Here is a 71790-nt window from a genome sequence, read left to right as displayed (position 1 = left end):
AAAATTGGAGAAAATGGGAAAAAATGGGGAAAAAATGGGGAAAAATGGGTAAAAAAATGTGAAAAAACTACCCCGGAATGATACACCTGGAATGGGGGGAAAATGGGGGAAAATGGGGGAAAAATGGGGGAAAAATGGGGAAAAAAATGTGAAAAAACCACCCCGGAATGTCACACCTGGAATTGGGGGGAAAAGGGGAGAAAATGGGTGAAAAATGGGTAAAAATGGGTAAAAAAATGGGAATTCCGAAAAAAAAAATCCGAAAAAATTGGAGAAAATGGGTAAAAAATGGGCAAAAACCACCCCAGAATGTCACACCTGGAATGGGGACAGGAAATGGGGAGAAAATGGGTGAAAATGGGGGAAATATGGGGAAAATATGGGAATTCCAAAAAAAAAACGGGGAAAAAATTGGAGAAAATGGGGAAAAAATTGGAGAAAATGGGAAAAAATGGGGAAAAATGGGTAAAAAAATGTGAAAAAACTACCCCGGAATGATACACCTGGAATGGGGGGAAAATGGGTGAAAATGGGGGAAAAATGGGCAAAAACCACCCTGGAATGTCACACCTGGAATGGGGGAAAATGGGTAAAAAATGGGAATTCCAAAAAAAATTACCAAAATTCCAAAAAAACGGGAAAAAATTGGAGAAAATGGGGGGAAAATGGGGAAAAAATGGGCAAAAACTACCCCGGAATGTCACACCTGGAATTGGGGGGAAATGGGAGAAAATGGGGGAAAAATGGGGGAAAAATGGGAATTCGGAAAAAAATAGCGAAATTCCAAAAAAAACGGGGGAAAAATTGGAGAAAATGGGGAAAAATGGAGGAAGATGGGGAAAAAATGGGGAAAAAATGGGAAAAAAATGGGAAAAAAATGGGAAAAAAATGGGGAAAAAACCACCCTGAAATCCAGGAATGTGACACCTGGAATGGGGACAGAAAATGGGGAGAAAATGGGTGAAAAATGGGGGAAAAATGGTGAAAAAATGGGCAAAAACCACCCCGGAATGTCACACCTGGAATGGGGGAAAAATGGGGGAAAATGGGGGAAAAATGGGCAAAAACCACCCTGGAATGTCACACCTGGAATGGGGGAAAATGGGTAAAAAATGGGAATTCCAAAAAAAATTACCAAAATTCCAAAAAAACGGGAAAAAATTGGAGAAAATGGGGAGAAAATGGGGAAAAAATGGGAAAAAACCACCCCAAAATCCAGGAATGTGACATCTGGAATGGGGGAAAAAATGGGGAAAAATGGGGGAAAAATGGGGGAAAATGGGAATTCTGGAAAAAAATAGCGAAATTCAAAAAAAAAAGGGGGAAGAAATTGGAGAAAATGGGGAAAAAATGGGAAAAAACCACCCCAAAATCCAGGAATGTGACATCTGGAATGGGGGAAAAAAATGGGGAAAAATGGGGGAAAAATGGGGGAAATATGGGGGAAAATGGGAATTCTGAAAAAAAATACCGAAATTAAAAAAAACGCAAAAAATTGGAGAAAATGGGAAAAAAATGGAGGAAAGTGGGGAAAAAATGGGTAAAAAAACCACCCTGGAATGTCACACCTGGAATTGGGGGGAAATGAGGAGAAATGGGTAAAAAATGGGGGAAAAATGGGAATTCTGGAAAAAAATACCGAAATTCCAAAAAAAACGGGGAAAAAATTGGAGAAAATGGGGAAAAAATGGGGGGAAAATGGGGAAAAAATGGGGAAAAAAACCACCCTGAAATCCAGGAAAATCACCCCAAAAATCACCATAAAATCACCCAAAAATGACCCCAAAATCACCCAAAAATGACCCCAAAAATCACCCCAAAAATCACCATAAAATCACCCCAAAATCGCCCTAAAATGACACCAAAATCGACCCGAAAATCAGCTTAAAATCACTCAAAAATCACCCCAAAATCACCCCAAAAATCACCATAAAATCACCCAAAAATCACCATAAAATCACCCAAAAATCAGCCTAAAATCACCCAAAAATGACCCTGAAAATCACTCTAAAATCACCTGAAAATGACCCCAAAATCACCCCAAGAATCACCATAAAATCACCCAAAATGACCCCAAAAATCGTCAAAAAATGACCCAAAAATCGACACGAAAATCGCCCTAAAATCACCCAAAAATCACCATAAAACCACCCAAAAATCACCCCAAAATCACCATAAAATCACCCCCAAAATCACCATAAAATCACCCAAAAATGACCGCAAAATCGACCCAAAATGACTCCAAAACCACCCCAAAAATCACCTTAAAAACAATCAAAAATGACCCCAAAATCACCATAAAATCACCCCAAAATTGCCCTAAAATGATCCAAAAATCGACCCGAAAATCAGCCTAAAATCACCATAAAATAGTCCAAAAATAACCCTAAAATCACCCCAAAATGGCCCAAAATTGCCTGAAAATGACCCTAAAATCATCCCGAAATGACCACAAAAATCACTCTAAAATCGCCCAAAAATCACCAAAAAATGACCCAAAAAGGACCTCAAAATCGCCCTAAAAATCACCATAAAAACACCCGAAAATTACCCCAAAATCAGCCTAAAATCACCCAAAAATGACCCCAAAATCGACCCGAAAATCACCATAAAATCGCCCGAAAATGACCTCAAAATCGACCCCAAAAATCACCATAAAATCCCACCAAAAATCACCCCAAAATGACCCCAAAAATCACCATAAAATCACTGAAAAATGACCCCAAAGTCGCCCAAGAATCAGCCTAAAATGACCCCAAAATCACCCCAAAAATTGCCCTAAAATGACCCAAAAATCACCAAAAAATGACCCAAAAAGGACTCCAAAATCGCCCTAAAATCACCATAAAATCACCCAAAAATTTCCCCAAAATCACCCCAAAATGACCCCAAAATCGCCCCGAAAATCACCACAAAATCACCCAAAAATGACCCCGAAATCGCCCCAAAAATGACCTCAAAATCGACCCCAAAAATCACCATAAAATCCCTCCAAAAATCACCATAAAACCACCCCAAAATGACCCCAAAATCGACCTGAAAATCAGCCCAAAATCACCCGAAAATGACCCAAAAATCACCCCAAAAATCACCATAAAATCGCCCCAAAATGACCCCAAAATCAGCCCAAAAATCAGCCTAAAATCACCCAAAAATGACCCTGAAAATCACCCTAAAATCACCTGAAAATGACCCCAAAATCCCCCCAAAAATCACCATAAAATCGCCCCAAAATGACCCCAAAATCTCCCCAAAAATCACCATAAAATCGCCCCAAAATGACCCAAAAATCACCCAAAAATGACTCCAAAATCGCCCGAAAAATCACCATAAAATCACCCAAAAATGACCCCGAAATCGCCCCAAAATGACCCCAAAATCACCCCAAAAATCACCCCAAAAATCACCATAAAATCACCCCAAAATCACCCCAAAATCGCCCTAAAATCACCCAAAAATGACCCCAAAATCGACCCAAAAATCACCATAAAATCACCCCAAAATAACCCCAAAAATCGACCCAAAAATCAGCCTAAAATCGCCCAAAAATGACCCCAAAATCACCCTAAAAATCACCATAAAATCACCCAAAAATCACCATAAAATCACCCCAAAATCACCCAAAAATGACCCCAAAATCGACCCAAAAATCACCATAAAATCACCCAAAAATCACCATAAAATCACCCAAAAATGACCCCAAAATCACCCCAAAAATGACCCAAAAGTAGCCCTAAAATGACCCCAAAATCACCCCAAAAATCGCACTAAAATCACCCCAAAATCACCCAAAAATGACCCCAAAATTGCCCTAAAATCAGCCCGAAAAACACCATAAAATCACCATAAAATCACCCCAAAAATCACCCCAAAATCACCCCAAGAATCACCATAAAATCACCCAAAAATGACCCAAAATCTCCCCAAAGATCACCATAAAATCACCCAAAATGACCCCAAAAATCGCCAAAAAATGACCCAAAAATCGCCTGAAAAATCACCATAAAATCACCCAAAAATGACCCCAAAGTCGCCCAAGAATCAGCCTAAAATCACTCAAAAATTTCCCAAAAATCACCATAAAATCGTCCCAAAATCGACCCGAGAATCACCATAAAATCCCTCCAAAAATCACCATAAAATCACCCCAAAATGACCCCAAAAATCACCATAAAATCGCCCTAAAATCGCCCAGAAAATCAGCCCAAAAATCACCATAAAATCACTGAAAAATGACCCCAAAATCGCCCAAAAATTTCCCCAAAATCACCCCAAAAATCGCCCTAAAATGACCCAAAAATCACCATAAAATGACCCAAAAAGGACCCCAAAATCACCCTAAAATCACCATAAAATCACCCAAAAATTACCCCAAAATCACCCCAAAAATCGCCCAAAAATGACCCCGAAATTGCCCCGAAAATCACCATAAAATCGCCCAAAAATGACCCGAAAATCGCCCCAAAAATCACCATAAAATTGCCCAAAAATCACCCCAAAATCGCCCTAAAATGACCCCAAGATCACCCCAAAAATCACCATAAAATCACCTGAAAATGACCCCAAAATCACCCGAAAATTACCCCAAAATCGGCCTAAAATCACCCAAAAATGACCCCAACATCGCCCTAAAATGACCCCAAAAATCACCATAAAATGACCCCAAAATCACCCCAAAAATCACCATAAAATCACCCAAAAATCACCATAAAATCACCCCAAAAATCGCCCAAAATTACCCCAAAAATCGCCCTAAAATTACCCCAAAATCTACCAAAAAATCAGCATAAAATCACCCAAAAATGACCTAAAAATCCCCAAAAAATCACCATAAAATAACCCCAAAAATCGCCCTAAAATGACCCCAAAATCACCCCAAAAATCACCATAAAATCACCCAAAAATGACCCCAAAAATCACCATAAAATCACCCCAAAATCGCCCTAAAATGACACCAAAATCGACCCGAAAAATCACCATAAAATCACCCAAAAATGACCCCAAAATTGCCCTAAAATGACCCGAAAAACACCATAAAATCACACAAAAATGACCCCAAAATCTCCCCAAAAATCACCATAAAATCACCCAAAAATGACCCCAAAATCACCCCAAGAATCACCATAAAATCACCCAAAAATCACCATAAAATCACCCAAAAATGACCCCAAAATCACCCCAAAAATGACCCAAAAGTAGCCCTAAAATGACCCCAAAATCACCCCAAAAATCGCACTAAAATCACCCCAAAATCACCCAAAAATGACCCCAAAATTGCCCTAAAATCAGCCCGAAAAACACCATAAAATCACCATAAAATCACCCCAAAAATCACCCCAAAATCACCCCAAGAATCACCATAAAATCACCCAAAAATGACCCAAAATCTCCCCAAAAATCACCATAAAATCACCCAAAATGACCCCAAAAATCGCCAAAAAATGACCCAAAAATCGCCTGAAAAATCACCATAAAATCACCCAAAAAAGACCCCAAAGTCGCCCAAGAATCAGCCTAAAATCACTCAAAAATTTCCCAAAAATCACCCCAAAAATCACCATAAAATCGTCCCAAAATCGACCCGAGAATCACCATAAAATCCCTCCAAAAATCACCATAAAATCACCCCAAAATGACCCCAAAAATCACCATAAAATCACTGAAAAATGACCCCAAAATCGCCCAAAAATGACCCCAAAATCACCCCAAAAATCGCCCTAAAATGACCCAAAAATCACCAAAAAATGACCCAAAAAGGACCCCAAAATCGCCCTAAAATCACCATAAAATCACCCAAAAATTTCCCCAAAATCACCCCAAAAATCGCCCTAAAATGACCCAAAAATCACCAAAAAATGACCCAAAAAGGACCCCAAAATCACCCTAAAATCACCATAAAATCACCCAAAAATTACCCCAAAATCACCCCAAAAATCGCCCAAAAATGACCCCGAAATTGCCCCGAAAATCACCATAAAATCGCCCAAAAATGACCCGAAAATCGCCCCAAAAATCACCATAAAATTGCCCAAAAATCACCCCAAAATCGCCCTAAAATGACCCCAAGATCACCCCAAAAATCACCATAAAATCACCTGAAAATGACCCCAAAATCACCCGAAAATTACCCCAAAATCGGCCTAAAATCACCCAAAAATGACCCCAACATCGCCCTAAAATGACCCCAAAAATCACCATAAAATGACCCCAAAATCACCCCAAAAATCACCATAAAATCGCCCGAAAATCACCATAAAATCACCCAAAAATGACCCCAAAATCACCCAAAAATCACCATAAAATCACCCCAAAATCACCCCAAAAATCGCCCAAAATTACCCCAAAAATCGCCCTAAAATTACCCCAAAATCTACCAAAAAATCAGCATAAAATCACCCAAAAATGACCCAAAAATCCCCAAAAAATCACCATAAAATAACCCCAAAAATCGCCCTAAAATGACCCCAAAATCACCCAAAAATCGCCCTAAACTCACCCAAAAATGACCCCAAAAATCACCATAAAATCACCCCAAAATCGCCCTAAAATGACACCAAAATCGACCCGAAAAATCACCATAAAATCACCCAAAAATGACCCCAAAATTGCCGTAAAATGACCCGAAAAACACCATAAAATCACACAAAAATGACCCAAAAATCACCATAAAATCACCCAAAAATGACCCCAAAATCACCCCAAGAATCACCATAAAATCACCCCAAAATCACCATAAAATCACCCAAAAATGACCCCAAAATCACCCAAATATGACCCCAAAATCACCCCAAAAATCACCATAAAATCACCCCAAAATCACCCCAAAAATCCACCAGAAAATCACCCAAAAATGACCCAAAATCACCATAAAATCGCCCGAAAATTACCCCAAAATCGCCCAAAATGACCCAAAAATCACCCCAAAAATCACCATAAAATCGCCCCAAAAATCACCATAAAATCGCCCTAAAATCACCCAAAAATCGCCCTAAACTCACCCAAAAATGACCCAAAATCACCCCAAAAAGACCCCAAAAATCACCCAAAAATCACCCCAAAAATCACCCCAAAATGACCCAAAAATTGCCCTAAACTGACCCAAAAATCACCCCAAAAATCACCATAAAATCACCCAAAAATGACCCCAAAATCACCCAAAAATCACCATAAAATCACCCCAAAATCACCCCAAAAATCGCCCAAAATTACCCCAAAAATCGCCCTAAAATTACCCCAAAATCTACCAAAAAATCACCATAAAACCACCCCAAAATGACCCCAAAATCGACCTGAAAATCAGCCTAAAATCACGCGAAAATGACCCAAAAATCTCCCCAAAAATCACCATAAAATCACCCCAAAATCGCCCTAAAATGACACCAAAATCGACCCGAAAAATCACCATAAAATCACCCAAAAATGACCCCAAAATTGCCCTAAAATGACCCGAAAAACACCATAAAATCACAAAAAAATGACGCCAAAATCTCCCCAAAAATCACCATAAAATCACCCAAAAATGACCCCAAAATCACCCCAAGAATCACCATAAAATCACCCCAAAATCACCATAAAATCACCCAAAAATGACCCCAAAATCACCCAAATATGACCCCAAAATCACCCCAAAAATCACCATAAAATCACCCCAAAATCACCCCAAAAATCCACCAGAAAATCACCCAAAAATGACCCAAAATCACCATAAAATCGCCCGAAAATTACCCCAAAATCGCCCAAAATGACCCAAAAATCACCCCAAAAATCACCATAAAATCGCCCCAAAAATCACCATAAAATCGCCCTAAAATCACCCAAAAATCGCCCTAAACTCACCCAAAAATGACCCAAAATCACCCCAAAAAGACCCCAAAAATCACCATAAAATCACCCCAAAAATCACCATAAAATCACCCCAAAATGACCCAAAAATTGCCCTAAACTGACCCAAAAATCACCCCAAAAATCACCATAAAATGACCCAAAAATCACCCCAAAATCGCCCGAAAAATCGCCCTAAAATCACCCAAAAATCACCCCAAAATCACCCCAAAAATCGCCCTAAAATCACCCAAAAATCACCCCAAAAATCACCATAAAATCACCCAAAAATCGCCTAAAAAAGACCCAAAAAGGACCCCAAAATCACCCAAAAATCACCCTAAAATCCCCCCCAAAAATCACCATAAAATCGCCCCAAAATCACCCCAAAAATCCACCCGAAAATCACCCAAAAATGACCCAAAAATGACCCCAAAAATCGCCCAAAAATCACCCAAAAATGCCCCAAAATCGCCCAAAATGCCCAAATTCGGCGTTTCCGGTTTCCCGCGCTCCCTCCCGGTCCCTGGGGAGGCTCCGGAATTTCGGGAATTTCGGGAAATTCCCAAAAAAGCCGAATTTGGGTGGGGGAGGGGCCGCAGCTGCGGGGTGGGGGAGGGGATGGGACCCCGCCCATCCCCCCGGGGGGGCCCCGCCCCCAATTTTGGGCCCCACCCAAAAAAAAAAAGGGGAAAAATCCTAAAAAAATTGGGGAACCCCAAAATTTGGGAAACCCCCAAAATTTGGGATTCCCCCAAATTTGGGAATCTCAACATTTGGGAGACCCCAAAATTTGGATTTCCTAAAATTTGGACACCCCAAAAATTGGGGAACCCCAGATTTAGGGGAACCCCAAAATTTGGGATGGCCCCAAAAATTTGGAATCTCAAAATCTGGGAAAGCCCAAAATCAGAACACCCCAAAATTGGGACACCCCAAAATTGGGAAAGCCCAAATTGAAGAGACCCCAAAATTTGGAATATCAAAATTTGGGGAACCCCAAAATTTGGGATTTCCCAAAATTTGGATCCTTTAAAATTTGGGATTCCCCAAAATTTGGATCCTTTAAAATTGGGGAACCCCAAAATAAAGAAACCCCAAAATTTGGGATACCTAAAAATTGGGGAACCCCAAAATTTGGGAAACCCCCAAAATTGGGGATTCTTAAATTTGGGGAACCCCCAAAATTGGGGATTCTTAAATTTGGGGAACCCTAAAATTGGGAGATCCCAAAATCAGGAGACCCCAAAATTTGGGAACCCCAAAAATTGGGATCCCCAAAATTTGGATCCCCCTAAAACTGGGAAACCCCAAAATTTGGGAGACCCAAAAATTGGAATCCCCCAAAATTGGGGAACCCGAAAATTTGGGAGACCCCAAAATTTGGGATCACCCCAAAATTTGGGAGACTCCAAATTGGGATCCCCCTAAAATTGGGATTCTCAAAATTTGGGAAAACCCCTAAAATTGGGAACCCCCAAAATTTGGGAGCCCCAAAATCGGGAGAGCCCAGAATTTGGGAGGCTCCAAAAATGGAATTCCCTAAATTTGGGATCCTCCCAAAAAATTGGGAACCCCCAAAAAATCGGGACTCCCCAAAATCGGGAATCTCCAAATTTGGGATCCCCAAAAATCCCAAAATCGGGACCCTCCAAAATCGGGAATCCCCCTGACCCTGAGAGCCGCCCCCCAAATTTGGGATCCCCAAAATTGGGACACCCCAAAATCAACAAAAGCCCCAAAATCGGGATCCTCTTGTTCTGGGATACCCCAAAACCGGGACACCCCAAATCGGGATATCCCAAAACTGGGACACCCCAAAATTGGGAGACCCCAAAATCGGGACACCCCAAAACCGGGATACCCCAAAACCAGGAAACCCCAAAACCAGGACATCCCAAAATCGGGATCCCCAAAAATCCGGACCCTCCTGTCCCGGGACACCCCAAAACCAGGATACCCCAAAACCGGGATCCACCCCAAAACCGGGACCTCCCAAAATCGGGACACCCCAAAACCAGGAAACCCCAAAAATGGGAAACCCCAAAACCGGGACACCCCCAAACCAGGACACCCCAAAACAAAGACCCGCCCAAAACCGGGACATCCCAAAACCGGGATACCCCAAAACCGGGACACCCCAAAATCGGGATCCGCCCAAAACTGTGACCTCCCAAAATCGGGATCCTCCTGTCCCGGGACACCCCAAAATCGAGACCCGCCCAAAATCTGGATCCCCAAAACCGGGACACCCCAAAACCGGGATACCCCAAAACCGGGACCCACCCAAAACAGAGACACCCCCAAACCAGGACACCCCAAAACAAAGACCCGCCCAAAACCGGGACACCCCAAAACCAGGAAACCCCAAAACCAGGACATCCCAAAATCGGGACACCCCAAAACCGGGATCCCCAAAAATCCGGACCCTCCTGTCCCGGGACCTCCCAAAATCGGGATCCCCAAAACCGGGACATCCCAAAATCGGGGTCCCCCCAAACCAGGACACCCCAAAACCGGGATATCCCAAAATCGAGACCCGCCCTAAACCGGGATCCTCCAAACCAGGATACCCCAAAACCGAGACACCCCAAAACCGGGACACCCCAAAATCGGGACCCTCCTGTCCCGGGACACCCCAAAACCGGGGCCAGCCAAAAACCGCGACCCGCCCAAAACCGGGACACCCCAAAAACGGGACCCGCCCAAAACCGGGACCCGCCCAGAACCGGGATAACCCAAAACCGGGATCCTCCCAAAACCAGGATACCCCCAAAATCGGGACCCTCCTGTCCCGGGACACCCCAAAATCGAGACCCGCCCAAAACCGGGATACCCCAAAATTAGGATACCCCAAAACCGAGACCCGCCCAAAACCAGGAAACCCCAAAACCGGGATAACCCAAAATCGAGATACACCAAAACCGGGACCCTCCTGTCCCAGGACACCCCAAAACCGAGACCCGCTCAAAACCGGGACACCCCAAAACCGGGATCATTCTGTCCCGGGACACCCCAAAATTAGGACCCGCCCAAAATCGTGATACCCCAAAACCAGGAAACCCCAAAACCGGGATCAGTCTGTCCCGGGACACCCCAAAATCGGGATCCTCCCAAAATCGGGATCCGCCCAAAACTGAGACCCGCCCAAAATCGGGATCCTCCTGTCCCGGGACATCCCAAAATCGAGACCCGCCCAAACCCAGGAAACCCCAAAACCGGGACACCCCAAAATCGGGATCCTCTTGTTCCGGGACACCCCAAAACCGAGACGTCCCAAATCGGGATACCCAAAATCGGGATACCCAAAATCGGGATCATTCTGTCCCGGGACCCGCCCAAAACCGGGACATCCCAAAATCGGGGTCCCCCCAAACCAGGACACCCCAAAACCGGGATATCCCAAAACCGGGACACCCCAAAAATCCAGACCCTCCTGTCCCGGGACACCCCAAAACAAAGACCCGCCCAAAACCGGGACACCCCAAAACCAGGAAACCCCAAAAACGGGATACCCCAAAACCGGGATCATTCTGTCCCGGGACACCCCAAAACCGGGACCTCCCAAAATCGGGATCCCCAAAACCGGGAAACCCCAAAACCGGGACCCTCCTGTCCCAGGACACCCCAAAACCGAGACCCGCCCAAAACCGGGATCCTCCCCAAAATCGGGAGCCGCCCAAAACTGTGACCTCCCAAAATCGGGATCCTCCTGTCCCGGGACACCCCAAAATCGAGACCCGCCCAAACCCAGGAAACCCCAAAATCGGGATACCCCAAAATCGGGATCATTCTGTCCCGGGACACCCCAAAACCAGGATCCTCCCCAAAACCGGGACCCGCCAAAAACCGGGATCCTCCAAACCGGGACACCCCAAAACCAGAACACCCCAAAATCGGGATACCCCAAAACCGGGACCCGCCAAAAACCGGGATACCCCAAAACCGGGACATCCCAAAACCGGGACCCTCCTGTCCCGGGACACCCCAAAACCGAGACCTCCCAAAATCGGGATCCCCAAAACTGGGATACCCCAAAATCGAGACCCGCCCAAAACCAGGAAGCCCCAAAACCGGGACACCCCAAAACCGGGATCATTCTGTCCCGGGACATCCCAAAACCGGGATCCTCCCCAAAACCGGGACCCACCCAAAACCAGGACAACCCAAAACCAAATTCGGGATCATCCTGTCCCCGGGACACCCCAAAACCGGGATACCCCAAAACCGGGATACCCAAAACCGGGACACCCCAAAACCGGGACCCGCCCCCAAAATTTGGGGTCCCCCCCCCTACTCACCGGGCGGGGCCGGGGTCGCCCCCAGGGCGGCGGCCGCCACCAGCAGCGACAGAAACGGCGACAGCGGCGACAGAAACGGCGACAGCGGCGATAGCGGCGACAGGAACGGGGGGGCCCCGCCGAGACCCCCCCCCATGGCCTCGAGACCCCGCGGGACGAGGAGGAGGAGGAGGAGGAGGAGGAGGAAGGTCCCGGGATAACGGAAAAAAGGAGGAGAAAGAGGAGGAGGAGGAGATGGGAGGAAGATCCCGGGATGACGGAGGAGGAAAAACTTTCCCAGGATGACGAAGAGGAGGAGGAGGAGACGGGGGAGGGAGGAAGGTCCCGGGACAGCTGAGGAGGAGGAGGAAGGTCTCGGGGAGTGGAGGAAGGTCCCGAGATAACGGAAAAAAGGAGGAGGAGGAGGAGGAGGGCGGGGATGGGAGGAAGGCCCCGGGATGACGAAGGAGGAGGAAAAGTTTTCCCAGGATGACGAAGAGGAGGAGGAGGAGGAGGCGGGGGCGGGATGAAGGTCCCGGGACAGCTGAAGAGGAGGAGGAGGAGGAGGAGGATGAGGAAGGTCCCGAAAGTGGAGGAAGGTCCCGAGATAACGGAAAAGAGGCGGAGGAGGAGGAGGAGGAGGGCGGGGATGGGATGAAGATCCTGGGATGACGAAGGAGGAGGAAAAGTTTTCCCAGGATGACGAAGAGGAGGAGGCGGGGGCGGGAGGAAGGTCCCGGGATAGAGGAGGAGGAGGATGAGGAAGGTCCCGGGGGTGGAGGAAGGTCCCGGGATAACGGAAAAAAAGAGGAGGAGGAGGAGGAGGAGGAGGAGGAGGGGGAGGGCGGGGGGATGAAGATCTCAACGGAAAAAATGAGGAGGAGGAGGAGGAGGGGGGAGGAAGAGCTCGGGATGACGGAGGAGGAAAAAATTTTCCCAGGATGACGAAGAGGAGGAGGAGGAGGGGGCGGGAGGAAGGTCCCGGGATAACGGAAAAAAGGAGGAGGAGGAGGAGGAGGAGGAGGAGGGGGAGGGATGAAGGCTCCGGGGATGACGGAGGGGGGGAAAAAAATTTCCTGGGGGATGACGAAGAGGAGGAGGAGGAGGAAGGGGGGGGGGGGATGAAGGCTCCGGGATGATGATAAAGAGGAGGAGGAGGATGAGGATGGGGGATGAAGGCTCCAGGATAACGAGGAGGAGGAGGAGGATGGGATGGCAGGGGTGGGATGAAGGCTCCGGGATGATGAGGATGAAGAAGATGATGGGGGGGATGGGATGAAGGCTCCAGGATAACAAGGAGGAGGAAGAGGATGGCAGGGGTGGGATGAAGGCTCTGGGGTTATGATGATGATAATGATGATGATGAGGATGGGATGAAGGCTCTGGGATGATGAAGATGATGATGATGATGATGATGAGGATGGGATGAAGGCTCTGGGATGATGAAGATGATGATGATGATGATGATGAGGATGGGATGAAGGCTCCAGGATGATGAAAATGATGATGATGAGGATGAGGATGGGATGAAGGCTCCGGGGTCCTGATGATGATGATGATGATGATGATGATGATGATGGGATGAAGGCTCTGGGGTCCTGATGAGGATGATGATGGTGACAAGGTTGGGATGAAGGCTCCGGGGTCCTGACGATGATGAGGATGACAAGGATGACGAGGATGGGATGAAGGCTCCGGGATGATGAAGATGATGAGGATGGGATGAAGGCTCCGGGGTCCTGACGATGATGATGATGAGGATGATGATGATGATGATGGTGACAAGGATGGGATGAAGGCTCTGGGATGATGAAGATGATGAAGATGATGATGATGATGAGGATGATGATGATGGGATGAAGGCTCTGGGGTCCTGATGATGAAGAGGATGATGATGATGCTGATGAGGATGGGATGAAGGCTCCGGGATGATGATGATGATGATGATGATGCTGATGAGGATGGGATGAAGGCTCCAGGATGATGAAGATGAGGATGATGATGATGATGATGAGGATGGGATGAAGGCTCCGGGATTCTCCCGGGCTTTTCCAACCACACTCGAAGGGGGGAGGGGCGGGAGAGGGAGGGGAGGGACAGAGGGACCCCGAGAGGGGACACGGGGACACCCCCGGGCATTGGGGACAACTCTGGGGCCTTGGGGACAACCCCGGGCCTTGGGGACACCCCGGACATTGGGGACACCCCCGAAAGGGGACACGGGGACACCCCCGGGCCTTGGGGACAATGCTGGGGCCTTGGGGACACCCCTGGGGCCTTGGGGACCCCGAGAGGGGACACGGGGACACCCCCGGACATTGGGGACACCCCCGGGCCTTGGGGACACCCCGGACATTGGGGACAATGCTGGGGCCTTGGGGACACCCCCGGGCCTTGGGGACATCCCCAGACATTGGGGACACCCCCAGACACTGGGGACACCCCCAGACATTGGGGACACCCCCGGACATTGGGGACACCCCTGGGCCTTGGGGACACCCCGGACTTTGGGGACAATGCTGGGGCCTTGGGGACACCCCCGAGAGGGGACACGGGGACACCCCTGGACCTGGGGACACCCCCGGGCATTGGGGACAATTCCAGACCTTGGGGACACCCCCGGACCCTGGGGACACTCCCAAGGTGCCACCAGGGCCTTGGGGACAATTCGGGGCCTTGGGGACACCCCTGGGGCCTTGGGGACAATTCGGGGCCTTGGGGACAACCCTGGGGCCTTGGGGACACCCCCAGACCCTGGGGACACCCCTGAGGTGCCAGCAGGGCCTTGGGGACACTCTGGGGACACTCCTGGGCCTTGGGGACACTCCTGAGGTGACGCTGAGGCCTTGGGGACAACTCCAGACCTTAGGGACAAATCAAGGCCTTGATTTGGGGACACTCCTGAGCCTTGGGGACACTCCTGAGGTGACACTGGGGCCTTGGGGACACTCCCAAGGTTTGGGGACACTCCTGAGCTTTGGGGACAGATCCCGAGGTGACACCGAGGCCTTGGGGACAATTTGGGGCCTTGGGGACACTCCCGAGGTGACACCAAAATCTTGGGGACGCTCCCAGGGTGCCACCAAGGCCTTGGGGACAACTCTGGGCCTTGGGGACACTCCCAAAGGTGACTTCGAGGCCTTGGGGACACTCCCAAGGTTTGGGGACACTCCTGAGGTGACACCGAGGCCTTTGGGGACACTCTGGGGACACTCCAGGGCCTTGGGGACACTCCAAAGGTCACTGAGGTCACACCAGGGCCTTGGGGACACTCTGGGGACACCCCTGGGCTTTGGGGACACTCTTGAGGTGGCACCAAAATCTTGGGGACACTCCTGAGCTTTGGGGACACTCCCGAGGTGACACTGAGGCCTTGGGGACACTCTGGGGACACTCCCAAGATTTGGGGACACTCCCGAGGTCACACCGAGGTCTTGGGGACATTCCTGAGCCTTGGGGACACTCCTAAGGTGCCACCAGGGCCTTGGGGACAACTCTGGGCTTTGGGGACACTCCCAAAGTTGACTTCGAGGCCTTGGGGACACTCCCAGGATTTGGGGACACTCCCAAGCTTTGGGGGACACTCCCAGGGTGCCACCAGGGCCTTGGGGACACTCCCAGGATTTGGGGACACTCCCAAAGGTGACATCGAGGCCTTGGGGACACTCCTGAGCTTTGGGGACACCCCTGAGGTGACACCGGGGCCTTGGGGACACTCTGGGGACACTCCAGGGCCTTGGGGACACTCCCAAAGGTGACACTGAGGCCTTGGGGACACTCCCGAGGTGACACTGAGGCCTTGGGGACACTCCCAGGATTTGGGGACACTCCTGAGGTGGCACCAAAGTCTTGGGGACACTCCTGGACCTTGGGGACACTCCTGGACCTTGGGGACAAATCCCGAGGTCACACCAGGGCCTTGGGGACACTCTGGGGACACCCCCGGGCCTTGGGGACACTCCTGAGGTGCCACCAGGGCCTTGGGGACATTTCTGGGCCTTGGGGACAACTCTGGGCTTTGGGGACACTCCCGAGGTGACAGCGAGGCCTTGGGGACACTCCCAGGATTTGGGGACACTCCCAAAGGTGACATCGAGGCCTTGGGGACACTCCCAGGATTTGGGGACACTCCCAAAGGTGACATCGAGGCCTTGGGGACACTCCTGAGCTTTGGGGACACCCCTGAGGTGCCACCAGGGCCTTGGGGACACTCCTGAGGTGACACTGGGGCCTTGGGGACACTCCCAAGGTTTGGGGACACTCCTGAGCTTTGGGGACAGATCCCGAGGTGACACCGAGGCCTTGGGGACAACTCTGGGCCTTGGGGACACCCCCGGACTGTGGGGACACTCCCAGGATTTGGGGACACTCCCGAGGTGACACCAAAATTCAGGGGACACCCCCGGGCCTTGGGGACACTCTGGGGACACTCTGGGGACACTCTGGGGCCTTGGGGACACTCCCAAAGGTCACCGAGGTCACAGCGAGGCCTTGGGGACACTCCTGAGGTGCCACCAAAGCCTTGGGGACACTCCTGAGCCTTGGGGACACTCCCGAGGTGACACCAAGACCCTGGGGACACTCCTGGGCCTTGGGGACAGCGATGCCACCTCTGTGTCCCCAGTGCCACCCTCGCTGTCACCCGCCTGTCCCCGTGTCCCCGTGTCCCCGCCCCCGGCGTTGTGCAAGCGGCGCCACCTCTGTCCCCTCCCTGTCACCTTTGTCACCTTTGTCCCCTTTGTCACCTTTGTCCCCTCCCTGTCCCCTTTGTCACCTTTGTCCCCTCTCTGCTCCTCCCGGCCTGGGGCACCCGCAGGGGACAGGGTTGGGGACAATGTGGGGACAATGCTGGGGGTGGCACTGACACCACGGGGACACCGTTGGGGACATTGTGGGGACAATGCCGGGGGTGGCACTTGGGGACACTGAGGTGACACCACGGGGACCCCGTGAGGACACCGGGGACAGGGGCTGGGGACGCTGCCCGTGGTGTCCCCAAGGTGTCCCCAAGGTGTCCCCAAGCCTGTGCCACCCCCAGCCCTGTCCCCAGTGGTGTCATTGTCCCCAATGTCCCCAAGGTGTCCCCAAGCCTGTGCCACCCCCAGCCCTGTCCCCAATGTCCCCAAGGTGTCCCCAAGCCTGTGCCACCCCCAGCCCTGTCCCCGTGGTGTCCCCAATGTCCCCAAGGTGTCCCCAAGCCTGTGCCACCCTCGGAGTGTCCCCGCATTGTCCCCACGGTGTCCCCCATGGTGTCACCTCAGTGTCCCCAAGCCGGTGCCACCCTGGCACTGTCCCCACGGTGTCCCCACGGTGCCACTGCCATCACACTCAGCATTGTCCCCTCACTGTCCCCATGGTGCCACTGTCCCCAATCCTGTCCCCACGATGTCCCCACGGTGCCAGTGCCACCCCCAGCCCTGTCCCCTCCCTGTCCCCACGGTGCCAGTGCCACCACCCTCAGCACTGTCCCCTCGCTGTCCCCATCGTGTCAGTGTCCCCATGGTCTCTCTGTCCCCTCCCTGTCCCCACTGTCCCCTCCCTGTCCCCATGGTGCCACTGTCCCCAATCCTGTCCCCATGGTGCCAGTGCCACCCTCAGCATTGTCCCCTCCCTGTCCCCTCCTGTCCCCTCTTTGTCCCTTCCTGTCCCCATGGTGTCCCCACGGTGCCAGTGCCACCACCCTCAGCACTGTCCCCTCTCTGTCCCCTCCTGTCCTCTCTCTGTCCCCAATCCTGTCCCCTCTCTGTCCCCTGCCCTGTCCCCACGGTGTCCCCATGGTGTCACTGTCCCCTCCCTGTCCCCTCCCTGTCCCCTCCCTGTCCCTCCCCTCCCTTAGCGCCACCCCCGCCCTTTACCCCTTGTCCCTCTCTGTCCCCTCTGTGTCCCCTCTCTGTCCCCAAGCGCCACCGCGATGTCGCCTCTGCTGCTGTCGCTGCTGCTGTCGCTGCTGGTGGCGCTGCTGTCGCTGCTGTCGCTTCTGTCGCGACATCGCGCGGTGGCCTCGAGGCTCCCCCCGGGTCCCCCCGCGCTGCCGCTGCTCGGGAACCTCCTGCAGCTCTCGCCGTTCCGAACGCTGCAATCGCTGCTCAAGGTGGGGAATTTGGGCATTTTTGGGGCGAAATTCGGGGATTTTGGGCAAATTGGGAATTTGGGGAATTTTTGGGAATTTTTTGGGATTTTTTGGGGGATTTTTTCGAGGTTTTTTGGGGATTTTTTCATGTTTTTTCTGGGGTTTTTAAGGGGATTTTGGATCCCCCCTGCACACTCCAGTCTCTGCACAAGGGCGGATTTTGGGGTGAAATTCGGGGATTTTGGGAAAATTTGGAAATTGGGAATTTTTGGGAATTTTTTCCGAATTTTTGGGGATTTTTTTTGGGATTTTTGGGGATTTTTTGGGGGATTTTTTCGAGGTTTTTTAGGGGCGATTTTGGACCCCCCCACCTGGTCCCGAACGCTGCAATCGCTGCTCAAGGTGGGGATTTTGGGCATTTTTGGGGTGAAATTCGGGGATTTTGGGCAAATTGGGAATTTGGGGAATTTTTGGGGATTTTTTGGGATTTTTTTGGGCGATTTTTGGGCTTTTTTTGGTGATTTTTTGGGGTTTTTTCTGGGGTTTTTAAGGGGATTTTGGATCCCCCCTGCACAATCCAGTCTCTGCACAAGGGGGGATTTTGGGGTGAAATTGGGGGATTTTGGGCAAATTGGGAATTTGGGGATTTTTTGGGATTTTTTGCCAATTTTTTTGGGATTTTTTGGGGATTTTTTGGCTTTTTCTGTGGGTTTTTAAGTGGATTTTGGACCCGTTCCGAACGCTGCAATCGCTGCTCAAGGTGGGGAATTTGGGCATTTTTGGGGTGAAATTCGGGGATTTTGGGCAAATTGGGAATTTGGGGAATTTTTGGGAATTTTTTGGGATTTTTTGGGGGGATTTTTGGGGGTTTTTTGGCGATTTTTTGGGGTTTTTCTGCGGTTTTTAAAGGGAATTTTGGACCCCCTCGGACCTTCCAGTCCCTGCTCAAGGTGGGGAATTCCGGGGATTTTGGGGTGAAATTCGGGGATTTTGGGCAAATCGGGAATTTGGGGAATTTTTGGGAATTTTTTGGGATTTTTTGGGCGATTTTTGGGCTTTTTTTGGTGATTTTTTGGGGTTTTTCTGCGGTTTTTTAAGGGGAATTTGGATCCCCCCTGCACACTCCAGTCTCTGCACAAGGGGGGATTTTGGGGTGAAATTCGGGGATTTTGGGAAAATTTGGAAATTGGGAATTTTTGGGAATTTTTTCCGAATTTTTGGGGATTTTTTGGGGTTTTTCTGCGGTTTTTTAAGGGGAATTTGGATCCCCCCTGCACACTCCAGTCTCTGCACAAGGGGGGATTTTGGGGTGAAATTCGGGGATTTTGGGAAAATTTGGAAATTGGGAATTTTTTCCGAATTTTTGGGGAATTTTTGGGGATTTTTTGGGCTTTTTCTGCGTTTTTTTAAGGGAATTTTGGACCCGTTCCGAACGCTGCAATCGCTGCTCAAGGTGGGGATTTTGGGCATTTTTGGGGTGAAATTCGGGGATTTTGGGCAAATTGGGAATTTGGGGAATTTTTGGGAATTTTTTGGATTTTTTTTGGGGGGATTTTTGGGCGATTTTTTGGGATTTTTTCGTGGTTTTTTAAGGGGATTTTGGACCCGTTCCGAACGCTGCAATCGCTGCTCAAGGTGGGGATTTTGGGCATTTTTGGGGCGAAATTTGGGGATTTTGGGCAAATTGGGAATTTGGGGAATTTTTGGGAATTTTTTGGGATTTTTTTGGGCTTTTTTTGGTGATTTTTTGGGTTTTTTCTGGGGTTTTTAAGGGGATTTTGGATCCCCCCTGCACACTCCAGTCTCTGCACAAGGGGGGATTTTGGGGTGAAATTCGGGGATTTTGGGCAAATCGGGAATTTGGGGAATTTTTGGGAATTTTTTCCGAATTTTTGGGGATTTTTTGGGGGATTTTTGGGGATTTTTTGGGGGATTTTTTCGAGGTTTTTTAGGGGCGATTTTGGACCCCCCCACCTGGTCCCGAACGCTGCAATCGCTGCTCAAGGTGGGGATTTTGGGCATTTTTGGGGTGAAATTCGGGGATTTTGGGCAAATTGGGAATTTGGGGAATTTTTGGGAATTTTTTGGGATTTTTTTGGGCGATTTTTGGGGGTTTTTTGGCGATTTTTTGGGGTTTTTCTGCGGTTTTTTAAGGGAATTTTGGACCCCCTCGGACCTTCCAGTCCCTGGTCAAGGTGGGGAAATTCGGGGATTTTGGGGTGAAATACGGGGATTTTGGGAAAATTGGGAATTTGTGAATTTTTTGGGATTTTTTGGGATTTTTTTGGGCGATTTTTGGGTTTTTTGGGGGTTTTTTAAGGGCATTTTCGGCTTTTTTAGGGGCGATTTTCGCCCCCCCCACCTGGCCCCGAACGCTGCAATCGCTGCTCAAGGTGGGGAATTTGGGCATTTTTGGGGCGAAATTCGGGGATTTTGGGAAAATCGGGAATTTGGGATTTTTTTGGGATTTTTTGGGATTTTTTTGGGCGATTTTTGGCGATTTTTTGGGCTTTTTTCGTGGTTTTTTTAGGGTTTTTTAGGGGTGATTTGGGCCCCCCCCTGCACACTCCAGTCTCTGCTCAAGGGGGGATTTTGGGGTGAAATTCGGGGATTTTGGGCAAATCGGGAATTTGGGGAATTTTTGGGAATTTTTTGGGATTTTTGGGGGAATTTTTGGGGGTTTTTTGGCGATTTTTTGGGGTTTTTCTGCGGTTTTTTAAGGGGAATTTGGATCCCCCCTGCACACTCCAGTCTCTGCACAAGGGGGGATTTTGGGGTGAAATTCGGGGATTTTGGGCAAATTGGGAATTTGGGGATTTTTTGGGAATTTTTTCCGAATTTTTGGGGAATTTTTGGGGATTTTTTGGGCTTTTTCTGCGTTTTTTTAAGGGAATTTTGGACCCGTTCCGAACGCTGCAATCGCTGCTCAAGGTGGGGAATTTGGGCATTTTTGGGGCGAAATTCGGGGATTTTGGGCAAATTGGGAATTTGGGGAATGTTTGGGAATTTTTTGGGATTTTTTTGGGCGATTTTTGGGCATTTTTTGGGCTTTTTTCGTCGTTTTTTAGGCTTTTTTTAGGGGCGATTTTGGACCCCAGCCGAACGCTCCAGTCTCTGCTCAAGGGGGGATTTTGGGGTGAAATTCGGGGATTTTGGGAAAATTGGGAATTTGGGAATTTTTTGGGATTTTTTGCCGAATTTTTTGGGATTTTTTCGAGGTTTTTTAGGGGCGATTTTGGACCCCCCCACCTGGCCCCGAACGCTGCAATCGCTGCTCAAGGTGGGGAAATTCCGGGCATTTTGGGGCAAAATTCGGGGATTTTGGGCAAATTGGGAATTTGGGGAATTTTAGGGAATTTTTTGGGATTTTTTTGGCGATTTTTGGGGATTTTTTGGGATTTTTTGGGGTTTTTCTGCGGTTTTTTAAGGGGAATTTGGATCCCCCCTGCACACTCCAGTCTCTGCTCAAGGGCGGATTTTGGGGTGAAATTCGGGGATTTTGGGCAAATTGGGAATTTGGGAATTTTTGGGGATTTTTTGGGATTTTTTTGGGCAATTTTTGGGCAATTTTTGGGCTTTTTTCGTGTTTTTTTAGGGGCGATTTTGGCCCCTCTCGGACCTTCCAGTCCCTGCTCAAGGTGGGAAATTTCAGCGATTTTGGGGGAATTTTTGGGGATTTTGGGGCAAAATTCAGGGATTTTGGGAAAATTGGGAATTTGGGGAATTTTTGGGAATTTTTTGGGAATTTTTTGGGGATTTTTTGGGGTTTTTCTGGGGTTTTTTTAAGGGGATTTTGGACCCGTTCCGAACGCTGCAATCGCTGCTCAAGGTGGGGAATTTCGGGGATTTTGGGGCGAAATTTTGGGGATTTTGGGAAAATCGGGAATTTGGGGAATTTTTGGGAATTTTTTCCTAATTTTTTGGGATTTTTTTGGTGATTTTTTGGGGTTTTTCTGCGGTTTTTTAAGGGAATTTTGGACCCCCTCGGACCTTCCAGTCCCTGCTCAAGGTGGGGAATTTCCGGGATTTTGGGGTAAAATTCGGGGATTTTGGGAAAATTGGGAATTTGTGAATTTTTTGGGATTTTTTGGGATTTTTTTGGGCGATTTTTGGCGATTTTTTGGGCTTTTTTCGTGGTTTTTTAGGGTTTTTTAGGGGTGATTTGGGACCCCCCCTGCACACTCCAGTCTCTGCTCAAGGGGGGATTTTGGGGTGAAATTCGGGGATTTTGGGAAAATTTGGAAATTGGGAATTTTTGGGAATTTTTTCCGAATTTTTTGGGATTTTTTGGGATTTTTTTGGGATTTTTTGGCTTTTTCTGGGGTTTTTTAAGAGAATTTTGGACCCGTTCCGAACGCTGCAATCGCTGCTCAAGGTGGGGAAATTCGGGGATTTTGGGGCAAAATTCGGGGATTTTGGGCAAATTGGGAATTTGGGGAATTTTTGGGAATTTTTTGGGATTTTTTGGGCGATTTTTGGGCTTTTTTTGGTGATTTTTTGGGGTTTTTTCTGGGGTTTTTAAGGGGATTTTGGATCCCCCCTGCACACTCCAGTCTCTGCACAAGGGCGGATTTTGGGGTGAAATTCGGGGATTTTGGGCAAATTGGGAATTTGGGGAATTTTTGGGAATTTTTTGGGATTTTTTGGGCTTTTTTTGGGCTTTTTTTGGTGATTTTTTGGGTTTTTTTCTGGGGTTTTTAAGGGGATTTTGGATCCCCCCTGCACACTCCAGTCTCTGCTCAAGGGGGGATTTTGGGGTGAAATTCGGGGATTTTGGGCAAATTGGGAATTTGGGGAATTTTTGGGGATTTTTTGGGATTTTTTTGGGCGATTTTTGGGGTTTTTTTGGGTTTTTTTTAAGGGGATTTTCGGCTTTTTTAGGGGCGATTTTCGGCCCCCCCTACCTGACCCCGAACGCTGCAATCGCTGCTCAAGGTGGGGAATTCCGGGGATTTTGGGGTGAAATTCGGGGATTTTGGGCAAATTGGGAATTTGGGGAATTTTTGGGAATTTTTTGGGATTTTTTTGGGGATTTTTTTGGGATTTTTTTGGGCAATTTTTGGGCTTTTTTCGTGGTTTTTTAGGGTTTTTTAGGGGCGATTTTGGCCCCTCTCAGACCTTCCAGTCCCTGCTCAAGGTGGGGAATTTCAGCGATTTTGGGGGAATTTTTGGGGATTTTGGGGCAAAATTCGGGGATTTTGGGCAAATTGGGAATTTGGGGAATTTTTGGGAATTTTTTGGGATTTTTTTCCGAATTTTTTGGGATTTTTTGGGGGATTTTTTCGAGGTTTTTTAGGGGCGATTTTGGACCCCCCCACCTGGTCCCGAACGCTGCAATCGCTGCTCAAGGTGGGGAATTTGGGCATTTTGAGGCGAAATTCGGGGATTTTGGGCAAATTGGGAATTTGGGGAATTTTTGGGAATTTTTTGGGATTTTTTTGGGCGATTTTTGGCGATTTTTTGGGGTTTTTCTGAGGTTTTTTAAGGGGATTTTGGACCCGTTCCGAACGCTGCAATCGCTGCTCAAGGTGGGGATTTTGGGCATTTTTGGGGTGAAATTCGGGGATTTTGGGCAAATCGGGAATTTGGGGAATTTTTGGGAATTTTTTGGGATTTTTGGGCGATTTTTGGGCTTTTTTTGGGGATTTTTTGGGGTTTTTCTGGGGTTTTTAAGGGGATTTTGGATCCCCCCTGCACACTCCAGTCTCTGCTCAAGGGCGGATTTTGGGGTGAAATTCGGGGATTTTGGGCAAATTGGGAATTTGGGGAATTTTTGGGAATTTTTTCCGAATTTTTGGGGAATTTTTGGGGATTTTTTGGGCTTTTTCTGCGTTTTTTTAAGGGAATTTTGGACCCGTTCCGAACGCTGCAATCGCTGCTCAAGGTGGGGATTTTGGGCATTTTTGGGGTGAAATTCGGGGATTTTGGGCAAATTGGGAATTTGGGGAATTTTTGGGAATTTTTTGGGATTTTTTTGGGCGATTTTTGGCGATTTTTTGGGGTTTTTCTGGGTTTTTTTTAAGGGGATTTTGGACCCATTCCGAACGCTGCAATCGCTGGTCAAGGTGGGGAATTTGGGCATTTTTGGGGCGAAATTCGGGGATTTTGGGCAAATTGGGAATTTGGGGAATTTTTGGGATTTTTTTCCGAATTTTTGGGGATTTTTTGGGGGATTTTTTCGAGGTTTTTTAGGGTTTTTTAGGGGCGATTTTGGACCCCCCCACCTGGTCCCGAACGCTGCAATCGCTGCTCAAGGTGGGGATTTTGGGCATTTTTGGGGCGAAATTCGGGGATTTTGGGCAAATCGGGAATTTGGGGAATTTTTGGGAATTTTTTGGGATTTTTTTGGGCGATTTTTGGGCGATTTTTGGGCTTTTTTCGTGGTTTTTTCGGGTGTTTTAGGACCCCCCCTGCACGCTCCAGTCTCTGCTCAAGGGGGGATTTTGGGGTGAAATTCGGGGATTTTGGGCAAATTGGGAATTTGGGGAATTTTTGGGAATTTTTTGGGAATTTTTTGGGGTTTTTTTTGGCTTTTCCTGGGGTTTTTTAAGAGGATTTCGGACCCGTTCCAAACGCTGCAATCGCTGCTCAAGGTGGGAATTCCGGGGATTTTGGGGCAAAATTTGGGGATTTTAGGAAAATTGGGAATTTGGGGAATTTTTGGGAATTTTTTTGGATTTTTTGGGCGATTTTTGGGCGATTTTTGGGCAATTTTTGGGCTTTTTTCGTATTTTTTTCGGGTTTTTTAGGACCCCCCCTGCACGCTCCAGTCTCTGCTCAAGGGGGGATTTTGGGGTGAAATTCGGGGATTTTGGGCAAATTGGGAATTTGGGAATTTTTGGGGATTTTTTGGGATTTTTTGGCTTTTTCTGGGTTTTTTTAAGGGGATTTTGGACCCGTTCCGAACGCTGCAATCGCTGCTCAAGGTGGGGAATTCCGGGGATTTTGGGGCGAAATTCGGGGATTTTGGGCAAATTGGGAATTTGGGGAATTTTTGGGAATTTTGGGGGATTTTTTGGGGGATTTTTTTGGGATTTTTTTGGGCAATTTTTGGGCTTTTTTCGTGGTTTTTTAGGGTTTTTTAGGGGCGATTTTGGCCCCTCTCAGACCTTCCAGTCCCTGCTCAAGGTGGGGAAATTTCGGGAATTTTGGGGGAATTTTTTGGGATTTTGGGGTGAAATTCGGGGATTTTGGGAAAATCGGGAATTTGGGGAATTTTTGGGAATTTTTGGGGATTTTTTTGGGCGATTTTTGGGCGATTTTTGGCGATTTTTGGGATTTTTTCGTGGTTTTTTAGGGTTTTTTAGGGGTGATTTGGGCCCCCCCCTGCACACTCCAGTCTCTGCTCAAGGGCGGATTTTGGGGTGAAATTCGGGGATTTTGGGAAAATTTGGAAATTGGGAATTTTTGGGAATTTTTTCCGAATTTTTGGGGATTTTTTGGGAATTTTTTGGGGTTTTTTTTGGCTTTTCCTGGGGTTTTTTAAGAGGATTTCGGACCCGTTCCAAACGCTGCAATCGCTGCTCAAGGTGGGGAATTTGGGCATTTTGGGGCGAAATTCGGGGATTTTGGGAAAATTGGGAATTTGGGGAATTTTTGGGAATTTTTTGGGATTTTTTTGGGCGATTTTTGGCGATTTTTTGGGATTTTTTCGTGGTTTTTTTAGGTTTTTTTAGGGGTGATTTGGGACCACCCCCTGCACACTCCAGTCTCTGCTCAAGGGCGGATTTTGGGGTGAAATTCGGGGATTTTGGGAAAATTTGGAAATTGGGAATTTTTGGGAATTTTTTCCGAATTTTTGGGGATTTTTTTTGGGATTTTTGGGGATTTTTTGGGGGATTTTTTCGAGGTTTTTTAGGGGCGATTTTGGACCCCCCCACCTGGTCCCGAACGCTGCAATCGCTGCTCAAGGTGGGGATTTTGGGCATTTTTGGGGCGAAATTCGGGGATTTTGGGCAAATTGGGAATTTGGGGAATTTTTGGGAATTTTTTGGGATTTTTTGGGGCGATTTTTGGCGATTTTTTGGGCTTTTTTCGTGGTTTTTTAGGGTTTTTTAGGGGTGATTTGGGACCCCCCCTGCACACTCCAGTCTCTGCTCAAGGGCGGATTTTGAGGTGAAATTCGGGGATTTTGGGAAAATTTGGAAATTGGGAATTTTTGGGAATTTTTTCCGAATTTTTTGGGATTTTTTGGGATTTTTTTTGGGATTTTTTGGCTTTTTCTGGGGTTTTTTAAGAGAATTTTGGACCCGTTCCGAACGCTGCAATCGCTGCTCAAGGTGGGGAAATTCGGGGATTTTGGGGCAAAATTCGGGGATTTTGGGCAAATTGGGAATTTGGGGAATTTTTGGGAATTTTTTGGGATTTTTTGGGCGATTTTTGGGCTTTTTTTGGTGATTTTTTGGGGTTTTTTCTGGGGTTTTTAAGGGGATTTTGGATCCCCCCTGCACACTCCAGTCTCTGCACAAGGGGGGATTTTGGGGTGAAATTCGGGGATTTTGGGCAAATTGGGAATTTGGGAATTTTTGGGAATTTTTTGGGATTTTTTTGGGGTTTTTTTTGGCTTTTCCTGGGGTTTTTTAAGAGGATTTCGGACCCGTTCCGAACGCTGCAATCGCTGCTCAAGGTGGGGAATTTGGGCATTTTGGGGTGAAATTCGGGGATTTTGGGCAAATTGGGAATTTGGGGAATTTTTGGGAATTTTTTGGGATTTTTTTGGGCGATTTTTTGGCGATTTTTTGGGGTTTTTCTGAGGTTTTTTAAGGGAATTTTGGACCCCCTCGGACCTTCCAGTCCCTGCTCAAGGTGGGGAATTTCCGGGATTTTGGGGCGAAATTTGGGGATTTTGGGAAAATTGGGAATTTGGGGAATTTTGGGGAATTTTTTTGGATTTTTTGGGCGATTTTTGGGCGATTTTTGGGCAATTTTTGGGCTTTTTTCGTATTTTTTTCGGGTTTTTTAGGACCCCCCCTGCACGCTCCAGTCTCTGCTCAAGGGCGGATTTTGGGGTGAAATTCGGGGATTTTGGGCAAATTGGGAATTTGGGAATTTTTGGGAATTTTTTGGGAATTTTTTGGGGTTTTTTTTGGCTTTTCCTGGGGTTTTTTAAGAGGATTTCGGACCCGTTCCGAACGCTGCAATCGCTGCTCAAGGTGGGGAATTTGGGCATTTTTGGGGCGAAATTCGGGGATTTTGGGCAAATCGGGAATTTGGGGAATTTTTGGGATTTTTTGGGGTTTTTTTTGGGGTTTTTTGGCGAATTTTTTGGGCTTTTTTCGTGGTTTTTTTAGGGTTTTTTAGGACCCCCCCCTGCACCCTCCAGTCTCTGCTCAAGGGCGGATTTTGGGGTGAAATTCGGGGATTTTGGGAAAATTTGGAAATTGGGAATTTTTGGGAATTTTTCCGAATTTTTGGGGATTTTTTTGGGATTTTTTTTGCTTTTTCTGGGTTTTTTTTAAGGGGATTTTGGACCCGTTCCGAACGCTGCAATCGCTGCTCAAGGTGGGGAAATTCGGGGATTTTGGGGTGAAATTCGGGGATTTTGGGCAAATTGGGAATTTGGGGAATTTTTGGGAATTTTGGGGGATTTTTTGGGGGATTTTTTTGGGATTTTTTTGGGCAATTTTTGGGCTTTTTTCGTGGTTTTTTAGGGTTTTTTAGGGGCGATTTTGGCCCCTCTCAGACCTTCCAGTCCCTGCTCAAGGTGGGGAAATTTCGGGAATTTTGGGGGAATTTTTTGGGATTTTGGGGTGAAATTCGGGGATTTTGGGAAAATCGGGAATTTGGGGAATTTTTGGGAATTTTTGGGGATTTTTTTGGGCAATTTTTGGGCAATTTTTGGGCGATTTTTGGGCTTTTTTCGTGGTTTTTTCGGGTTTTTTAGGGACGATTTGGGACCCCAGCCGAACCCTCCAGTCTCTGCACAAGGGCGGATTTTGGGGTGAAATTCGGGGATTTTGGGAAAATTTGGAAATTGGGAATTTTTGGGAATTTTTTCCGAATTTTTGGGGATTTTTTGGGGATTTTGATGGGATTTTTGTGGGGATTTTTTGGGGATTTTTTAGATTTTTATGGGATTTTTTTGGGGATTTTCATGGGATTTGGGTGAATTTGCTCCGATTTTTTTTTAAATTATTTTTATGGGATTTTATGCGATTTTGATGGGAATTTGATGGGATTTTTTGGGGGGATTTTGATGGGATTTTAGGGATTTTGATGGGATTTTTGGGTGGATTTTGGTGGGATTTGGGTGAATTTGCTCCGATTTTCATGGGATTTTTTTTTATTTTGATGGGATTTTTGTGGGATTTTTGTGGGGATTTTGATGGGATTTTTGTGGGATTTTTGGGGGATTTTTGATGGGATTTTTGTGGGGATTTTTTGGGGATTTTTTAGATTTTTATGGGATTTTTTTTTGGGATTTTCATGGGATTTGGGTGAATTTGCTCCGATTTTTTTTTAATTATTTTTATGGGATTTTATGCGATTTTGATGGGATTTTGATGGGATTTTTGGGGGGGATTTTGATGGGATTTTTTGGGGGGATTTTGATGGGATTTGGGTCCATTTTGATGGGATTTTTTTTTTTGGATTTTGATGGGATTTGGCTGAATTTGCTCTAATTTTCTTGGGGTTTTTTTTTTGATTTTGATGGGATTTGTTGGGATTTTTGGGGAATTTTGATGGGATTTTGATGAGAATTTTGGGGTTTTTTTGGGGGATTTTAATGGGATTTTGATGGGATTTTGATGAGAATTTTGGGGTTTTTTTTTTGGGGATTTTAATGGGATTTTGATGGGATTTTTGGGGGGGATTTTGATGGGATTTGGCTGAATTTGCTCCGATTTTCATGGGATTTTTTTTAATTTTCATGGATTTTTTGGGGTTTCTTTGGGGATTTTTGATGGGATTTTTGTGGGATTTTTTGGGGATTTTTATGGGATTTTTGGGGGGATTTTTTGGGGATTTTTTAGATTTTTATGGGATTTTTTTGGGGATTTTCATGGGATTTGGGTGAAGTTGCTCCGATTTTTTTTAAAATTATTTTTATGGGATTTTATGGGATTTTGATGGGATTTTGATGGGATTTTTGGGGGGGATTTTGATGGGATTTGGGTCCATTTTGTTGGGATTTTTTTTTTTTAATTTTGATGGGATTTGGGTGAATTTGCTCCGATTTTCATGGGATTTTTTTTAATTTTCATGGGATTTTTGTGGGATTTTTTGGGGGGATTTTGATGGGATTTTTTGGGATTTTGATGGGATTTTTTGGGTGAGTTTGGTCTGATTTTCGTGGGGTTTTTTTGGTTTTTTTGGGATTTTGATGGGATTCTTTGATGGATTTAAATGGGATTTTGATGGATTTTCATGGGATTTTTGTGGGGATTTTTGGGATTTTTTGGGGGCATTTTGATGGGATTTGGGTGAGTTTGGTCCCATTTTCGTGGGATTTTTTTTTTAAATATTTTCATGGGATTTTTGGGTTTTTGGATGGGATTTGGTTGAATTTGCTCCGATTTTCATGGGATTTTTTTAAATTTTCATGGATTTTTGTGGGATTTTTTGGGGATTTTTATGGGATTGTTTGGGGGGATTTTATGGGATTTTTGGAGGATTTTTTTAGATTTTTATGGGATTTTTTGGGGGGATTTTGATGGGATTTGGGTCCATTTTGATGGGATTTTATTTTTATTTTGATGGGATTTGGGTGAATTTGCTCCAATTTTCTTGGGATTTTTTTTTTTATTTTGATGGGATTTTTGTGGGATTTTTGGGGATTTTTATGGGATTTTGATGGGATTTTTTGGGGGATTTTGATGGGATTTGGGTCCATTTTGTTGGGATTTTTTTTTTTAATTTTGATGGGATTTGGGTGAATTTGCTCCGATTTTCATGGGATTTTTTTTAATTTTCATGGATTTTTTTGGGTTTTTTGGGGATTTTGATGGGATTTTTTGGGGGGATTTTGATGGGATTTTTTCGGGGGATTTGGATGGGATTTGGCTGAATTTGCTCCGATTTTCATGGGATTTTTTTTGATTTTCATGGGATTTTTTTGGGGTTTTTTTGGGATTTTTGATGGGATTTTTGTGGGATTTTTTGGGGATTTTGATGGGATTTTTTGGGGGGATTTTTTGGGGATTTTTTAGATTTTTATGGGATTTTTTTGGGGATTTTCATGGGATTTGGGTGAATTTGCTCCGATTTTTTTTTTAATTATTTTTATGGGATTTTATGCGATTTTGATGGGATTTTGATGGGATTTTTTGGGGGGAATTTGATGGGATTTTTTGGGGCGATTTTCATGGGATTTTTTGGGATTTTGATGGGATTTGGTTGAATTTAGTCCAATTTCCATGGGATTTTTTTTAATTTTCAGGGGATTTTTGTGGGATTTTTGGGGGGATTTTTGATGGGATTTTTTGGGGTGATTTTCATGGATTTTTTCGGGGGATTTTGATGGGATTTGGCTGAATTTGCTCCGATTTTCATGGGATTTTTTTAAATTTTCATGGATTTTTTGGGGTTTTTTTGGGGATTTTTGATGGGATTTTGTGGGATTTTTTTGGGGATTTTTATGGGATTTTTTTAAAATTTTCATGGGATTTTTGTGGGGATTTTTATGGGATTTTTTGGGATTTTTATGGGATTTTTTTGGAAATATTTTTTGAGATTTTTTGGGATTTTTTTTTTTGATTGTGATGGGATTTTTTGGGGCGATTTTCATGGGATTTTTGTGGGAATTTTTTGGGATTTTTTGGGGGGATTTTGATGGGATTTGGGTGAGTTTGGTCCCATTTTCATGGGATTTTTTAAAAAATATTTTCATGGGATTTTTGGGTTTTTTGATGGGATTTGGGTGAATTTGCTCCGATTTTCATGGGATTTTTTTTGGATTTTGATGGGATTTTTGTGGGATTTTTTGGGGATTTTGATGGGATTTTTTTGGGTTTTTTGGGATTTTTTGGGATTTTTGGGGGGATTTTTGATGGGATTTTTTGGGGTGATTTTCATGGGATTTTTGTGGGATTTTGATGGGATTTGGCTGAATTTGCTCCGATTTTCATGGGATTTTTTTAAATTTTCATGGGATTTTTGTGGGGATTTTTGTGGATTTTTGATGGGATTTTTGTGGGATTTTTTGGGGATTTTTATGGGATTTTTGTGGGGATTTTTTTGTGGATTTTGATGGGATTTTTTGGGGGATTTTGATGGGATTTGGGTCCATTTTGTTGGGATTTTTTTTAATTTTCATGGGATTTTTTTAAATTTTCATGGATTTTTTGGGGTTTTTTTGGGGATTTTTATGGGATTGTTTGGGGCGATTTTCATGGGATTTTTGTGGGGATTTTGGGGATTTTGATGGGATTTTTGTGGGATTTTCATGGGATTTGGGTCCATTTTGTTGGGATTATTTTTTGGATTTTGATGGGATTTTTGTGGGATTTTTTGGGGGGATTTTTATGGGATTTTTTGGGATTTTCATGGAATTTTTTTGGGTTTTTTGTGGATTTTAATGGAATTTTCCCCCCTGGCAGCTGAGCGAGCGCTACGGGCCGGTGTTCACGGTGTGGTTGGGTTTGGGTTGATTTTGATGGGATTTGGCTGAATTTGCTCCGATTTTGACGGGGTTTTTTTCCATTTTCATGGAATTTTTTTTGGGTTTTTAATGGAATTTTCCCCCTGGCAGCTGAGCGAGCGCTACGGGCCGGTGTTCACGGGTGTGGTTGGGCACGCGGCCGGTGCTGGTTCTGTGTGGGACCGAGGCCGTGCGCGAGGCCCTGGTGGGGAACCCCGAGGCGTTCGCGGGGCGCGGGCGGGTGCCGACCGTCGAGAGCACCTTCAGGGGATACGGTGAGGGACCCAAAACCGCCCGGAATCGCCCCAAAAATTATCCTCAAAAGCCATCCCAAAACAACCCCAAAATAGCCCAGAGTTATCCCAAAAAAATCGCCCGGGAAAACCATCCCAAAATGCCCCAAAACCAGCCCAAAATTACCCCAAAAAAACCCCAAACACACAACAAAATTCTCCCAAAAATGCACTGAAAAACCACCTCAAAACCACCCCAAAATTATCACAGAATTACCCCGAAAACACCACAAAATTCTCCCCAAATTGCCCTGAAAAACCACCCCAAGTAACCCAAAACCAGCCCAAAATTCTCCCAAAAAATTGCCCTGAAAACTCACCCCAAAATCACCCCAAAACCACCCCAAAAACACCACAAAAACTCCTCAAAATTACCCCAAAACCACCACAAAATTATCCCAAAAATTGCCCTGAAAAACCACCACAAAATCACCCCAAAATGGACCAAAATTATCCCAAAAACTCCTCAAAATCACCCCAAAACCAGCCCAAAATTCTCCCAAAATTGCCCTGAAAAACCACCTTAAAACCACCTCAAAATTACTCCAAAACCAACCCAAGATCACCCCAAAACACCACAAAATTATCACAAAATTTGCCCTGAAAAACCACCTCAAAACCCCCCCAAAATTATCACAGAATTACCCCGAAAACACCACAAAATTCTCCCCAAATTGCCCTGAAAAACCACCTTAAAACCACCCCAAAATTACCCTAAAATTACCACAAAATTCTCCCAAAATTGCCCTGAAAAACCACCCCAAAATTATCCTAAAAGCCATCCCAAAACCACCCCAAAATAGCCCAGAGTTATCCCAAAAATCGCCGTGAAAAACTATCCCAAGTAACCCAAAACCAGCCCAAAATTCTCCCAAAAATTGCCCTGAAAAACCACCCCAAAATCACCCCAAAATTGACCAAAATACCTCAAACCAGCCCAAAATTATCCCAAAATTGCCCTGAAAACTCACCCCAAAATCACCTCAAAATACCCCAAAATAAACCAAAATTATCCCAAAAAACTGCCCTGAAAAGTCACCCCAAAACCACCCCAAAATCACCACAAAACCACCCAAAAACACCACAAAATCATCCCAAACCAGACCAAAATTATCCCAAAATACCCCAAAATGGACCAAAATTATCCTGAAAAATTGCCTTGAAAACCACCCCAAAATTACCCCAAAACCACCCAAAATCACCCAAAAATTTCCCCATTTCCCAATGGATTTTCCTCCCCATTTTTCCCATTTTCCATGGATTTAACCCCAAATTTTTTCCCCATTCAATTTTTCCAATTTCCCATGAATTTTTCCCATTTCCCATGGATTTTTCCCCATTTTCCCCCCATTTCCCACGGATTTCCCCCAGGTTTTCCCCATTTCCCAATGAATTTTCCCCATTTCCCGTGGATTTTACCCCAAATTTTCCCCCCATTTCCCAATGGATTTTTCTCCCGTTTTTTCCCATTTTCCATGGATTTAACCCCAAATTTTTCCCAATTATTTTTCCCCATTTCCCAATGGATTTTCCCCCATTTTTTCCCATTTCCCACGGATTTAACCCCAATTTCTGCCCATTTCCCAATGGATTTTCCCCCCATTTTTTCCCCATTTCCCAATGGATTTTTCTCCCATTTTTCCCCATTTTCCACGGATTTAACCCCAAATTTTTCCCCAATGAATTTTCCCCATTTCCCATGGATTTTTCCCCATTTCTGGTGGATTTTACCCCAAATTTTCCCCATTTCCCAATGGATTTTCCCCCTGTTTTTTCCCATTTTCCACGGATTTAACCCCAAATTTTTCCCCTCCCACTGAATTTTCCCCATTTCCCAATGAATTTTCCCCATTTCCCATGGATTTTCCCCATTTCCCGTGGATTTTACCCCAAATTTTCCCCCCATTTCCCAATGAATTTTCCCCATTTCCCAATGGGATTTTCCCCCCCATTTTTTCCCCATTTCCCAACCGATTTTCCTCCCGTTTTTTCCCATTTCCCACGGCTTTCACCCCAAATTTCCCCCCTCCCGCTGCGTTTTTCCCATTTCCCATGGATTTTCCCTATTTCCCATGGATTTTACCCCAATTTTTCCCTTCATTTCCAATGGATTTATCCCCAAATTTTCCTCATTTCCCAATGGATTTTTCTCCCATTTTTTCCCATTTTCCATGGATTTAACCCCAAATTTTCCCCCAATGAATTTTCCCCATTTCCCAATGGATTTCCCCCATTTTTTTCCCATTTCCCACAGATTTAACCCAAATTTCTTCCCCATTTCCAATGGATTTTTCTCCCATTTTTCCCCATTTTCCACGGATTTAACCCCAAATTTTTCCCCAATGAATTTTCCCCATTTCCCAATGGATTTTTCCCCATTTCTGGTGGATTTTACCCCAAATTTTCCCCCCATTTCCCAATGGATTTCCCCATTTCCCAATGGATTTCCCCCATTTCCCGATGAATTTTCCCCTTTTCCCATGGATTTTTTCCCATTTCTGGTGCATTTTACCCCAAATTTTCCCCCCATTTCCCAACGGATTTCCCCCCTTTTTTCCCCATTTCCCAATGGATTTTTCTCCCGTTTTTCCCCATTTTCCCTGGATTTTTCCCCAAATTTTTCCCCAATGAATTTTCCCATTTCCCATGGATTTAACCCCAATTTTTTCCCCATTTCCCAATGGATTTTTCTCCCGTTTTTTCCCCATTTCCCAATGGATTTTCCCCCCCAGTTTTTCCCATTTCCCACGGATTTTCCCCCAATTTCTGCCCCATTTCCCAATGGATTTTTCCCATTTCCCACAGATTTAACCCCAATTTTTTCCCCATTTCCCAACGGATTTCCCCCCATTTTTTCCCCATTTCCCAATGGAATTTTCCCATTTCCCAATGGATTTTCCCCATTTCCCGCCATTTTTTCCCCATTTCCCAATGGATTTCCCCCATTTCCCAACCGATTTTCCCCCCGTTTTTTCCCATTTCCCATCAATTTAACCCCAAATTTTTCCCCAATGAATTTTCCCCATTTCCCAATGAATTTTCCCCATTTCTGGTGGATTTTACCCCAAATTTTCCCCCCATTTCCCAATGGATTTCCCAATGGTTTTTCCCCATTTCCCAATGAATTTTCCCCATTTCCCAATGGATTTTTCTCCCGTTTTTCCCCATTTTCCATGGATTTAACCCCAAATTTTCCCCATTTCCCAATGAATTTTCCCCATTTCCCAATGGATTTTACCCATTTCCCAATGGATTTTTCTCCCGTTTTTCCCCATTTTCCATGGATATAACCCCAAATTTTCCCCATTTCCCAATGGATTTCCCCCATTTTTTTCCCATTTCCCAATGGATTTTCCCCCAATTTCTGCCCCATTTCCCAATGGAATTTCCCCATTTCCCAACCGATTTTCCCCCCATTTTTTCCCCATTTCCCAATGGATTTCCCAATGGATTTTCCCCCCATTTTTTCCCCATTTCCCAACCGATTTTCCTCCCGTTTTTTCCCATTTCCCACCAATTTAACCCCAAATTTCCCCCCTCCCGCTGCATTTTTCCCATTTCCCAATGGATTTCCCCCATTTCCCAATGGATTTTCCCCCCATTTTTTCCCATTTTCCATGGATTTAACCCCAAATTTTTCCCCTCCCACTGAATTTTTCCCATTTCCCAATGGATTTCCCCCATTTCCCATGGATTTTCCCTCCCAGTTTTCCCCATTTCCCAACAGATTTAACCCAAATTTTTTCCCCATTTCCCAACGGATTTCCCCCCCATTTTTTCCCCATTTCCCAACGGATTTCCCCCCATTTTTTCCCCCATTTCCCCCCATTTTTTCCCCATTTCCCAACCGATTTTCCTCCCGTTTTTTCCCATTTTCCCCCCTCCCGCTGATTTTTTCCCATTTCCCGCGGGTTTCTCCCCAAACCCAGGCGTGGTTTTCGCCGAGGGCGAGCGCTGGCGGCAGCTGCGCCGTTTCTCGCTCTCGGTGCTGCGGGATTTGGGGATGGGGCGCGGGAGCATCGAGAGCCGGATCCAGGAGGAGGCGCAGGAGCTGCTCCGGGCATTCCAGGACACCAAAGGTGCCGAATTTGGGGAGGTTTTGGGGTTTTTTTGGGAGGTGGGGGGGAAATGAGGGCGTGGTCGGGGAAATTGGGTGGAAAAATGAGGCAAAAATGAGGCAAAAATGGGGCAAAAATGAACCAAAAATGAGGCAAAAATGATCCCAAAAATGATCCCAAAAATGACACAAAAATGAGGCAAAAATGACCAAAAATGATCCCAAAAATGACCCAAAAATGATCCCAAAAATGAGGCAAAAATGATCCCAAAAATGAGGCAAAAATGATCCTAAAAATGAACCAAAAATGACCAAAAAATGAACCAGAAATGGACCAAAAATGAGGCAAAAATGACCAAAAATGACGAAAAATGACACAAAAATTACGAAAAATGAACCAAAAATGACCAAAAATGAGGCAAAAATGACCAAAAATGAGGCAAAAATGAACCAAAAATCAGGCAAAAATGAGGCAAAAATGACCAAAAAATGTCACAAAAATGACCAGAAATGAACCAAAAAATGACCCAAAAATGACCAAAAATGAGGCAAAAATGATCTTAAAATGGTCCCAAAAATGAGGCAAAAATGAGGCAAAAATGATCCTAAAAATGAACCAAAAATGGACCAAAAATGACCCAAAAATGATGAAAAATGAACCAAAAATGACCAAAAATGAGGCAAAAATGACCAAAAATGAACCAAAAATGAGGCAAAAATGAGGCAAAAATGATCCCAAAAATGAGGCAAAAATGACACCAAAATGACCAGAAATGGACTAAAAATGACCAGAAATGGACCAAAAATGACCAAAAATGAACCAGAAATGACCCAAAAATGAGGCAAAAATGAACCAAAAAATGAACCAAAAATGACCAGAAAATGACCCAAAATGACCCAAAAATGAACCAGAAATGACCAAAAATGACCAAAAATGAACCAAAAATGACCAGAAATTACCAAAAAATGACCAAAAATGACCAAAAATGAACCCAAAAATCCACCCCGAAATCAGCCAAGGGGATTTGGGGATGAATTTTGGGATAAATTTTGGGGTTTTTGGGGTTTTTGGGAATGAAATTTGGGCTATTTTGGGGTGATTTGGGTCGGTTTTGGGATCATTTTTTGGGATTTTTTGGGATGAATTTTTGGGTGATTTTGGGTCATTTTTGGGATCATTTTTTGGGGCAGTTTTGGGTTGGTTTTGGGATCATTTTTTGAGATGAATTTTGGGCTATTTTGGGGTGATTTTGGGTTGGTTTTGGGATCATTTTTTGGGATTTTTGGGATGAAATTTGGGGTATTTTGGGGTGATTTTGGGTTGATTTGGGATCATTTTTTGGGATTTTTGGGATGAATTTTGGGGCAGTTTTGGGTTGTTTTGGGATCATTTTTTGGGTTGATTTAGGGTTGGTTTTGAGATAATTTTTTGGGATTTTTTGGGATGAATTTTGGGGTATTTTGGGGTGATTTTGGGTCACTTTTGGGATCAATTTTTGGGATCATTTTGGGGTAATTTGGGCTATTTTTGGGGCAATTTTGGGGGCCTTTTTTGGGAAGAGTTTGGGGTTTTTCAGGGCAGTTTTTGGCCAATTCTGGTCCATTTTTTGTGGGTATTTTTGGGATATTTTTGGGATATTTTTGGCATTTTTTGGCCTCCTATTTTGGGATCATTTTGTGACATTTTTGGGACAATTCTGGGGGATTTTTGAAGCCATTTTGGGCTGGTTTAGGGCTATTTTTGGCCAATTTTTGAAGCGGTTTTGGTGCAAAATCATCCCAAAAATTCATTTTTTTTGGGAAAACCCCCAAAACCCCGGGATTTTGCCCCAAATTTTGGGGTGGTTTTGGGATCATTTTTTGGGGTTTTTTGGAATGAATTTTGGGGTATTTTGGGGTGGTTTTCGGTTGTTTTGGGATGATTTTTTGGGATTTTTGGGGATGAATTTTGGGGTATTTTGGGCTGATTTTGGGTTGGTTTGGGATTATTTTTTGGGGTTGATTTTGGGTTGTTTTGGGATCAGTTTTTGGGGTGATTTTGGGTTGGTTTTGGGATCATTTTTGGGATTATTTTGGGGTGGTTTTGGTTTTTTTTGGGGGATGAAATTTGGGGTATTTTGGGGTGATTTGGGTCATTTTGGGGATCATTTTTTGGGATATTTTTGGCCTGGTTTTGGCATTTTTTGACCCCCTATTTTGGGATCATTTTGTGACATTTTTGGGACAATTCCGGGGTATTTTTGAAGCCATTTTGGGCAGGTTTAGGGCTATTTTTGGCCAATTTTTGAGGCGGTTTTGGTGCAAAATCATCCCAAAAATTCATTTTTTTTTGGGAAAACCCCCAAAACCCCGGGATTTTGCCCCAAATTTGCAGGAGAGCCCTTTGACCCCACCTTCCTGCTGAGCTGCGCCGTCTCCAACGTGATTTGTTCCATCGTCTTCGGGCGCCGCTTCCCTACGACGACCCCGAGTTCCTGGAGCTGCTGGGGCTGATGAACGAAACCTTCAGGGAGATGAGCACGCCCTGGGCACAGGTGGGGAAATTTGGGAATTTTTTGGGAATTTTTGGGATTTTTTTTGGATTTTTTTTGGATTTTTTTGGGATTTTTTTGAGAATTTTTTGGGGATTTTTTGGTGATTTTTTGAGGATTTTTTGTGATTTTTTGGAGATTTTTTTGACGATTTTTGGTGATTTTTTGAGGAATTTTTGGTGATTTTTTGAGGATTTTTTGTGATTTTTTGAGGATTTTTGGTGATTTTTTGCAGATTTTTGGTGATTTTTTTGAGAATTTTTGGGTGAATTTTCGGTGATTTTTTGGGGATTTTTTGGGGATTTTTTGAGAATTTTTGGTGATTTTTTAAAAATTTTTTGTAGTTTTTTAGAGAATTTTTGGAGATTTTTGGAGAATTTTTTGGTGAATTTTTGAGGATTTTTTGTGATTTTTTGAGAATTTTTGGGTGATTTTTGGTGAATTTATGTGGATTTTTTTAGTGATTTTTTGTAGGATTTTTGAGAATTTTTTGTGATTTTTTGGAGGATTTTTTGTGAATTTTGGAGGATTTTTGGTGATTTTTTGGAGATTTTTTTGAGAATTTTTGGTGATTTTTTGAGAATTTTTTGTGAATTTTTAAGGATTTTTGGAGATTTTTTGGAGATTTTTGGAGGATTTTTTGTGATTTTTTTGAGAATTTTTGGTGATTTTTTTGGATATTTTTTGAGGATTTGTGGTGATTTTTTGAGGATTTTTGATGATTTTTTGAGAATTTTTAGGGATTTTTTGGGGGATTTTTGGGGGGATTTTGAGGGAGCCCGAGTTCCTGGAGCTGCTGGGGCTGATGAACGAAACCTTCAGGGAGATGAGCACGCCCTGGGCACAGGTGGGGAAAATTTGGGAATTTTTTGGGAATTTTTGGGATTTTTTTTGAGAATTTATGGTGATTTTTTGAGAATTTATGGTGATTTTTTTAGGATTTTTTTGGGGATTTTTTGGTGATTTTTGGTGATTTTTTTGTCAATTTTTGGTTATTTTTTGAGAAATGTTTGGTAAATTTTGGGTGATTTTTTGGAGATTTTTTGAGGATCTTTTGGTGATTTTTTAAAATTTTTTGTGATTTTTTTTGGATAATTTTTGGAGATTTTCTGAGGATTTTTGTGATTTTTGGAGATTTTTTTTTTTATTTTTTGGAGATTTTTTGAGGATTTTTTGTGATTTTTTGGGGGGATTTTTGAGAATTTTTTGGTGATTTTTCTGAGGATTTTGGGTATTTTGGGGGGATTTTTGGGGTGATTTTGGGGGTGATTTCAGGATGATTTTGGGGCAGTTTTTGGGGCAGTTTTCGGGCAGTTTCCGGGGCAGTTTTTGTGGTGATTTCGGGCTGATTTTGGGCTGATTTCGGGGCGGTTTTCAGGGTGACTTTGGGCTGATTTTGGGGCAGTTTTTGTGATGATTTTGGGGCAGGTTTTGGGCTGATTTCGGGGTAACTTTGGGCTGATTTCGAGCTGATTTCAGGCTGATTTCAGGCTGATTTCGGGGTGATTTCAGGGCAGTTTTTGGGCTGATTTCGGGCTGATTTCAGGCTGATTTTGGGGCAGTTTTTGTGGTGATTTTGGGCTGATTTCAGGGCGGTTTTCAGGCCGATTTTGGGCTGATTTCGAGCTGATTTCAGGCCGATTTTGGGCTGATTTGGGGGCAGTTTTCGGGATGACTTTGGGCTCATTTGGGGCTGATTTTGTGGCGGTTTTCGGGCTGATTTTGGGCTGATTTTGGGCTGATTTTGGGGCGGTTTTTGGCTGACTTTGGGCTGATTTTGGGCTGATTTTGGGGCAGTTTTTGGGCTGATTTCGGGGCGGTTTTTGGGGCAGTTTTTGTGATGATTTCGGGCTGATTTTGGGGCAGTTTTGGGGCTGATTTGGGGCAGTTTTTGGGCTGATTTTGGGCTGATCTCGGGCTGATTTTGGGGCAGTTTTTGTGATGATTTTGGGCTGATTTTGGGGCAGTTTTGGGGCTGATTTCGGGCTGATTTTGGGCTGATTTCGGGGCAGTTTTTGTGATGATTTTGGGCTGATTTTGGGGCAGTTTTTGTGATGATTTTGGGCTGATTTCGGGGCAGTTTTTGGGCTGATTTGGGGCTGATTTTGGGGCAGTTTTTGTGATGATTTCGGGCTGATTTTGGGGCAGTTTTGGGGCTGATTTGGGGCTGATTTTGGGGCTGATTTTGTGCTGATTTCGGGCTGATTTCGGGCTGATTTCGGCTGTTTTTTGGGTTGATTTTGGGCTGAATTTCGGGCTGAATTCGGGGCGCTTTTCGGGTTGATTTCGGGCTGATTTTGGGGCAGTTTTTGTGATGATTTTGGGCTGATTTTGGGGCGGTTTTTGGGCTGATTTCGAGCTGATTTTGGACTGATTTCGGGCCAATTTCAGGATGATTTTCGGGTGGTTTTTGGGCTGATTTTGGGGTGATTTTAGGACGGTTTTTGGGGCGGTTTTTGGGGTGACTTTGGGCTGACTTTGGGGCGGTTTTTGGGCTGATTTTGGGCTGATTTCGGGCTGATTTGGGGGCGCTTTTTGGGCTGATTTTGGGGTGATTTTGGGGCAGTTTTTGTGGTGACTTTGGGCTGATTTCTGGCTGATTTTGGGCTGATTTCGGGGCGATTTCGGGGTGGTTTTCGGGCTGATTTTGGGCTGATTTCCGGGCAGTTTTTGGGGCAGTTTTTGTGATGATTTCGGCTGATTTTGGGCTGACTTCGGGGCAATTTCGGGCAGTTTTTGGGCTGATTTTGGGCTGATTTTGGGGCAGTTTTCGGGGCAGTTTTTGTGGTGACTTTGGGCTGATTTCAGGCTGATTTTGGGCTGATTTCGGGGCGGTTTGTGTGGGGATTTTGGGCTGATTTTGTGCTGATTTCGAGCTGATTTTGGGCTGATTTTGGGCTGATTTCGGGGCAGTTTTTGTGATGATTTTGGGCTGATTTCGGGGCAGTTTTTGTGATGATTTTGGGCTGATTTCGGGGCAGTTTTTGTGATGATTTTGGGCTGATTTCGGGGCAGTTTTTGGGGCAGTTTTTGTGATGATTTCGGCTGATTTTGGGCTGATTTCAGGGCAGTTTTTGGGGCAGTTTTTGTGGTGATTTCGGCTGATTTTGGGCTGATTTTGGGGCAGTTTTTGTGATGATTTCGGCTGATTTTGGGCTGATTTCGGGGCAGTTTTTGGGACGCTTTTTGGGCTGATTTGGGGCTGATTTTGGGGCAGTTTTTGTGATGATTTCGGGCTGATTTTGGGGCAGTTTTTGTGATGATTTTGGGCTGATTTTGGGGCAGTTTTGGGGCTGATTTGGGGCTGATTTTGGGGCAGTTTTTGGGCTGATTTAGGGGCAGTTTTCGCGCCGATTTTGGGATGATTTCGGGCTGATTTGGGGCGGTTTTCGGGCTGATTTCGGGCTTATTTTCGGCTGATTTTGGGCTGATTTCGGGGAAGTTTTTGGGACGCTTTTTGGGCTGATTTGGGGCTGATTTTGGGGCAGTTTTTGTGATGATTTTGGGCTGATTTTGGGGCAGTTTTTGTGATGATTTTGGGCTGATTTTGGGGCAGTTTTTGGGCTGATTTTGGGGCAGTTTTTGGGCTGATTTAGGGGCAGTTTTCGCACCGATTTTGGGCTGATTTCGGGCTGATTTGGGGCGGTTTTCGGGCTGATTTCGGGCTTATTTTCGGCTGATTTTGGGCTGATTTCGGGGAAGTTTTTGGGACGCTTTTTGGGCTGATTTTGGGCTGATTTTGGGCTGATTTTGTGCTGATTTCGGGCTGATTTTGGGCTGATTTCGGGACTGATTTCGGGCTGATTTTTGTCTGATTTTGGGGCAGTTTTTGGGGCAATTTTGGGTTCATTTGGGGCAGTTTTTGGGCTGATTTTGGGCTGATTTCGGGCTGATTTCGGGGCGGTTTTTGGGGCAGTTTTTGTGATGATTTTGGGCTGATTTTGGGCTGATTTCGGGCAGTTTTCTGGACGCTTTTCGGGCTGATTTTGGGCTGATTTTGGGCTGATTTTGGGCTGATTTTGGGGCAGTTTTTGTGATGATTTCGGCTGATTTTGGGCTGATTTCAGGGCAGTTTTTGGGACGCTTTTTGGGCTGATTTGGGGCTGATTTTGGGGCAGTTTTTGTGATGATTTCGGGCTGATTTTGGGGCAGTTTTTGTGATGATTTTGGGCTGATTTTGGGGCAGTTTTTGGGCTGATTTAGGGGCAGTTTTCGCGCCGATTTTGGGATGATTTCGGGCTGATTTGGGGCGGTTTTCGGGCTGATTTCGGGCTTATTTTCGGCTGATTTTGGGCTGATTTCGGGGAAGTTTTTGGGCTGATTTTGTGCTGATTTCGGGCTGATTTTGGGCTGATTTCGGGACTGATTTCGGGCTGATTTTTGTCTGATTTTGGGGCAGTTTTTGGGGCAATTTTGGGTTCATTTGGGGCAGTTTTTGGGCTGATTTTGGGCTGATTTCGGGCTGACTTTGGGGCGGTTTTTGGGGCAGTTTTTGTGATGATTTTGGGCTGATTTTGGGCTGATTTTGGGCTGATTTGGGGGCAGTTTTTGTGATGATTTCGGGCTGATTTTGGGGCAGTTTTTGTGATGATTTCGGGCTGATTTTGGGGCGGTTTTTATGCTGATTTTGGGCTGATTTCGGGCTGGTTTTGGGGGCAGTTTTTGTGATGATTTCGGCTGATTCCGGGCTGATTTTGGGCTGATTTTGGGTGGTTTTCAGGCTGATTTTGGGCCGATTTTGTGCTGATTTTGGGGCAATTTCTGGGCGGATTTCGGGCGGATTTTGGGCTGATTTCGAGCTGATTTTGGGCTGATTTTGGGGCAGTTTTTGTGATGATTTCGGGCTGATTTTGGGCTGATTTTTGGGCTGATTTTGGGCTGATTTTTGGCTGATATTGGGCTGATTTTGGGGCGATTTCAGGGCGGTTTTCGGGCTGATTTCAGGATGATTTTGGGGCAGTTTTTGGGGCTGATTTTGGGCTGATTTTGGGCTTGATTTAGGGCTGATTTCGGGCTGATTTCTGGCTGATTTTGAGCTGATTTTGGGGCAGTTTTTGGGGCAATTTTGGGCTGATTTTGGGCTGATTTTGGGCCGATTTTGGGACGGTTTTCAGGCCGATTTTGTGATGATTTTTGGGCTGATTTTGGGCTGATTTCGGGCTGATTTCGAGCTGATTTTGGGCTGACTCCGCCCCCAGCTGTACGACATGGCCGAGTCCCTGCTGTGGTTGGTGCCCGGGCCCCACCTGCGCGTGCCGCGCCTCCTGGCCAGGATGAGGAGATTCGTGGCGCGCAGGGTGAGCGAGAACGCCCGGAGCCTGGACCCGCAGAGCCCCCGCGACTTCATCGACGCCTTCCTCATCCAGATGGACAAGGTGGGGAGTTTGGGGGCGGTTTGGGGGGTCCTGAGGGGGTTTTGGGGGGTCCTGAGGGGGATTTGGGGGGTCCTGACGGGTCTGGGAGGGGATTCAAGGTGGTTTTGGGGGGTCCTGAGGGGTCCTGAGGGGGTTCTGAAGGGGTTTTGGGGGGTCCTGATGGGGTTTTGGGGGGTCCTGAGGAGGTTTGGGGGGTCCTGAGGGGGTCCTGAGGGGTTTTGGGGGGTCCTGAGGGGGTTTTGGGGTAATCGTGGAAGGGATTTGGGGGGTCCTGAGTCGTCTGGGAGGGATCTGGAGGAGAATTTGGGGGATTCAGGGAGGTTTTGGGGGGCTCTGAGGGGTTCTGAGGGGTTTTGGGGGGGTCCTGAGGGCATTTTGGGGGTTCTGAGGGGGTTTTGGGGGGGTTCTGAGGGGGTTTGGGGTCATCCTGAGGGGCTTTTGGGGGATCCTGAGGGGTCCTGAGGGGGTTTTGGGGGGTCCTGAGGGGGTTTGGGGGGTCCTGCGGGATTTTGGGGGGTCCTGCGGGGGTTTGGGGGGTCCTGCGGGATTTTGGGGGGTCCTGAGGGGGTTTGGGGGGTCCTGAGGGGGATTTGGGGGGTCCTGAGGGGGTTTCGGGGGTCCTGAAGGGGGTTTGAGGGGTCCTGAGGGGGTTTTGGGGGTGTCCTGTGGGGATTTGGGGGGTCCTGAGGAGGGTTTGGGGGGGTTTTGGGGGGTCCTGAGGGGGTTTGGGGGGTCCTGAGGAAATCGTGGAGGGGGTTTGGGGGTTCCTCAGCGGTTTTGGGGGGTCCTGCGGGGTTTTGGGGTAATCGTGGAGGGGTTTTGGGGAGTGTTGGGGGGTCCTGCGGGGTTTTGGGGGGTCCTGAGGGGGTTTTGGGGGGTCCTGAGGGGTTTGGGGGGTCCTGAGGGGCTTTGGGGGGTCCTGAGGGGTTTTGGGGTAATCGTGGAAGGGATTTGGGGGGTCCTGAGGGGGTTTTGGGGGGTCCTGAGGGGGTCCTGAGGGACATTTGGGGGGGTCCTGAGGGGGTCCTGAGGGGGATTTGGGGGTCCTGAGTGGTCTGGGAGGGTTCTGGAAGAGAATTTGGGGGATTCAGGGAGGTTTTGGGAGCTCCTGAGGGGGTTTGGGGGGTCCTGAGGGGGTTTTGGGGTAATCATGGGGAGGATTTGGGGGTCCTGAGGGGGTTTTTGGGGGGTCCTGAGGGGTTTTGGGGGGTCCTGAGGGGTTTTGGGGAGTCCTGAGGGGTTTGGGGGGTCCTGAGGGGGTTTGGAGTAGCCGTGGAGGGGTATTGGGGGGTCCTGAGGGGGTCCTGAGGGGGTTTGGGGGGGTCCTGAGGGGGTTTGGGGGGTCCTGAGGGGGTTTTGAGGGGTCCTGAGGGGGTTTGGGAGGGGATTCAAGGAGGAATTTGGGGGGTCCTGAGGGGGTTTCTGCGATTTTGGGGTGGAATTTGAGGTTTTTGGGGCGATTTCTGTGGGGTTTTTTTGGGATTTGGCCTCTCTTGGTTGGTTCCTGCAATTTCGGGGTGGAATTTGGGGGTTTTTTGGCCTTTTCTGCAATTTTGGGGTGGAATTTGGGTTTTTTTTTTTCCTTTTCTGCGATTTTGGGGTGGAATTTGGGGTTTTTGGGGCGATTTCTGTGGGGTTTTTTTGGGATTCCGCCTCTCCTGGGCATTTTCTGCAATTTTGGGGTGGAATTTGGGGTTTTGGGGGGGATTTTTGTGGGGTTTTTTTGGGGATTTGGCCTCTCTTGGGCAATTTCTGTGATTTTGGGGGGGAATTTGGGGGTTTTTTTTGCCTTTTCTGCAATTTTGGGGTAGAATTTGGGGTTTTGGGGGGGATTTTTGTGATTTTGGGGTAGAATTTGGGGGTTTTTTTTGGCCTTTTCTGTAATTTTGGGGTGGAATTTGGGGTTTTTTGGGAATTTCTGTGGGGTTTGGGGCTCTCATGGGTGGTTTCTGCAATTTTGGGGTGGATTTTAGGGTATTTTTTTTCCTTTTCTGCAATTTTGGGGTGGAATTTGGGTTTTTTGGGGCGATTTCTGTGGGGTTTTTTTGGCATTTGGCCTCTCTTGGTTGGTTCCTGCAATTTCGGGGTGGATTTTGGGGTTTTTTTTTTCCTTTTCTGCAATTTTGGGGCGGAATTTGGGCTTTTTGGGGTGATTTCTGTGGGGTTTTTTTGGGGATTTGGCCTCTCTTGGGCAATTTCTGTGATTTTGGGGTGGAATTTGGGGGTTTTTTTTGGCCTTTTCTGTAATTTTGGGGTGGATTTTAGGGTATTCTTTTGCCTTTTCTGTAATTTTGGGGTGGAATTGGGGTTTTTTTTGCCTTTTCTGTAATTTTGGGGTAGAATTTGGGGTTTTTTTTTGGCCTTTTCTGTAATTTTGGGGTGGAATTTGGGGTTTTTGGGGCGATTTCTGTGGGGTTTCTTTGGGATTTGGCCTCTCTTGGTTGGTTCCTGCAATTTTGGGGTGGAATTTGGGGGTTTTTTGGCCTTTTCTGCAATTTTGGGGTGGATTTTGGGTTTTTTTTTTTCCTTTTCTGCGATTTTGGGGTGGAATTTGAGGTTTTTGGGGCGATTTCTGTGGGGTTTTTTTTGGGATTTGGCCTCTCTTGGGCAATTTCTGTGATTTTGGGGTGGAATTTGGGGGTTTTTTTTGGCCTTTTCTGTAATTTTGGGGTAGAATTTGGGGGGTTTTTTTGGCCTTTTCTGTAATTTTGGGGCGGTTTTGGGAATTTTTTTGCATTTTCTGTGATTTTGGGATGGAATTTGGGTTTTTTTTTCTCCTTTTCTGCGATTTTGGGGTGGAATTCTGGGTTTTTGGGGTGATTTCTGTGGGGTTTTTTTGGGATTTGGCCTCTCTTGGGCGATTTCTGTAATTTTGGGGTGGAATTTGGGGTTTTTTTTGGCCATTTCTGTGATTTTGGGGTGGAATTTTGGGTTTTTTTTTGCCTTTTCTGCAATTTTGGGGTGGAATTTGGGGTTTTGGGGGGGGATTTTTGTGATTTTGGGGTGGAATTTGGGGTTTTTGGGGCGATTTCTGTGGGGTTTTTTGGGATTCCGCCTCTCCTGGGCCTTTTCTGTAATTTTGGGGTGGAATTTGGGGTTTTTTTTTGGCCTTTTCTGTAATTTTGGGGTGGAATTTGGGGTTTTGGGGGGAATTTTTGTGGGGTTTTTTTGGGATTTGGGATCTCCTGGGCATTTTCTGCAATTTTAGGGTGGAATTTGGGTTTTTTTTTGCCTTTTCTTCGATTTTGGGGTGGAATTGGGGGTTTTTTTTTGGCCTTTTCTGTAATTTTGGGGCGGATTTGGGGTTTTTTTTGCCTTTTCTGCAATTTTAGCGTGGAATTTTGGGGTTTTTTTTCCTTTTCTGCAATTTTGGGGTGGAATTTGGGGTTTTGGGGGGGATTTTTGTGATTTTGGGGTGGAATTTGGGGTTTTTGGGGCGATTTCTGTGGGGTTTTTTTGGCATTTGGCCTCTCTTGGTTGGTTCCTGCAATTTTGGGGTGGAATTTGGGGGTTTTTTTTGGCCTTTTCTGCAATTTTGGGGTGGAATTTGGGGGTTTTTTTTCCTTTTCTGCAATTTTGGGGTAGAATTTGGGGTTTTGGGGGGGATTTTTGTGATTTTGGGGCGGATTTTGGGGTTTTTGGGGCGATTTCTGTGGGGTTTTTTGGGGATTTGGGCTCTCTTGGTTGGTTCCTGCAATTTTGGGGTGGATTTTGGGGGTTTTTTTTGGCCTTTTCTGCAATTTTGGGGCAGAATTTGGGGTTTTGGGGGGGATTTTTGTGATTTTGGGGCGGAATTTGGGGTTTTTGGGGCGATTTTTGTGGGGTTTTTTTGGGATTCCGCCTCTCCTGGGCATTTTCTGCAATTTTGGGGTGGAATTTGGGGGAATTTTTTTTGCATTTCTGCGATTTTGGGGTGGAATTTGGGGTTTTTGGGGGGAATTTTTGTGGGGTTTTTTTGGGATTTGGGATCTCCTGGGCATTTTCTGCAATTTTGGGGTGAAATTTGGGGTTTTTGGGGCGATTTCTGTGGGTTTTTTTTGGGATTTGGCCTCTCTTGGGCAATTTCTGTGATTTTGGGGTGGAATTTGGGGTTTTTTTGGCCTTTTCTGCAATTTTGGGGTGGAATTTGGGGTTTTTTTTGGCCTTTTCTGCAATTTTGGGGCGGAATTTGGGTTTTTTTTTTCCTTTTCTGCAATTTTGGGGTAGAATTTGGGGGTTTTTTTTGGCCTTTTCTGTAATTTTGGGGCGGTTTTGGGATTTTTTTTGCATTTTCTGTGATTTTGGGATGGAATTTGGGGGGTTTTTTTGCCTTTTCTTCAATTTTGGGGTGGAATTTGAGGTTTTTGGGGCGATTTCTGTGGGGTTTTTTGGGATTCCGCCTCTCCTGGGCCTTTTCTGCAATTTTGGGGTGGAATTTGGGGTTTTTTTTTGGCCTTTTCTGCAATTTTGGGGTAGAATTTGGGGTTTTTTGGGAATTTCTGTGGGGTTTGGGGCTCTCATGGGTGGTTCCTGCAATTTTGGGGTGGAATTTGGGGTTTTTTTTTTCCTTTTCTGCAATTTTGGGGTGGAATTTGGGGGGTTTTTTTTGGCCATTTCTGCAATTTTGGGGTGGATTTTAGGGTATTCTTTTGCCTTTTCTGTAATTTTGGGGCGGTTTTGGGAATTTTTTTGCATTTTCTGTGATTTCGGGGTGGAATTTGGGGGTTTTTTTGGCCTTTTCTGCAATTTTGGGGCGGAATTTGGGGTTTTTGGGGCGATTTCTGTGGGGTTTTTTTGGGATTCCGCCTCTCCTGGGCATTTTCTGCAATTTTGGGGTGGAATTTAGGGAATTTTTTTTGCATTTTCTGTGATTTTGGGGCGGATTTTGGGTTTTTTTTTTTCCTTTTCTGCAATTTTGGGGTGGAATTTGAGGTTTTTGGGGCGATTTCTGTGGGGTTTTTTGGGGATTTGGGCTCTCTTGGTTGGTTCCTGCAATTTTGGGGTGGAATTTGGGGGTTTTTTTTTGGCCATTTCTGCAATTTTGGGGTGGATTTTAGGGTATTCTTTTCCCTTTTCTGTAGTTTTGGGGCGGTTTTGGGATTTTTTTTGCATTTTCTGTGATTTTGGGATGGAATTTGGGGTTTTTTTTGCCTTTTCTGCGATTTTGGGGTGGAATTTGGGGTTTTTGGGGTGATTTCTGTGGGGTTTTTTTGGCATTTGGCCTCTCTTGGTTGGTTCCTGCAATTTTGGGGTGGAATTTGGGGTTTTTTTTGCCTTTTCTGTAATTTTGGGGTGGAATTTGGGGTTTTTTTTGCATTTTCTGTGATTTCGGGGTGGAATTTGGGGTTTTTTTGGCCTTTTCTGCGATTTTGGGGTGGAATTTGGGGTTTTGGGGGGGATTTTTGTGATTTTGGGGTGGAATTTGGGGTTTTTGGGGCGATTTCTGTGGGGTTTTTTTGGCATTTGGCCTCTCTTGGTTGGTTCCTGCAATTTTGGGGTGGATTTTGGGGTTTTTTTTTGCCTTTTCTGCAATTTTGGGGTGGATTTTAGGGTATTCTTTTGCCTTTTCTGTAATTTTGGGGCGGTTTTGGGATTTTTTTTTGCATTTCTGTGATTTTGGGATGGAATTTGGGGTTTTTTTTGGCCTTTTCTGCAATTTTGGGGTGGAATTGGGGTTTTTTTTTTGCCTTTTCTTCAATTTTGGGGTGGAATTTGAGGTTTTTGGGGCATTTCTGTGGGGTTTTTTTTGGGATTTGGCCTCTCTTGGTTGGTTCCTGCAATTTTGGGGTGGAATTTGGGGTTTTGGGGGGGATTTTTGTGATTTTGGGGTGGAATTTGGGGTTTTTGGGGCGATTTCTGTGGGGTTTTTTTGGGATTCCGCCTCTCCTGGGCATTTTCTGCAATTTTGGGGTGGAATTTGGGGGAATTTTTTTTGCATTTCTGCGATTTTGGGGTGAAATTTGGGGTTTTTGGGGGGAATTTTTGTGGGGTTTTTTTGGGATTTGGGATCTCCTGGGCATTTTCTGCAATTTTGGGGTGAAATTTGGGGTTTTTGGGGCGATTTCTGTGGGGTTTTTTTGGGATTTGGCCTCTCTTGGGCAATTTCTGTGATTTTGGGGTGGAATTTGGGGTTTTTTTGGCCTTTTCTGCAATTTTGGGGTGGAATTTGGGGTTTTTTTTGGCCTTTTCTGCAATTTTGGGGTGGAATTTGGGGTTTTTGGGGCGATTTCTGTGGGGTTTTTTTGGGGATTTGGGATCTCCTGGGCATTTTCTGCAATTTTAGGGTGGAATTTGGGGGTTTTTTTGCCTTTTCTGTAATTTTGGGGTGGAATTGGGGTTTTTTGGGAATTTCTGTGGGGTTTGGGGCTCTCATGGGTGGTTTCTGCAATTTTGGGGTGGAATTTGAGGTTTTTGGGGCGATTTCTGTGGGGTTTTTTTGGCATTTGGCCTCTCTTGGTTGGTTCCTGCAATTTTGGGGTGGAATTTGGGGTTTTTTTTTTTGCCTTTTCTCTGATTTTGGGGTAGAATTTGGGGTTTTGGGGGGGATTTTTGTGATTTTGGGGTGGAATTTGGGGTTTTTGGGGCGATTTCTGTGGGGTTTTTTTGGGATTCCGCCTCTCCTGGGCATTTTCTGCAATTTTGGGGTGGAATTTGGGGGAATTTTTTTTGCATTTCTGCGATTTTGGGGTGGAATTTGGGGTTTTTTTTTGGCCTTTTCTGCGATTTTGGGGTGGAATTTGGGGTTTTTTGGGGTTTCTGTGATTTGGGGGTTTTTTGTCGCTTTCTGTGATTTCAGGGTGGAATTTGGGCTTTTTGTGGGAATTTTTTGTGGGTTTTTTTTGGGATTTGGGCTCTCTTTGTTGGTTTCTGCAATTTTGGGGTGGATTTTGGGGTTTTTTTGTGGGGTTTTTTTGGGATTTGGGCTCTCCTGGGGCAATTTTTGTGATTTTGGGGTGGGTTTTGGGGTATTTTGGGCAGGAGAAGGGCGTCCCAGGCTCGGAGTTCACGCAGGAGAACCTGGAGCTGACCACGCTCAATCTTTTCTTCGCCGGCACCGAGACCGTGAGCTCCACGCTGCGCTTCGGCCTCCTCTTCCTCATGAGGCACCCCCAGGTGGAAGGTGCGGCCCAAAAATCCCCAAATTCCGACCCCAAAATCCCCAATTTTCAACCCAAAAAATCGAAATTTCCCATACCAAAAAAATCCGGAATTTTCAGCCAAAAATCCCGAATTTTCAACCCAAAATCCCGAATTTCCAGCCAAAAAATCCCGAATTTCCAGCCCCAAATCCCCCAAAAATCCTGAATTTCCAACCCCAAAAATCCCGACTTTTCAACCAAAAAAATCGAAATTTCCCATACCAAAAAAATCCGGAATTTTCAGCCAAAAAATACCGAATTTTCAGCCCCAAATCCCCCAAAAATCCCGAATTTCCGATCCTAAATCCCCCAAATTTTCCAACCCCAAAATCCTGAATTTTCAACCCCAAAAATCCCAAATTTTCAACCCAAAAATCCAGAATTTTCAAGCAAAAAATTCGAAATTTCCCATACCAAAAATCCCGAATTTTCAACCAAAAAAATCCCGAATTTTCAACCCAAAAAATTGAAATTTCCCATACCAAAAAAATCCAGAATTTCCAGCCAAAAATACCGTATTTTGAACCCTAAAATCCCGAATTTTCAACCAAAAAAATCCCGAATTTTCAACCCCAAAATCCCGAATTTTCAACCTAAAATTCCCGAATTTTCAACCCTAAAATCCCGAATTTTCAACCAAAAAAATCCCAAATTTCCAACCCCAAAAATCCCCCAAATTTCCCTTCCAAAATCCCGAATTTTCAACCCCAAAAATCCCGAAATTCCAACACAAAAATCCCAAATTTCCCATCCCAAAATCCCAAATTTTCAACCAAAAAATCCGGAATTTCCAGCCCCAAAATCCCGAATTTCCAACCCCAAAATCCCGAATTTCCCATCCCAAAAATCCGGAATTTTCAACCCCAAAATCCCCCAAATTTCCCTTCCAAAATCCCAAATTTCTCATCCCAAAAATCCCGAATTTTCAACCCCAAAAATCCTGAGTTTTCAACCCCAAAATCCTCAATTTTCAACCCAAAATCCCAAATTTTCAACCAAAAAAATCGAAATTTCCCATACCAAAAATCCGGAATTTTCAACCCAAAAATCCAGAATTTTCAAGCAAAAAATTCGAAATTTCCCATACCAAAAATCCCGAATTTTCAACCCCCAAAATCCTGAATTTTGAACCCTAAAATCCCGAATTTTCAACCAAAAAAATCCCGAATTTTCAACCAAAAAAATCCCGAAATTCGAACCCCAAAAATCTCGAATGTCTAACCCCAAATTCCTGAATTTTCAGCCCCAAATCCCCCAAAATCCAGAATTTCCAACCCAAAAAATCCCAAATTTTCAACCAAAAAAATCCCAAATTTTCAACCCCCAAAATCCCAAATTTTCAACCCAAAAATCCCGAATTTTCAACCTAAAAATCCCAAATTTCCAACCAAAAAATCCCAAATTTCCAACCAAAAAAATCCAGAATTTCCCTTCCAAAATCCCAAATTTCCCACCAAAAAATCCCAAATTTCCAAACAAAAAATCCCAAATTTTCAACCCCAAATCCCCCAAAAATCCTGAATTTCCAACCCCAAAAATCCCAAATTTTCAACCAAAAAAATCGAAATTTCCCATACCAAAAAAATCCGGAATTTCCAACCCAAAAAATCCCGAATTTTCAGCCCCAAATCCCCCAAAAATCCCAAATTTCCGATCCTAAATCCCCCAAATTTTCCAACCCCAAAATTCCCAAATTTTCAACCAAAAAAATCGAAATTTCCCATACCAAAAATCCCGAAGTTTCAACCTAAAAAATCCTGAGTTTTCAACCCCAAAATCCTGAATTTTGAACCCTAAAATCCTGAATTTTCAACGCCAAAATCCCGAATTTTCAACCAAAAAAATCGAAATTTCCCATAGCAAAAAAATCCGGAATTTTCAGCCAAAAATCCCGAATTTTCAACCTAAAAATCCCGAATTTTCAGCCCCAAATCCCCCAAAAATCCCGAATTTTCAGCCCCAAAATCCCAAATTTCCGATCCTAAATCCCCCAAATTTCCCGTCCAAAAATCTCGAATTTCCAACCCTAAAAATCCCGAATTTTCAACCCCAAAATCCCGAATTTTCAACCCCAAAATCCCAAATTTCCCTTCCAAAATCCCAAATTTCCGATCCTAAATCCCCCAAATTTTCCATCCCAAAATCTCGAATTTCCAACCCCAAAAATCCTGAATTTTCAACCCAGAAAATCCCGAATTTCCAACCCCAAAAAATCCCGAATTTCCAACCCCAAAAATCCGGAATTTTCAACCCAAAAAATCCCGAATTTTCAACCCCAAAAAAATCGAAATTTCCCATACCAAAAAAATCCGGAATTTTCTAACCCCAAAATCCTGAATTTTCAACCCCAAAATCCCGAATTTTGAACCAAAAATCCCGAATTTTCAACCAAAAAAATCCCGAATTTACAACCAAAAAATCGAAATTTCCCATACCAAAAAAATCCGGAATTTCCAGCCAAAAAATCCCGAATTTTCAACCCCAAAATCCCGAATTTTCCAACCCCAAAATCCTGAATTTTCAGCCCCAAAATTCCAAATTTCCAACCCCAAAAATCCCGAATTTTCAACCAAAAAAATCCCGAAATTCGAACCCCAAAAATCTTGAATTTCTAACCCCAAAATCCCAAATTTTCAACCAAAAAAATCGAAATTTCCCATACCAAAAATCCCGAATTTTCAACCTAAAAAAAATCCCAAACTTTCAACCCCAAATCCCCCAAAAATCCCGAATTTCCATCCCCAAAATCCTGAATTTTCAACCTAAAAAATCCCAAATTTTCAACCAAAAAAATCCTGAGTTTTCAACCCCAAAATCCTCAATTTTCAACCCAAAATCCCAAATTTTCAACCAAAAAAATCGAAATTTCCCATACCAAAAATCCGGAATTTTCAACCCAAAAATCCAGAATTTTCAAGCAAAAAATTCGAAATTTCCCATACCAAAAATCCCGAATTTTCAACCCCCAAAATCCTGAATTTTGAACCCTAAAATCCCAAATTTTCAACCCCAAAAATCCCAAATTTCCCATCCCAAAATCCCCCAAAATCCCAAATTTCCAACTCCAAAATCCCAAATTTCCAACCCAAAAAATCCCAAATTTTCAACCCAAAAAATCGAAATTTCCCATACCAAAAAAATCCGGAATTTCCAGCCAAAAATCCCCCGAAAATCCTGAATTTTCAACCCCAAATCCTGAATTTTCAACCCCAAAAATCCCATATTTTCAACCCAAAAAATCCCGAATTTTCAACCAAAAAAATCCCGAAATGCGAACCCCAAAAATCTCGAATTTCTAACCCCAAATTCCTGAATTTTCAGCCCCAAATCCCCCAAAATCCAGAATTTCCAACCCAAAAAATCCCAAATTTTCAACCAAAAAAATCCCAAATTTTCAAACCAAAATCCCAAATTTCCCTTCCAAAATCCCAAATTTCCAACCAAAAAATCCCGAATTTCCAACCAAAAAATCCCAAATTTTCAACCCCAAATCCCCCAAAAATCCTGAATTTCCAACCCCAAAAATCCCAAATTTTCAACCAAAAAAATCGAAATTTCCCATACCAAAAAAATCCGGAATTTCCAGTCAAAAATCCCGAATTTTCAACCCAAAAATCCCGAATTTTCAACCCAAAAAATCGAAATTTCCCATACCAAAAAAATCCCGAATTTCCAGCCAAAAATCCCAAATTTCTCACCCCAAAAATTCCGAATTTCCGATCCCAAAAATCCCGAATTTCCAACCAAAAAAATCCCGAATTTTCAACCTAAAAATCCCAAATTTCCCATCCCAAAATCCCCCAAAATCCCAAATTTCCAACTCCAAAATTCCAAATTTCCAACCCAAAAAATCCCGAATTTTCAACCCAAAAAATCGAAATTTCCCATACCAAAAAAATCCGGAATTTTCAGCCAAAAATCCCGAATTTTCAACCCAAAATCCCGAATTTTCAACCAAAAAAATCGAAATTTCCCATACCAAAAATCCCGAAGTTTCAACCCCAAAAATCTCGAATTTTCAACCAAAAAAATCCCGAATTTCCCATCCCAAAATCCCCCAAAATCCCAAATTTCCAACCCAAAAAATCCCAAATTTTCAACCAAAAAAATCCCAAATTTTCAAACCAAAATCCCAAATTTCCCTTCCAAAATCCCAAATTTCCAACCAAAAAATCCCAAATTTCCAACCAAAAAATCCCAAATTTTCAACCCCAAATCCCCCAAAAATCCTGAATTTCCAACCCCAAAAATCCCAAATTTTCAACCAAAAAAATCGAAATTTCCCATACCAAAAAAATCCGGAATTTCCAGCCAAAAATCCCCCAAAAATCCCGAATTTTCAATCCCAAAATCCCAAATTTTCAACCAAAAAATCCGGAATTTCCAACCCCAAAATCCCGAATTTCCCATCCCAAAAATCCCGAATTTTCAACCCCAAAATCCCCCAAATTTCCCTTCCAAAATCCCAAATTTCTCATCCCAAAAATCCCAAATTTTCAACCAAAAAAATCCTGAGTTTTCAACCCCAAAATCCTCAATTTTCAACCCAAAATCCCAAATTTTCAACCAAAAAAATCGAAATTTCCCATACCAAAAATTCCGAATTTTCAACCCAAAAATCCCGAATTTTAAACCAAAAAAAAATCGCAAATTTCCCATACCAAAAATCCCGAATTTTCAACCCCCAAAATCCTGAATTTTGAACCCTAAAATCCCGAATTTTCAACCCCAAAAATCCCGAATTTTCAACCCCAAAAAAATCGAAATTTCCCATACCAAAAAAATCCAGAATTTTCTAACCCCAAAATCCTGAATTTTGAACCCTAAAATCCCGAATTTTCAACCCCAAAAATCCCAAATTTCCCATCCCAAAATCCCCCAAAAATCCCAAATTTCCAACCCCAAAAATCCCGAATTTTCAACCAAAAAAATCCCGAATTTTCAACCCAAAAAATCGAAATTTCCCATACCAAAAAAATCCGGAATTTCCAGCCCCAAATCCCCCAAAAATCCCGAATTTTCAATCCCAAAATCCCAAATTTTCAACCAAAAAAATCGAAATTTCCCATACCAAAAATCCCGAATTTTCCAACCCCAAAAAATCCCGAATTTTCAACCCCAAAATCCCCCAAATTTCCCTTCCAAAATCCCAAATTTCTCATCCCAAAAATCCCAAATTTTCAACCAAAAAAATCCTGAGTTTTCAACCCCAAAATCCTCAATTTTCAACCCAAAATCCTGAATTTTCAACCCCAAAATCCCGAATTTTGAACCAAAAATCCCGAATTTTCAACCAAAAAAATCCCGAATTTACAACCAAAAAATCGAAATTTCCCATACCAAAAAAATCCGGAATTTCCAGCCAAAAAATCCCGAATTTTCAACCCCAAAATCCCGAATTTTCCAACCCCAAAATCCTGAATTTTCAGCCCCAAAATTCCAAATTTCCAACCCCAAAAATCCCGAATTTTCAACCAAAAAAATCCCGAAATTCGAACCCCAAAAATCTTGAATTTCTAACCCCAAAATCCCAAATTTTCAACCAAAAAAATCGAAATTTCCCATACCAAAAATCCCGAATTTTCAACCTAAAAAAAATCCCAAACTTTCAACCCCAAATCCCCCAAAAATCCCGAATTTCCATCCCCAAAATCCTGAATTTTCAACCTAAAAAATCCCAAATTTTCAACCAAAAAAATCCTGAGTTTTCAACCCCAAAATCCTCAATTTTCAACCCAAAATCCCAAATTTTCAACCAAAAAAATCGAAATTTCCCATACCAAAAATCCGGAATTTTCAACCCAAAAATCCAGAATTTTCAAGCAAAAAATTCGAAATTTCCCATACCAAAAATCCCGAATTTTCAACCCCCAAAATCCTGAATTTTGAACCCTAAAATCCCAAATTTTCAACCCCAAAAATCCCAAATTTCCCATCCCAAAATCCCCCAAAATCCCAAATTTCCAACTCCAAAATCCCAAATTTCCAACCCAAAAAATCCCAAATTTTCAACCCAAAAAATCGAAATTTCCCATACCAAAAAAATCCGGAATTTCCAGCCAAAAATCCCCCGAAAATCCTGAATTTTCAACCCCAAATCCTGAATTTTCAACCCCAAAAATCCCATATTTTCAACCCAAAAAATCCCGAATTTTCAACCAAAAAAATCCCGAAATGCGAACCCCAAAAATCTCGAATTTCTAACCCCAAATTCCTGAATTTTCAGCCCCAAATCCCCCAAAATCCAGAATTTCCAACCCAAAAAATCCCAAATTTTCAACCAAAAAAATCCCAAATTTTCAAACCAAAATCCCAAATTTCCCTTCCAAAATCCCAAATTTCCAACCAAAAAATCCCGAATTTCCAACCAAAAAATCCCAAATTTTCAACCCCAAATCCCCCAAAAATCCTGAATTTCCAACCCCAAAAATCCCAAATTTTCAACCAAAAAAATCGAAATTTCCCATACCAAAAAAATCCGGAATTTCCAGTCAAAAATCCCGAATTTTCAACCCAAAAATCCCGAATTTTCAACCCAAAAAATCGAAATTTCCCATACCAAAAAAATCCCGAATTTCCAGCCAAAAATCCCAAATTTCTCACCCCAAAAATTCCGAATTTCCGATCCCAAAAATCCCGAATTTCCAACCAAAAAAATCCCGAATTTTCAACCTAAAAATCCCAAATTTCCCATCCCAAAATCCCCCAAAATCCCAAATTTCCAACTCCAAAATTCCAAATTTCCAACCCAAAAAATGCCGAATTTTCAACCCAAAAAATCGAAATTTCCCATACCAAAAAAATCCGGAATTTTCAGCCAAAAATCCCGAATTTTCAACCCAAAATCCCGAATTTTCAACCAAAAAAATCGAAATTTCCCATACCAAAAATCCCGAAGTTTCAACCCCAAAAATCTCGAATTTTCAACCAAAAAAATCCCGAATTTCCCATCCCAAAATCCCCCAAAATCCCAAATTTCCAACCCAAAAAATCCCAAATTTTCAACCAAAAAAATCCCAAATTTTCAAACCAAAATCCCAAATTTCCCTTCCAAAATCCCAAATTTCCAACCAAAAAATCCCAAATTTCCAACCAAAAAATCCCAAATTTTCAACCCCAAATCCCCCAAAAATCCTGAATTTCCAACCCCAAAAATCCCAAATTTTCAACCAAAAAAATCGAAATTTCCCATACCAAAAAAATCCGGAATTTCCAGCCAAAAATCCCCCAAAAATCCCGAATTTTCAATCCCAAAATCCCAAATTTTCAACCAAAAAATCCGGAATTTCCAACCCCAAAATCCCGAATTTCCCATCCCAAAAATCCCGAATTTTCAACCCCAAAATCCCCCAAATTTCCCTTCCAAAATCCCAAATTTCTCATCCCAAAAATCCCAAATTTTCAACCAAAAAAATCCTGAGTTTTCAACCCCAAAATCCTCAATTTTCAACCCAAAATCCCAAATTTTCAACCAAAAAAATCGAAATTTCCCATACCAAAAATTCCGAATTTTCAACCCAAAAATCCCGAATTTTAAACCAAAAAAAAATCGCAAATTTCCCATACCAAAAATCCCGAATTTTCAACCCCCAAAATCCTGAATTTTGAACCCTAAAATCCCGAATTTTCAACCCCAAAAATCCCGAATTTTCAACCCCAAAAAAATCGAAATTTCCCATACCAAAAAAATCCAGAATTTTCTAACCCCAAAATCCTGAATTTTGAACCCTAAAATCCCGAATTTTCAACCCCAAAAATCCCAAATTTCCCATCCCAAAATCCCCCAAAAATCCCAAATTTCCAACCCCAAAAATCCCGAATTTTCAACCAAAAAAATCCCGAATTTTCAACCCAAAAAATCGAAATTTCCCATACCAAAAAAATCCGGAATTTCCAGCCCCAAATCCCCCAAAAATCCCGAATTTTCAATCCCAAAATCCCAAATTTTCAACCAAAAAAATCGAAATTTCCCATACCAAAAATCCCGAATTTTCCAACCCCAAAAAATCCCGAATTTTCAACCCCAAAATCCCCCAAATTTCCCTTCCAAAATCCCAAATTTCTCATCCCAAAAATCCCAAATTTTCAACCAAAAAAATCCTGAGTTTTCAACCCCAAAATCCTCAATTTTCAACCCAAAATCCCAAATTTTCAACCAAAAAAATCGAAATTTCCCATACCAAAAATTCCGAATTTTCAACCCAAAAATCCCGAATTTTAAACCAAAAAAAAATCGCAAATTTCCCATACCAAAAATCCCGAATTTTCAACCCCCAAAATCCTGAATTTTGAACCCTAAAATCCCGAATTTTCAACCCCAAAAATCCCGAATTTTCAACCCCAAAAAAATCGAAATTTCCCATACCAAAAAAATCCAGAATTTTCTAACCCCAAAATCCTGAATTTTGAACCCTAAAATCCCGAATTTTCAACCCCAAAAATCCCAAATTTCCCATCCCAAAATCCCCCAAAAATCCCAAATTTCCAACCCCAAAAATCCCGAATTTTCAACCAAAAAAATCCCGAATTTTCAACCCAAAAAATCGAAATTTCCCATACCAAAAAAATCCGGAATTTCCAGCCCCAAATCCCCCAAAAATCCCGAATTTTCAATCCCAAAATCCCAAATTTTCAACCAAAAAAATCGAAATTTCCCATACCAAAAATCCCGAATTTTCCAACCCCAAAAAATCCCGAATTTTCAACCCCAAAATCCCCCAAATTTCCCTTCCAAAATCCCAAATTTCTCATCCCAAAAATCCCGAATTTTCAACCCCAAAAATCCTGAGTTTTCAACCCCAAAATCCTCAATTTTCAACCCAAAATCCCAAATTTTCAACCACAAAAATCGAAATTTCCCATACCAAAAATCCGGAATTTTCAACCCAAAAATCCCAAATTTTCAAGCAAAAAATTCGAAATTTCCCATACCAAAAAAATCCAGAATTTCCAGCCAAAAATCCCGTATTTTCAACCCTAAAATCCCGAATTTTCAACCCCAAAAATCCCGAATTTTCAACCAAAAATCCCGAATTTTCAACCCAAAAAATCCCGAAATTCCAACCTAAAAAATCCCGAATTTTCAACCCCAAAAATCCCAAATTTCCAACCCCAAAAATCCCCCAAATTTCCCTTCCAAAATCCCGAATTTTCAACCCCAAAAATCCCGAAATTCCAACACAAAAATCCCAAATTTCCCATCCCAAAATCCCAAATTTTCAACCAAAAAATCCCAAATTTTCAGCCCCAAATCCCCCAAAAATCCCAAATTTCCGATCCTAAATCCCCCAAATTTTCCAACCCCAAAATTCCCAAATTTTCAACCAAAAAAATCGAAATTTCCCATACCAAAAATCCCGAAGTTTCAACCTAAAAAATCCTGAATTTTGAACCCTAAAATCCCGAATTTTCAACCAAAAAAATTCCGAATTTTCAACCAAAAAAATCCCGTATTTTCAACCCCAAAAATCCCGAATTTTCAACCCTAAAATCCCGAATTTCTAACCCCAAATTCCTGAATTTTCAGCCCCAAATCCCCCAAAATCCAGAATTTCCAACCCAAAAAATCCCAAATTTTCAACCAAAAAAATCCCAAATTTTCAAACCAAAATCCCAAATTTCCCTTCCAAAATCCCAAATTTCCAACCAAAAAATCCCAAATTTCCAACCAAAAAATCCCAAATTTTCAACCCCAAATCCCCCCAAAATCCTGAATTTCCAACCCCAAAAATCCCAAATTTTCAACCCAAAAAATCGAAATTTCCCATACCAAAAAAATCCGGAATTTCCAGCCCCAAATCCCCCAAAAATCCCGAATTTTCAATCCCAAAATCCTGAATTTTGAACCCTAAAATCCCGAATTTTCAACCAAAAAAATCCCGAATTTTCAACCCAAAAAATCGAAATTTCCCATACCAAAAAAATCCTGAATTTCCAGCCAAAAATCCCCCAAAAATCCTGAATTTTCAACCCCAAATCCTGAATTTTCAACCCCAAAAATCCCGTATTTTCAACCCCAAAAATCCCGAATTTTCAACCAAAAAAATCCCGAAATTCGAACCCCAAAAATCTCGAATTTCTAACCCCAAATTCCTGAATTTTCAGCCCCAAATCCCCCAAAATCCAGAATTTCCAACCCAAAAAATCCCAAATTTTCAACCAAAAAAATCCCAAATTTTCAAACCAAAATCCCAAATTTCCCTTCCAAAATCCCAAATTTCCAGCCAAAAAATCCCAAATTTTCAACCCCAAATCCCCCCAAAATCCTGAATTTCCAACCCAAAAAATCCCGAATTTTCAACCAAAAAAATCGAAATTTCCCATACCAAAAAAATCCGGAATTTTCAGCCAAAAAATCCCGAATTTTCAACCAAAAAATCCCGAATTTTCAGCCCCAAATCCCCCAAAAATCCCAAATTTCCAACCCCAAAAATCCCGAATTTTCAACCAAAAAAATCCCGAAATTCGAACCCCAAAAATCTCGAATTTCTAACCCCAAAAATCCCAAATTTTCAACCAAAAAAATCAAAATTTCCCATACCAAAAATCCCGAATTTTCAACCTAAAAAAAATCCCAAACTTTCAACCCCAAATCGCCCAAAAATCCCGAATTTCCATCCCCAAAATCCTGAATTTTCAACCTAAAAAATCCCAAATTTTCAACCAAAAAAATCCTGAGTTTTCAACCCCAAAATCCTCGATTTTCAACCCAAAATCCCAAATTTTCAACCAAAAAAATCGAAATTTCCCATACCAAAAATCCGGAATTTTCAACCCAAAAATCCAGAATTTTCAAGCAAAAAATTCGAAATTTCCCATACCAAAAATCCCGAATTTTCAATCCCAAAAGCCTGAATTTTGAACCCTAAAATCCCGAATTTTCAACCCAAAAAATCCCGAATTTTCAACCAAAAAAATCGAAATTTCCCATACCAAAAATCCCGAATTTTCAACCCCCAAAATCCTGAATTTTGAACCCTAAAATCCCGAATTTTCAACCCCAAAAATCCCAAATTTCCCATCCCAAAATCCCCAAAAATCCCAAATTTCCAACCCCAAAAATCCCGAATTTTCAACCAAAAAAATCCCGAATTTTCAACCCAAAAAATCCCAAATTTTCCACCAAAAAAATCCCAAATTTCCCATCCCAAAATCCCAAATTTTTGGATTTTTGTGGGGATTTTTGGGGATTTTTTGGGGATTTTTTTGGATTTTTGTGGGAGATTTTTTAGGATTTTTGGGTGGATTTTTGGGGTTTTTTTGGGATTTTGAGGGGATTTTTGGGGGGATTTTTGGGGATTTTTGATGGGGATTTTTTAGGATTTTTTGGGGATTTTGGGGATTTTTGGGGGGATTTTTTAGGATTTTTGGAGGGAATTTTTTAGGATTTTTGGGGGGATTTTGGGGGATTTTTTGGGGGGATTTTGGGGGATTTTTAGGGGATTTTTGACAGGGACTTTTTAGGATTTTTGGGGATTTTTTGGGGGGATTTTTTGGGATTTTTAGGGGATTTTTGAGGAGGATATTTTAGGAATTTTGGAGGGGATTTTTTGGGATTTTTTAGGAATTTTGGGGGATTTTTGGGATTTTGGGGGGGATTTTTGGGGGGATTTTTTAGGATTTTGGGGTGGATTTTTGGGGGGATTTTTGGGGGCATTTTTAAGGATATTTTGGGATTTTTTTGGGGGGATTTTTTAGAATTTTTTGGATTTTTGGGGGATTTTGGGGGATTTTTAGGGGATTTTTGACAGGGATTTTTTAGGATTTTTGGAGGGGAATTTTGGGGATATTTGGGGGGATTTTTTGGGATTTTTTTGGGGGAATTTTGGGGGATTTTTTAGGATTTTTTAGGATTTTTTGGGGGGGATTTTTGGGGATTTTTTGGTGGGGATTTTTTGAGATTTTTGAGGGAATTTTTTAGGAGGTTGGGGGGGATTTTTTGGGCTGTTTTGTGGGGATTTTTTTGATTTTTTGGGGGATTTTTGTTTTGATTTTTGGGTGGATTTTTGGGGGGAATTTTTGGGATTTTTAGGGGATTTTTGAAGGGGATTTTTTCTTTATTTTTGGGGAATTTTTTTTTTATTTTTTGGGGTGGTTTTTAGGATTTTTGGGGGGGATTTTTTGGGAATTTCTTGGGATTTTTTGGGTGGATTTTTGGGGAGATTTTTAAGGATTTTTGGAGGGGATTTTTGGGGATTTTTTGACAGGGATTTTTTAGGATTTTTGAGGGAGATTTTTTAGGAGTTTTTGTAGGGGTTTTTGGGATTTTTGGTGGGGATTTTTTAGGATTTTTAGGGGAATTTTAGAGGGGATTTTTGGGATTTTTGAGGGGATTTTTTGGGATTTTTGGGTGGATTTTTGGGGAGATTTTTAAGGATTTTTGGGGGATTTTTAGGGATTTTTTGAGGGCATTTTTGGGGATTTTTAGGGGATTTTTGAGGGGACATTTAGGATTTTTGGAGGGGATTTTTAATGATTTTTTGGGATTTTTTTGGGGATTTTTGGGGGGATTTTTGGGGAGATTTTTAAGGATTTTTTGGAGGGATTTTTTGGGATTTTTCGGTGGATTTTTGGGGATTTTTAGGGATTTTTTGAGGGCATTTTTGGGGATTTTTAGGGGATTTTTGAGGGGAGATTAGGATTTTTGGAGGGGATTTTTAATGATTTTTTGGGATTTTTTGGGGGGCATTTTAGGGGATTTTTGAGGGATTTTTTGGATTTTTGGGGGGGATTTTTTGGTGGGGATTTTTTTGGATTTTAGGGGATTTTTGAGGGAAATTTTTTAGGATTTTTGGGGGATTTTTTGGGATTTTTCAGTGGATTTTTGGGGGGATTTTTAAGGATTTTTTGGGATTTTAGGGATTTTTGAGGTGGATTTTTTAAGGATTTTTTAAGGATTTTTAGTGGATTTTTGGGGATTTTTGGGGGGATTTTAAAGGATTTTTTGGGATTTTTTTGGGGGGATTTTTGGGGATTTTTGATGGGGATTTTTTGGGGATTTTTTGGGGATTTTGGGGGGATTTTTTGGGATTTTTTGATGCGGATTTTTTGGGACTTTTGTGGGGATTTTTTTAGGATTTTTGAGCGGGTTCTTTTATTTTTTGGGGTGATTTTTTGATTATTGGATTTTTTGGGGGGGATTTTTTGGTGGGGATTTTTTTGTATTTTTGAGGGGATTTTTTTTTTTTTTTTGGGGGGACTTTTTGGGATTTTTTTAAATTTTTTTTTTATTTTTTGGGGGCGATTTTTTTTTTTATTTTTGGGGTGTTTTTTTAGGATTTTTTGGGGGAATTTCTTGGGATTTTTTTGGGGAATTTTGGGGGATTTTTTAGGGATTTTTTGTGATTTTTTGGGGGGGGATTTTTGGGGATTTTTGGTGGGGGATTTTTTGGGATTTTTAGGGGATTTTTGAGGGGGATTTTTTGGGATTTATGGTGGAGATTTTTTTATTTTTAGGAGGGGATTTTTTCTTTATTTTTGGGGGATTTTTTTTATTTTTTGGGGTGTTTTTTTAGGATTTTTGGGGGGATTTTTTGGGATTTTTGGGGGATTTTTCGGTGGATTTTTGGGTGGATTTTTGGGAGATTTTTGGAGGGGATTTTTTGGGATTTTTAGGGGATTTTTGGGGAGATTTTTTAGGATTTTTTGAGGGAGATTTGTTTTAGGATTTTGTGGAGAGGATTTTTTGGGATTTTTTTGGGGATTTTTGGGGGGATTTTTGGGGAGATTTTTAAGGATTTTTTGAGATTTTTGGGGCATTTTTTTAGGATTTTTGGGGCATTTTTTTTTACTTTTTGGGGGATTTTTAGGGGATTTTTGACGGGGATGTTTTAGGATTTTTGAGGGGATTTTTTGGGATTTTTGAGGGGATTTTTTGGGGGAATTTTAAGGATTTTCAGGGGATTTTTGACGGGGAATTTTTGGGATTTTTGAGGGTTTTTTTTATTTTTGGGGGGGATTTTTTTCATTTTTGGGGTGGTTTTTTTTAGGATTTTTGGGGAGGATTTTTGGAGGGATTTTTTGGGATTTTTTGGTGGATTTTTGGGGATTTTTAGGGATTTTTTGAGGGGATTTTTAGGGGATTTTTGACAGGGATTTTTTAGGATTTTTAGGATTTTTGAAGGGGATTTTTTGGGATTTTTGGGTGGATTTTTGGGGGAATTTTAAGGATTTTTAGGGGATTTTTGACGGGGATTTTTTAGGATTTTTGAGGGGATTTTTGGGTGGATTTTTTGGGGGAATTTTTGGGATTTTTTAGGAATTTTGGGGGGGATTTTCTAGGATTTTTGGGAAGGATTTTTTTTGATTTTTGTGGGGATTTTTGGGAATTTTTAGGGGGATTTTTGGGGTGATTTTTAAGGATTTTTTGGGATTTTTGGGGGAGGATTTTTTTTTATTTTTTGGGGGATTTTTTTTTTGGGGTGGATTTTTGGGGGGATTTTTTGGGATTTTTATTGAGATTTTTTTGGGGGAATTTTAAGGATTTTCAGGGGATTTTTGACGGGGAATTTTTAGGATTTTTGGAGGGATTTTTTTGGATTTTTGGGAGGATTTTTTAGGATGTTTTTGGGATTTTTGGGGGGGGATTTTTTTTTTATTTTTGGGGGGATTTTTTGGGATTTTTGTGGTGTTTTTTTAGGATTTTTGGGGGAGGATTTTTGGGATTTTTTTGGGGAATTTTAGGGGATTTTTTAGGATTTTTTGGGATTTTTTGTGGGGACTTTTTGGGATTTTTTTGGATTTTTTGACGCGGATTTTTTGGGACTTTTTGTGGGGATTTTTGGGGATTTTTTAGGATTTTTTAGGATTTTTTGGGGGGATTTTTCGGGAGATTTTTAAGGATTTTTTGGGATTTTTGGGGCATTTTTTTAGGATTTTTGGGGGGGGGATTTTTTTTATTTTTTGGGGGATTTTTTTTTTTTTGGGTGGATTTTTGGGGGGATTTTTTGGGTTTTTTTGGGGGATTTTTGGGGGCATTTTTTAAGGATTTTTTAGGGGGGGATTTTTGGGGATTTTTTAGGATTTTTTAGGATTTTTTGGGGGGATTTTTTTTTTATTTTTTGGGGGATTTTTAGGGGATTTTTGATGGGATGTTTTAGGATTTTTGAGAGGATTTTTTAAGGATTTTTTGGAGGGATTTTTTGGGATTTTTCGGTGGATTTTTGGGGATTTTTAGGGATTTTTTGAGGGCATTTTTGGGGATTTTTAGGGGATTTTTGAGGGGAGATTTAGGATTTTTGGAGGGGATTTTTAATGATTTTTTGGGGGGCATTTTAGGGGATTTTTGAGGGGATTTTTTTGGATTTTTGGGGGGATTTTTTGGTGGGGATTTTTTTGGATTTTAGGGGATTTTTGAGGAAAATTTTTTAGGATTTTTGGGGGATTTTTTGGGATTTTTCAGTGGATTTTTGGGGGGATTTTTAAGGATTTTTTGGGATTTTAGGGGATTTTTGAGGTGGATTTTTTAAGGATTTTTTAAGGATTTTTAGTGGATTTTTGGGGATTTTTGGGGGGATTTTAAAGGATTTTTTGGGATTTTTTGGGGGGGATTTTTGGGGATTTTTGATGGGGATTTTTTGGGGATTTTTTGGGGATTTTGGGGGGATTTTTTGGGATTTTTTGATGCGGATTTTTTGGGACTTTTTGTGGGGATTTTTTAGCGGTTTTTTTTATTTTTTTAGGGGGATTTTTTGATTATTGGGATTTTTTTGGTGGGGATTTTTTGGGGTTTTTGAGGGGATTTTTTTTTATTTTTGGGGGAATTTTGGGGGATTTTTGGGGCATTTTTTAGGATTTTTGGGGGGATTTTTTGGGATTTTTTGGGGGATTTTTGGGTGAATTTTCAAGGAAATTTTTAAAATTTTTTTTTTGGGGGATTTCTTCTTTTTTGCAGCGCAAGTTTTTGAGGAGATCTCGCGGGTGATCGGGCCCAGCCGTGCCCCTGCCCTCGCCGACCGGGCCCTGATGCCGTTCACCGACGCCGTCATCCACGAGATCCAGCGCTGCAGCGACCTCGTGCCCATGAACGTCCCCCACAGGCTGACCAAGGACACCCAGTTTCCGGGGCTACCACATCCCAAGGCGAGGAAAAGAAAAATCCCCAAAATTCGCCCCGAAATCCCCGTCAAAATCGCCCCAAAAATCGCCCCAAAAATCCACATCAAAATCTCCAAAATCCCCCTAAAATCACCATCAAAATCCCCCCCAAATTTCCTCAAAAATCGCCCCCAAAATCCCCCTAAAATCCCTGCAAAAATTCCCCCAAAATCACCCCAAAATCCCCCCAAAATCGCCCTCAAAATCCCCCCAAAATCCCCATCAAAATCCCCCCCAAAATCACCCCAAAATCCCCCCAAAATTCCCGTTAAAATGCCCCAAAATCCCCGTCAAAATCCCCCAAATTCCACCCAAAATTCCCCCACAATTCCCATCAAAATGCCCCAAAAATCGCCCCAAAATTGCCCCAAAATCGCCATCAAAATCCCCACAAAATCCCTGTCAAAATCCCTGCAAAATCCCCCCCAATATCCCCATCCAAATCCCCCCAAAATCGCCCCAAAATCCCCGTCAAAATCCCCAAAAATCCCTGTCAAAATCCCCCCTAAAATTCCCGTCAAAATCCCACCAAAATCCCCCAAAATCCCCCCCAAAATGCCCTCAAAAATCCCCCCAAAATTCCCATCAAAATCCCCCCAAAATCCTCCAAAATCTCCTAAAAATCGCCCCAAAATCCCCATCAAAATCCCCCCAAATTCCCTCAAAAATCGCCCCAAAATCCCCGTCCAAATCCCCTCAAAATTGCCCCAGAATTGCCCCAAAATCCCTGTCAAAATCCCCCTAAAATCCTCCCAAAATCCCCCCAAAAATCCTCGTCAAAATCCCCCCAAAATCCCCCAAAAATCCCCCAAAAATGCCCCCAAAATCGCCCCCCAAATCGCCCCAAAATCGCCCCAATATCCCCCTAAAATCCACCCCAAATCCACCCAAAATCCTCCACAAAATTCCCGTCAAAATCACCCCAAAATCCTCCCAAAAATCGCCCCAAAATCCCCATCAAAATCCACCCAAAATCCCCCCAAATCACCCCAAAATCGCCCCAAAATCCGCCCAAAATCCCCACAAATGTCCCAAAATCCCCATCAAAATCCCCCCCAGATTCCTGTCAAAATACCCCAAAATCCCCCTCAAATCCCCCTAAAATCCCCCCAAAATCGCCATCAAAATCTTCCCAAAATCCCCGGCAAAATCCCCCAAAAATCGCCCCAAAATCCCCCAAAATTCCCTCAAAAATCCCCTCAAAATCCCCCCAAAATCCCCCAAAAATCCTCGTCAAAATGCCCCCAAAATTGCCCAAAATCCCCCTAAAATCCCCCAAAAATCCCCGCAAAAATTCCCCCAAAATCCGCCCCAAATCCTCCTCAAAATCCTCCCAAAATCCCCCCAAAATCCCCGTCAAAATCGCCCCAAAATATCCGCAAAATTCCCGTCAAAATTCCCGTCAAAATCCCCCCAAAATCACCTCAAAAATCCCCGCAAAAATTCCCCCCAAAATCCTCCCAAAATCCCCCATCAAAATCCCCCAAAAATCACCCCAAAATTGCCCCAAAATCCCCCTAAAATCCCCCAAAAATCCCTGCAAAATTCCCCCAAAATCCGCCCAAAATCCTCCTCAAAATCCTCCCCAAAATCGCCCCAAAATCCATCCAAATCCCCCAAAAATCGCCCCAAAATCGCCCAATATCCCCGTCAAAATCCCCCAAAAATCCCCCCAAAATTCCCTTAAAAATCCCCCCAAAATCCCCCCAAATTCCCCCAAAATCGCCCCAAAATCCCCCCAAAATCCCCGTCAAAATCGCCCCAAAATATCCGCAAAATTCCCGTCAAAATCCCCCCAAAATCCCCATCCAAATTCCCCCAAAATCCACCCAAAATCCCCGTCAAAATCCCCCAAAAATCGCCCCAGAATCGCCCCAAAATCCCCCCAAAATCCCCCCCAAAAATCGCCCCAAAATCGCCCTCAAAAATCCCCCAAAAATTTCCCCAAAATCCTCCCAAAATCCCCTTTGAGTGACCCCAAATGACCCCAAAGACCCCAAACCCTCTTTAAATGATCCCGAATGACCCCAAAGACCCCAAAAGCCCCACAAGTGACCCCAAAAGTGACCCCAAATCCCCTTTGAGTGACCCCAAATGACCCAAAACCCCCAAAAGTGACCCCAAAGACCCCAAAAACCCCACAAGTGACCCCAAATCCCCCAAATCCCCTTTGAGCGACCCCAAAGACCCCAAATCCCCTTCCAATGATCCAAGTGACCCCAAAACCCCCACAAGTGACCCCAAATCTCCTCTGACCCCACACCTGACCCCAATGACCCCAAATCCCCTTCGAGTGACCCCAAAACCCCTTCCAATGATCCCAAATGACCCCAAAACCCCACAAGTGACCCCAAAAGTGACCCCAAATCCCCTTTAAGTGACCCCAAATCCCCTTTGAGTGACCCCAAAGACCCCAAATCCCCTTCCAATGATCCCAAATGACCCCAAACGAGCCCCAAACCCCTCTGGCCCCACAAGTGACCCCAAAAGTGACCCCAAATCCCCTTTGAGTGACCCCAATGACCCCAAATCACCCCAAATCACCCCAAAACCCCTTCCAATGATCCCGAATGACCCCAAAACCTCTTTAAATGACCCCAAAGACCCAAAACCCCACAAGTGACCCCAAAGATCCCAAATCCCCTTTGAGTGACCCCAAATCCCCTTTGGGTGACCCCAAAGACCCCAAATCCCTTCCAATGATCCCAAATGACCCAAAGACCCCAAAAACCCCACAAGTGACCCCAAATCCCCTTTGAGTGACCCCAATGATCCCAAATGACCCCAAAACCCCCACAAGTGACCCCAAATCCCCTTCCAATGATCCCAAATGACCCAAATCCCCAAAGTGACCCCAAAACCTCTTGGAATGATCCAAGTGACCCCAAAACCTCTTTAAATGATCCCATATGACCCAAAACCCCACAAGTGACCCCAAAGACCCCAAATCCCCTTTGAGTGACCCCAACGACCCCAAAACCTCTTTGAATGATCCCAATGATCCCAAATGACCCCAACCCCCCAAAGTGACCCCAAAGATCCCAAACCTTCTTTGAGTGACCCCAAAGACCCCAAATCCCCTTCCAATGATCCCAAATGACCCCGGACCCCTGTGGCCCCACAAGTGACCCCAAAAGTGACCCCAAATCCCCTTTGGGTGACCCTAAATGACCCCAATGACCCCCAAACCCTCTTTAAATGATCCCAAATGACCCCAAAACCCCACAAGTGACCCCAGAACCCCACACCTGACCCCAATGACCCCAAAACTCTTTAATTGATCCCAACTGACCCCAAAAACCCCACAAGTGACCCCAAAACCCCTTGGAATGATCCCAAATGACCCCAAATCCCCTTGGAGTGACCCCAAAGATCCCAAATCCCCTTTGAGCGACCCCCAAATCCCCTTCCAATGATCCCAAATGACCCCAAAAACCCCAAAAGTGACCCCAAATCCCCTCTGAGTGACCCTAAATGATCCCAACGACCCTAAAACCCCTTCCAATGATCCCAAATGACCCCAAAACCCCCACAAGTGACCCCATAGACCCCAAAAACCCCACAAGTGACCCCAAAGACCCCAAATCCCCTTTGAGTGACTCCAAAGACCCCAAATCCCCTTCCAATGATCCCAAATGACCCCAAAACCCCAAAAGTGACCCCAAATCCCCTTCCAATGACCCCAAAGGACCCCAAAACCCCCCAAGTGACCCCAAATCCCTTTGGGTGACCCCAACGACCCCAAATCCCCTTCCAATGATCCCAAATGACCCAAACCCCCTTTAAATGACCCCAAAGACCCCAAAACCCCCACAAGTGACCCCAAATCCCCTTTGAGTGACCCCAAATGACCCCAAAACCCCACAAGTGACCCCAAATCCCCTTTAAGTGACCCCAAAGACCCCAAACCCTCTTTAAATGATCCCGAATGACCCCAAAAACCCCACAAGTGACCCCAAATCCCCTTTGAGTGACCCCAAAGACCCCAAATCCCCTTCCAATGATCCCAAATGACCCCGAACCCCCAAAAGTGACCCCAAATCCCCTTTAAGTGACCCCAAAGACCCCAAACCCTCTTTAAATGATCCCAAAGACCCTAATGACCCCAAACCCTCTTTAAATGACCCCAAAGACCCCAAAACCCCACAAGTGACCCCAAAACCCCCACAAGTGACCCCACAAGTGACCCAAATCCCCTTTGACACAACAAATGGACCCCAAAGACCCCAAATCCCCTTCCAATGATCCCAAATGACCCCAAAACCCCTTTGAGTGACCCCAAAAACCCACAAGTGACCCCAAATCCCCTCTGACACAACAAATGGACCCCAAAGACCCCAAACCCTCTTTGAATGATCCCAAATGACCCCAAAACCCCCACAAGTGACCCCATAGACCCCAAACCCCCACAAGTGACCCCAAATCCCCTTTAAGTGACCCCAATGACTCCAAATCCCCTTTGAGTGACCCTAAATGAGCCCAAAGACCCTAAAACCCCTTCCAATGATCCCAAATGACCCCAAAGGCCCCAAAACCCCACAAGTGACCCCAAAATGCCTCTGAACCCACAA

The 71790-nt window shown here is 43.8% G+C and overlaps 2 protein-coding genes across 2 annotated transcripts in view; one reads left to right on the top strand and one right to left on the bottom strand.

Annotated features, from left to right (window-relative positions):
• The window catches only part of LOC139586547 (tyrosine-protein kinase receptor UFO-like), an 88105-nt gene extending 75159 nt beyond the window's left edge, over positions 1–12946 (bottom strand). The window contains exon 1 of the mRNA XM_071420055.1: positions 12123–12946. Within this exon, the coding sequence (XP_071276156.1) occupies positions 12123–12258 (136 nt within the window). The 5' untranslated portion in view covers positions 12259–12946. The remainder of the gene's footprint in view (positions 1–12122) is intronic.
• A 17360-nt stretch (positions 12947–30306) lies between these two features.
• LOC139586546 (cytochrome P450 2G1-like) lies at positions 30307–67267 on the top strand (the record flags this gene model as incomplete). The annotated part of the gene is given in 8 exon segments (XM_071420054.1): positions 30307–31891; positions 31893–32025; positions 35973–36122; positions 38475–38552; positions 38555–38634; positions 43830–44006; positions 50964–51105; positions 67017–67267. Coding segments are annotated over 8 exon segments (1062 nt in total), but the record flags the coding sequence as incomplete, so codon positions are not given.
• Between the last annotated feature and the right edge of the window lie 4523 nt (positions 67268–71790).

The sequence above is a fragment of the Agelaius tricolor genome, unplaced genomic scaffold, assembly GCF_023055355.1.
Source record: "Agelaius tricolor isolate 1412-34295 unplaced genomic scaffold, bAgeTri1.0.p SCAF_123, whole genome shotgun sequence".
Lineage (NCBI taxonomy): Eukaryota > Metazoa > Chordata > Aves > Passeriformes > Icteridae > Agelaius > Agelaius tricolor.
Note: the sequence above shows the minus strand (reverse complement) of the source record. Positions and strands in the feature narration are given on the sequence as shown.